The sequence below is a fragment of the Ictidomys tridecemlineatus genome, chromosome 3 (assembly GCF_052094955.1).
Source record: "Ictidomys tridecemlineatus isolate mIctTri1 chromosome 3, mIctTri1.hap1, whole genome shotgun sequence".
Taxonomy (NCBI): Eukaryota; Metazoa; Chordata; class Mammalia; order Rodentia; family Sciuridae; genus Ictidomys; species Ictidomys tridecemlineatus.
This window is the reverse complement of record NC_135479.1, coordinates 43,486,566-43,540,278: the sequence shown is the minus strand read 5'-3', so window position 1 is coordinate 43,540,278 and position 53,713 is coordinate 43,486,566. Positions and strand designations below refer to the sequence as shown.

Below are 53,713 nucleotides of genomic sequence, written 5' to 3'. Positions count from 1 at the left end.
GATGTAGGTCAGTTGTAGAACACCCCTGGGTTCAATGCCTGATACCACAAATAAAGAAGATGTTGAGAAGGAAGGTGGCTTTAGGAGTGAGGTCTTCAGTCAGTGCATGAGGGCTGTAAAAGGACTTCAAACTGGAGACATGTTGACTACTTTAACTTCTGACCATCAAAGATGAGGGTGACCAGTTTACCAAGAAGGAACTGAGAGGAAACTCCCTAGATGCAGAGGCACACGTTATCTCGAAGTCTATGGAGAGAAAGAAGAGCCCAAGAGAGTATTTTATAATCTTCAAGCAGGATACAGAAAAATGGAAATAGAGCCAGGTATCGTGGCACACACCTGTCATCCCAGCGGCTCTGGAGGCTGAGGCAGAAGGATCGCAAGTTCAGAGTCAGGCTCAGCAACTTATCAAGGCCCTGTCTCAAAATAAAATGAAAAGGGCTGGGATGTGGCTCAGTGGTTAAGCACTCTTGGGTTTAATCCCTGGTACAAAAAAAAAAGAAAAGAAAAGTCACTGGATAGAGGAATGACTTCCAGAGCTGGGAGCAAAGAGTTCTCAAAATAATTCTGTCCCTCTGATCTGATTCTGAGCAGAACACTGGACTTCACTTCTCTTGGCTCACAGCACCCTTTCTAAAAATAAATAAATAAATAAATTTCCTCCTTAAGTGAATAAAATAAAACAAAAAACAGTGGTGGGGAGCCATTTGACCCCCGCTGGGGAAGGCAGCATGACTGTGTGGCATAAAGCAGAGCTGCATTCTGGAATCCTCGGGTCCTTCCCCTCTTTGTAAGAAGCGTGGGGCCCTTAGAATGTCTTTTTCCTCTTTCCTTCTTCTATTCTTCCTTCCTTCCTCTCTTTTTTCTTTTCCTTTCTCCCCCTACTTTTTCCCTTCTTTTTTTATGTTTTATAATTTTAAAGAATGCTTCTGGGGGGTCTGGAAGTGCAGCTTGGCAGTAGAGCATGAGCTTAGCACGCATGAGGCCCTGGGTTCCATCCCCAGCACCAAAAATAAATAAAAAGTGGCTTTTCTGAAAAGTTTTATCGACGTATCACCTACACATGGCAGACATACTTTTAGTATAAAAGAGGTGACAAATGGGCTCCCTTTCACCCCCTAGTGTCCTTTTCCACTAAGGTCCCCACTGTTCCCTGTTTCTTCTGCACACAGAGCTCTTGGCACAGCTATCAGCCCCCTCTTGCTGTCAACAAATGGGAGTAACTAACCCCTGTTCTGTTCTTTGATTTCCCCCTACTTATCAGTAAATCTTGAGAACTCCCCAAGTCAGCCCATATAAAGCTGCCTATGTAACTGCTGTCTGCTGTGTGGGACTCCATTGCTGATATGGCACCATTTCCTTCCCAGCCCCTAGGAAAGGTAGCACCCAGTCTGTTAGGTAGAGTAAGAGGCATCGTCCTGGTCATCATCATTCGACATACTGTGGCATCTGCTGGATGCTGACAGTTGAAGCTCTAAGACATGCTGAGAGGCAGAGCCGGGTCCCTGGGAGGCTCAGAGCCTCATGGGGGACAGGGCAGCTAGAGAGACATCAAAGTGCACTAATGGACCTGTGGACACAGGGCCAGGGGCCCTTCCTGGTACCCTGTGCTTCTGGCTTCACTTCTACACCAAGGTAAAAGATAAGCCTTGTAGAGGTGGCCCTAGCTAAGGGTGCTGACGGCCAGGGGAAGGAATCTCCTGGGAAGAAGGTAAAAATCAAAACCTCTGGTTCAAAGATATTACAGACAGAGCATGGAGTCACCACAATCCTCGTCAGCCTGGGAGGGTAGTGTCCCCCCGACTTCTCCTTATGTATCAGTACCTCTCCGTACCTGCTGCTTCCCCCTTTTCCCCTCTTTTAGAAACAATTATCCATGAAGTCTGAGCATGGGCAGCAAGTGACACTCACATCAACACTAATTTGACACACATTTCATGATTTTGGACAGTTATTCTGTATGTCTAGATGGGGGAGTGGATAAGGCCAGGGCCACGGCGAAGCCTGGCTGTTAGTTATGGGAGCACTGAGATGAGTCTGAGATGAGTGCCTGGCATGGCGGCGGGGGCGGGGGAGCTAGAGTCTAGCTGTTAAGAGAATTAGCATTTGCCCATCGAGTGTTCCTGGAGGAGTGCTGGCCAAGAGTGCTGGGGTGAGTCTTTATCTTCTTTTATCATATTGACAAGAACAGAGGCAGAACAGACTGAAGGCATCAGGGGCTTCCAGAAGGAGAGGTTTGTCTTGACCTGGCTCCACAGTGGAGCCATTGCTGGGCTTTGAGACTTCCAGGAAGTGGGTTATCTTGGTGATATGTTGGTGGGGGTGATAAATATTGAAATGTGTTCCCAACCTCTTCCAGGAAAGACTGCTTATTCTGCCCCTGAATAGTAGGCTCTAAGCCCCACTGTCCTGAGCTTGAACTAATGAAGGAAAGAGAAAGTATTGCTACATGGTGATGTCTGCCACGGCTCCACCCAGTCACTGGGGTCCGGCCACCAGCTTTGACATCTCCATCACTTTGCCCATACACCAGATCAGCACTAAGCCTTCTGAGTTCCAGTTTGTGTTTCTGGGCTGCATCTGGTCCCTATGTGCACTGGTCCCCCAACCCTGACTCCCCTCCATACCTGCCACCCATGCTGGTCACAGCCTTAGGTCCTGTCCCAGAAACACGGTTTTCCTTGTGCCTCTTCCATTCAGGGTTCCTATTGCCTGCCATGGTCAGTACAACCCTCTCCCAGACTCCCCAGGTCTTTAAGGACAGGGACATATGTGGCTTCTGATGTGCTCAGCTGCAGCAGCGTAGGTCAGGAAGGAGCTGCAATGGAGGAGGAGTAGATCATCCCACATGCCTAGGAATGTAGTCTGTCCATCTAGGTGAGGAGGGGCAGCCCAGTGAAGCTCTGACGGCCACCAAATAGGGCTCCAGAACCCAGGATGTTGGCAAGGGAGGAAGGCAGGACCCCGGAGGAAAGCAGGGCAGGGTGGAATGGGGATCAGAAGCGTGTTGGGGCAGGTGCTGCAGGGAGGTGAGAGGAAGATCTGTTCAGAGCAAGATGGGGCAGGAGGCTAAGCTGTACCTGTGGGGCAGCTCCCATGGTACAGGAAGAGAATACACTTGTTTGAAAGGGGATGGCCACCTGGATCAATTTTGAGCAGATCTGCCAAGGAAGTGACAAGGGACAGGGGAAAGGTATAGGATGTGGGACTCTGATGTCCTTTTCAGCATGCCCCTCAACCCAGGAGCAAAAGGGGAGGAGACACTCTTGGGAGGTTCCACCCTGGGCCCCAGACCCTGGGCCCCAGGCCCAGGAGCCACTTATCACCACAAGGAAGGCATAAGCAGGAAAGCCTGGTGTGGCAGGGTAGGAAGGGACAGAGCCTAGAAAGGTCAGGAGTGGTGAGGTCAAGTCATGTGAGAACGTGAACAGTGTTAAAAAGTCATGTTGGGAAAGAAAGAAAGAAAGAAAGAAAAAAAAAAAAGGCCATGTCTAGACAGCATAAGGGACAGATGGGGTGGAGACCAGTGTCCTTAGCCAGAAGCAAAGTCATCCCCAATGCCTCCTTCAGCTTTGGTCCACTTGCTCCCCTGTCTGCCCTGCCTCCTCCTTCAAGATGCTGTTATATCCATGCAGCGCCTGGTCTGTGCAGCACTTACACATTCATTGAAAAAGTGGAAGGATGTAGCAGGTCACTGTGTTCAAATGACCGTTGGAGCAGCCCAGTGCGGAGCCTGTCACCTGCGTACTTGATTAGGACATGAAATGCCCAAGCCTGCCCAGGTCCCCAGCCTCACTTTGTTCCCCTGAGCACCAGGCAGTTAGTTCCCCAAGGCATCTTCGTGCTCTGGGAATGCTTTCAAATCTTTGCAGTCCCCTCCCTGGTGTCTAGGTGGCACCAAAACCCTGTGCTGATCCCTCTCCTTGCAGAGCTCCCCACACCTGCGGACAGTTGTCCTTGGTCCTTCCCGGTGCCTGTTCAGCTCAGCTGGGCGCTCTGGGCTTTCTGGGTTTAGTTCCCCCCATGTGCCAAGGGGCTGCAGCTTTCCTGAAACTGCAAACTTGTTATTTTTACTTTGTGTTTGGCTTTGATTTCGCTGCAGTATCCCCTGGCCTCCTCCTATTGGGAGAGGTAGGCTGATTGGTTGGCCCCAACCATGACATCTCTGCACAAATCAAGTACTTCATCTGTACTTTAAAATTTTTACATAATTTTAGCAAAAAACTAATATGATAACAGTAAGTTTTTTTAAATTAGCAAAACAACATATGCATGTGGTTCAAAAACAATGGGCTCAGGCTGGGGGTGTGGCTCAGTGGTAGAGGGCTTGCCTAGCACATGTGAGGCACTGGGTTCAATCCTTAGAGCCACATAAAAATAATAAATAAAATAACAAAGGTGTCCAAAACATTTTAAAGGCGGAGGGGGGGGTCTCCTCTTAAAACCCTTGAGATAATTCAACTATTGAAGTAGCCTGATCCTTGTCGAAAACCACGGGCGTTTCTGCAGATCAGCCCGTGTGCTCTCTGTTTGAAAACTGCTTGGAGCTGTAGCTGGTTAACGAAAGGAAAGCGTCTTCCATTCATTCTGCAAGCATTTATTGCGCAGCTGCAGGGGGCTCCGAGTTTGCAGGGGAGTTAAGATGAGGAGGCCCCCCTGGCTGAGCTCACGTCCCATCAGTGGAGCCAAGTGCCGTTAAGTCTTAGGAAAAGAAATGAGGCAGGACTCGTCGGGATGGGGATGATGGGGAAGAGTTGGTGGCCAAGAAAAATCGTTCTAAGAGAAAACCTAGACACTACTTTGGGCGGATTTAGAAGTGGAGCAGCCCCACGCCCCGCAAGATTCAAGAGTAGACACCTTCGCTCTGCTCTGCCCGCTACCAGCCCCCCCTCGGGTCCCTCGCGGCTGAGGGCACTGCGGGTGAGTGTGATGGGTGGGGGGATGTCCGTCCCCTCCCACGGCTGGGGTCGCATGGGCGCCCCAGACTCTCCCTCTGTCTAAGAGGAGCGCCCAGCTGCGGCTGCGGTGAAACATAAAGTTTATTCGCTTCAAAGTGACGCAAAAAATTCTTAAAGAGCTCTTTGGCAGCGGCTATCTAGAGATCAGACCATGTGAGGGGCCGAGAGTACAAATAGTGCGGCGCGGGCGCCGCTGCTCACAGGCGCAGCTGCTGCCCCGGTGCCTCGAGGGCGCGAGGGTCGCACCGCCTCCCCAGCGCTGTACCAGCCTCCCCACGCCCAGCCGGCAGGTGGGTCCGCTTTTCTTTTTGCCTCTGATCCTCGTTTCTTTCCAGAACCCCTCCCTTTCCTGGAGCGGAGCCGTTGTGGAGCTGAGCTCTCTGGTCCTGCTGGGGCGCCCCGGGCGGTGCGCGCCTGCTTCCCGCTCCCTTCATTCTAACCAAGACAAGTGCCACCCGCAGATACACCCGAGGAGAGGGAGCGTGGAGCGCGTCTGGGGGCTGCAGGAGCTTTGGAGGGCTTCTTTGTCTATTGCTTGCGGAGGCTCAGCGAGCGCTTTGAGCTCAAGCTGGAAGACCAGGTAAAGATGGTCTTTAAAAAGCAAAGTGTTGTCCTGCGCATAGGGAAAAGTTGTAGTTTTAACCGGTGGTTTTATATTTGATCTTTACTTTGCTGCCATCGCGTGCAGGTGGCTTTATGCAAACGCATTTGTGCAGGGAGAGTTCTGGTTGACACAAATGCCCAATATCTAGAGAAACCTTTGAGTGACACTTAAGTGGGCCGAGTCTCCGTGCGCTTGGTTGGTTTCACTGGCAGAGCTGGATGCTGGCTCTGATACTCACAGGCCATTCAGAATTTATGCGAAACTCCAACGGGCTGATCTACATGGCTAAAATGTACAGCCATCATTCGCTTGAAGAATGTGTACGTTCAAATTTGTTCTGGAAAGGCTCTCAGGAACTGACGAATGCTAAGGAGCAGATTTCCTTTTGCACTGAGGCTTTTTCTTATTGAATTGTTCCTTTTCCAGTTGGAGTTTCTAAAGAATTGAAGAGGGAGAGGATTTCTAAGAGTCAGACATTACAAAAGCTCGTGTATATGTATTTTTATGATCAATTTTTTTTGTCCAGAAAAATGAACCAGGTCAATGGATTATTTATGAGCCTGCTAGCTCTCATCATGGTAAGACGAGATCAAATATTTAATGTGTTTTGCCTTCAGTTACATACAAAAAATGTCTAAGATGACAACGTTGGGATTTGTGTTTAGTGAAAGGGAGGAGAGCTAGGGGCAGCAATAGTGTCATGGTGTGTAGGAGTGCAAGGAAACACATGGCTTTGACTCTTTGTCCCATAGCTTGCTATTGTGTGGAGATGCTGCTGCCTGAAGACTCAGGGTTTTTGTCCCACAGGAGGGGGGGGGGGGATGACTGTTCCAGTATGGAAGAGAGGCAGGTTTTTCTATAGCATGTGAAAATATACCTTTTTAAAAAATGTTTTTGCAATGCCAGGGAAGGAATCCAGGACCTCTTGCATGTTAACCACATGCTCTACCACTGAGCTCCACTATAAGAAATGGGTTTGTACATCTGAGCTAGAAGTTACACCTCTAAAATGCATTAGATGAATCACCACAATGTGTGGGGACTTTGGATTATTGTGAGAGAGAGAAAAAAGGGGAAAAAATGGTTTGCTGGATTAGGTGTAGTTTTTTTTTTTTTTTTCTTTTTTCACTGAATTTACGAGCGGATTGAAACTACTCATTAAACCAAAAGTCCCAGAAATACTCGGTGATCCACCCAGGACATCTCAGAGATGTAACTATCAGCCCAGTTATTCAAACCCATTACTTTCCGTTTTTTTTTTATTTACGAAATATACAGAGGACATGTAGGAGTGGGGAGAACAGATAATGTTGAAGTTGTAATGGAATCCCCACGGCCTCCAAAATTCCTCTTGGGGAGATTTTCAGGGACATCTGAGCATTTTGATGAAACCTGGAGAGGCACGTGGAGGGTTTTACAAATGGGTGGGGTGACTGGAATGAGGATTGTGGCTCCAGGGGATTAGGAGCATGGGTTGGGCTCTTTCTGGCAGGTTTGCAAAAACACCTTGAGTGAATCCACCAAAGAGAAACACTGGTAATTCCAGAAATTAAACCAGTTCGTGGCAGTAGCCACTTCATACTTGTCAAATAATTTGAGAGCACAGAAAGCAGGACTGCCTGAGGCAAAGTTGCATTTTATTTTGGCATTTTGAATCAACAGGATGTGGTCATGACTTGACTCCTTTCCTAAAGTTGCCTGGATGGCCAAAGGGAAAATGATGCAGTCATTTTTGGTTGAGAAAGCAACCGGAGCCTTAGTTATTCCCAGTAATAGACCCAGCTCCTCTGGGTCTCATGATCTTCAGCTGAAAATGGCAGGGAGAAACAGGGGGTGCCTATGTAGCGTGATGAAATGCTTCAACGCATTCTGCAACTGTGGTCCTGATTTCTGTGCTCAGGAAAACGTGAGCTGTCTGGCTCAGAGGCACACACCTGTAATCCCAGAAATTTAGCGAGGCTGAGGCAGGAGAATCCCAAGTTTGAGGCCAGCTTCAGCAACTTAGGGAGACCCTGCCTCAAAATAAGAAAGGGGTGGGTTGTAGCTCAAGGGCAAAGTGCCCCTGGAATTCAGTCGCCAATATAAAGAACAAACAAGGGCTGGGGATGTAGCTCAGTTGCTAGAGTGTTTGTCTCCTGTGCACAAAGCCCTGGGTTCGATCCCCAGCACCACACACACACACAAAATAAACAAACAAAACAAAATATGAGCTATAATATGAGGTGTAATAATGGTACAAGAGTGCCCAAGGGCTTGGACTCTACCCAGATGTTGCTATCTAGTTAGGGATGTCTGGAGATCTGCTCAGGTTTGATAGGAAGGCAAAGACTTTGCACACTCTGACATGTGGAAATTAAATACTGCACCTCAATCATGCCCAGTCAATAGGGGTCCAAGTTCCCAGACTCCCCTAAAGCCCTTTGCAAGATGCCTAGGGCGTAGTGCCATAGAAATGGCCTCCATGTGTACAGATTTGGATTGTGCCCATTCTCTGTCCCAATCCCCCAGCTATCACCAACCAGTCACAGTTCTCTGAGGTCTGCATATTTGGTGACACAGGCATTTGATAAATGCCTCTGCCTCTTCATACTTGAGGCAAGTACTACAGATTACCCCTGTTCTTATGGGGAGTCACTGTCTGTGTTCCCAGTGGTAAGAGCACCCTAAGGATATAAAATTGACATCTTTCTAGGAGAGGTCAGGTTGAAAATATATGAAACTAACCTTTTATTTTGGCATTTTGAATCAACAGGATGTGGTCATGACTTGAGTCCTTTCCTAATGTCACCTGTATGGCCAAAAAGAAAACAGTCATTTTTGGTATACTGTGTATCTAGGGTTGGCACAAGACCCGTCATGGACCATGTTATTTTTCTACTCTGTGTGCTGCCCCCACCCCAAGTCCTGGGGATTGTACCCAGGGGTGCTCTACCACTGAGCCACGTCCCTAGCCCTTTGTTTGTTTGGAGATGGGGTCTTGCTAAATTGCCCAAATCTGCTTCAAACTTGTGATCCTCCTGCCTCAGCCCCCCCAAATAGCTGGGATTCCAGGCATATGCCACCACACCCAGCTGGGCTGCATCCCAGAGGTCATTTATGCAGAGATCTGGAGATCTTGTACTGTCTTTAGAAATGCTCTTGCATGAGTAATGTCTCTGCAGGGTATTCCCTTAAGCCTGACACTCCCCCCCCCCTTTTTTTTTTTTTAGCTTCTGGTGACTGGAAAGATGAATGCTCATTTTCTAAATGTCAACAACATGCTTTTAAACTGAGCAAGTGTCTTCCCAGCCCTGCGCCTAACAAGGTGACAAAATGAGTGGAGATAAAGGCTGGTGTGAGGCTGTAGGCCATCTTGTTATTTTCTTCTTTCCTTCAGCTACCCTGGAACCTGGCAGTAGCTCCCTAGCTCCCACCCACCCCTGGACCAAGGGGACTTGTTAATGGGTATTTAAGCCCTTGATTTTTAAACTCGCAATAGGACAGACCTCCATTAATCCCAGAAGCCCCTGGACTGCACAACCAGAGATGCACTCCAGAGACACGGAGACATGGAGATGATGTCCCAGGGTCCCCAGGCACGACAAGTGACAGATGGCAAAAGGGAGGGTCTCCTGGGTTCCTGAGAGCCAGTTCTTCATGTAGACATTTGAGGTAGGGAGGGCAGAGGTAAAAGAAGAGTTGTGACAGGCCAGGGGTGACCTGGAAGAGCACTTCCCAGTGGCTCAGGAAAGAGCCTGCTGGGTGCTCTGGGAGAATCCAGAGCCACAGGTTTGGTGGACACCAGCAGAAGGGCCATTAGTGGGTCTTTGCCACCTAGCATTTTTGTGTGGTCTTTTGGAGCATAGTCAAGGAAAAAAAAAAAAAAGGAGCATTTTATTCCTTTGTTACTGGTCTGCTGAATAAAATAAACTAACTTTTTTTTTCCTCTAAGGGAATTTTCCCTTCCAAAGAGAGGCCTATAATTAGGGAGTGGGAGAGGCAGCAAGATCTTGAAGGTGAAGGGAGGTGACTGGGCCTTGGCTCTCAGGGTACAGGCCTAGAACTTGCCTTTCCTACACTTGGGCTCTTTTCTCCCAACTAGTCCTGGAGCCAGTGCCTTAAAAATGCTAATCAAATTATCTGGCTCTTTCTCTTGTTTTGGAGGAAAAGAGCTGGGGTGGAGGGAAAAGGAGGCAAGAGGCCAGGAGGGGAGGGGAAGGGAGTAGAGTGGAGAGGAGCCATTCTGTGGGACCACTGGGAGTTTCCAGCACTGGTCCAGGCACTAGAATTATATTTCTCCTCTCACTTATTGAAGAAATTTTGAACAAAAAAATCAGATAAATCATCCAGTTTCACCAGTTGTTCAGGCAGTTGCTCTAATTATACATATATCTATTTTCATATATATAATAGAAAATTTGACATGTTATTTATAATATGTAATTATATATAATTTTCATATTTGTATATATGCATTCGTGCTGAACGTTTGAGAGTTTACAGACATCCAGTTACTTTACCCCTAAATACTTTAGCATGCCTTTCCTAAAAATAAGGACCTCTCTTAAATAATCGTACCCCATTATCATACCAGGGAAATATCCATACAAAACTGTTATGGAATATACAGGTCAAATTTCTCCTGTTGTCTCAATGGTGTCCTTTTGAGTTTATGGGGTTACTATTTGAGATTGTAAACTGCTAGGTGTAAGAATTATCTCTTGCCCTCCTTTGAGTGCACAGTGGGAACCAGATCAATGCTGTGTAATAAAGAACTGATTTTTTCCATGAATATTCCCCAACTGTGTGACTCACTGTCAAGTACATTTCAGAATTTATTTTTTTGGGGGGTGCATACCAAAGATTGAACCCAGGGCACTTAACCATGTTTTATTTTGAGATGGGGTCTCCCTAAATTGCAGAGACTGGCTTTGAACCTGAGATCCTCAGCCTCCAGAGCCACTGGGATTAAAGGTGTGCATTCTCGCGCCTACTACATTTCAGAATTTCTTGACCTAAGAATACAGGCACTTTCTAGCAATGATGTACAAATCTTCACTCACCTTATAGCTAAAGAGGTGCTATATGGAGTATCCACGTCACCCCAATTCTGAAATGCCCCCTCCTCTAGCAGCCACTTTCCCTCCTCTGTCTCCCCACTTCCTTCTCCCTGCTGGACTAAGGAATGTGCCCAGTTTCCCTTTCCTCCTCACTACTCACCTTTTATTTTGTTTTTGGTACTGGGGATTCAAACCAAAGACACTCTACTGCTGAACCACTTACTTAGTGCCACCCCACCCACCCACCCCCTTTATTTTTTAACATGAAATGTGGTCTAAGTTTCTCAGGCTGACTCAGATTTGTGATCCTCCTGCCTCAACTTCCCCACCTGCTGGGATTATAGGCATGTGCCACAGTGCCCAGCAAATTAGTTGTGTAATACACTTGTATTGAAGAAACAAAGCTGTGTTTGGAAATGCTCCTATTGATTACACAAATTACATTATCAAAATAATAATGTTTAGAAGGTATAAGTCAGGGCTGGGGGTGTAGCTCATGCATTTGCCTAGCATGAGCAAGGCCCTGGGTTCCATTCCCAGTATGGCAAAAGGGAAGGGAAAAAAAATGACATTCCTAATCTTACCATATCACTTTGCATTAAGTTTCCTGTCTCTTTCCCTGTCTTGTCCACATTTAAATATGTTATCAAGACAGAATAAAAGCAGTTTTGTTTTCTGCAACAATTTTTAAGTTAAATAGAATAAGAAAAATTCATGCCATCAATTTCTAAAGCCCTTAACTGGCCTAAATGACACCTTCAAGGAATCCGATAGTTTCTCTGCATCCTTGCCCTTAAATTTAATTTTCCTCAAGACCCAGAAAGAAGAGTGTAATAAATAGATGCTTCTGTCTTTTTCATCGCCATCCCTCCCCTGCTGTTTGGTGGGACTTCATCCTGTGTCCTTCAGCTTTTGCTTTTGATGCCTCTGTTTCTGACAATGGTTTCTGTGGGTAGTAAGTATATTCCAAGAGCCAAAGAACCAAGTCACAAATGAACATTTGGAATCCAGACTGTTGCTGGGTGTGCCTGGCCAGTCCAAAGTCTGAAAGAACAGCCCTGGCTCATTCTTTCATCCTCCCTGCGCCAGTCTTTTCCAGTCTGTGAAGTCATGGCTGTGGCAGCCCTCCTCCTCCAGAATCATCTCCCATCTCCTGATGGGGGAGGCAAGAGGCGCAAGTCCCCTTGGGATGGGACCTGGCCACATCTGACTTAGCCCCAGGAAGAGGAGGAGTGGTGCCTGGTCCCAAATTCAGGTCTATGGCATCAAAGAGCATCCTGCTCAGAAAACCAGGAACGGGTCCCTGTGCAGAGCCCTGCTGCACAAATGCCAGGCTTTCAGGCACAAAGATGTGTGACCCAGGCCCCTGTTTCCAGGGGAACACAAAACAAATATACATAGAAGGATAACTGGTGACAGTGCTAATCAACGTTGTGTGACAAATGAAAATTATACAGGATCAGGAGAGACATCTTGGGCTGAGGTGGTAAGAGAAAGCTTGGTGGAGGAAGCCAAGCCTCAGAGGAATTTGGGTGGGGGTGTAGAAGGTGTGTTCTAAGGTTCACAGGACCCTGAGTAGTCTGCTGAGGCCCTTGTGAAAAGTGCAAATGCTTGCTGGGTACAGTGGCACATGCCTATAATCCCAGCGGCTCAGGAGGCTGAGACAGGGGATTGCAAATTCAAAGCCAGCCTCAGCAACTTAGTGAAGCCCTGTCTCAAAATATAAAAAGAGCTGGGGATGTGGGAATGGGGCTTAGTGGGGATGTGGCTTAAGCACCCCTGGGCTCAACCCCTTGTACCAAAAAAATAAATAAAGGTAAGTGCAGATGCCTGGCACCCCACAGATCTCTTGAGAACAAGACCAGTCTCTGGGAGAAAAGCCGGTGGGCCAGTGATGTGGTGTTTTCAAGTTTCCCAGGTGACCCTAAGCCCCTGATTGACAGGAGCTGCATGGACCAGTGAGGCCCAATTGACTGGACTGTTAAGTGGAAAGTAGAATGAGTGGCATGTGTGTGGTGGTGGAAGTGAAGTGACCCACTGTTGTTTGTTGATGCTTTCATGTACTAGATGCTAAGTTAAGCATTTATCATACTTTTATAATCCCCACAACAGCCCTGACCAAGTCCAAATATTAACCATCTGCTTTCCAACAGGATGAACTGGAGGCTCAGAGAGATTAAGTGACTACCCAAAGTCTCACAACCAGTAAGTGGTGGATCTGGGATTTCAGTGCAGATCTGTGAAACAGAGAGTTCTGGGTTGTGGACACACACAGAACTATCACTGAATGACTCAGGAAGTCAGTTAATCTAGGCTTGGCTATTCATGCTCATTGGAAAAGAATTATTCATGCCCATTTATGCCAAATTCATTTCTTTTTTATGAAAGTCTGTATAATCCATTGTACTTTTTGGCCAGCCTCTGCAGTGATCTAGACCCATCATGAATGACTAGTCCTCTAGACTGCACACTCTGTGCAGACAAGCTTAGAGCTCCCATTTTCTCCTCAGCCAGGCAGAGAAAGTTCTGAAAAGATTTTTCTCTCCTCATGGTAACTGGCCCAAATAGCCCTGAGGACTTTATCCTATTTAATTCCTCTCCAAAAAAATAAATAAATAAAACTGACTCTCATGAGGAATCCTCTGGAGGAGGTGATGGCTGGGATAGTAGAGCTTGTGTGTTCCCTGTATTTCCAAAACCCAAGCAGATTTTCTCAGCCCCCTTGATTGATAGCACAAGTCTATTTTGCTTGAAAGGCAAGCCAGGGGCCACCATGGCTTGTGACCTGTGATGCCACAGACTTTGGAGACAGCAGCCCTCTGACAGGTACAAATGCAGCCTCTGCTTTACCCAGTGGAGCCTGTGATGACGAATCAAGTAAACTCCAAGGTCTTGGGACAGAAACTTCAAGGTAGCACCTGGGAGATTAGTTGAACCTGAGGGCTGCTTTGGAGCTGAAAATATGGGGTGTCTCAGCATGCTGCAGCAGGCATGGGGATATGTCCACAGGGCACACGCCACAGCTCTTAGAGGAAGCATGGGCCAGGGCATTGCTTTGCTTGTTCTACAATCTGCCTGCCTTTCCGATTTGGCCTTGTACTGTGAATTCCATGAAGGCAGGACTATGCCTGTTCTGTGGGCGAGCAGCAGGGCTTTGTTGGGTTACTCCTTCTCCGCGGCAGGGGGCCAGGTTCAGTGTTCACTGCGCTGGAGGCACCAGAGCTCTGTAATTCCTATCATCTTTGGTGGGTGCCTTGGGAACTTTGGACTCCCTCTGCATAGAAAATGCAAATTGCCACTTGGTTTGATGACCTGTAATTAATCTTATCTCAGTGTTCAACCCATACTTCACGCTGGGGTTTTGTTTTGTTTTGGAAAATGGAAATCCAGTATCCTGAGATGTGAATTCACTTTGCTCTTGACACATGAAGTCAAAGTACAAAATTTCTATAGTGTCCAACAGAAAAACAGAGTCAACGGGCATTTCCAAGGGGCTAGGTGGTTTTATGACTAATCGTCATCATTACTCCTTTGGTTACTGGTTCCCCTGGCTACAGAGACAGTTGTGTGGAAACAGGAATGGAGATTTGATCAGAAATTTAAATAGAATAGAAACAATTCTCCCCGCCCCCCCAAACTCATGGGAGGGAATAGAGTGAATTAGCCGAGAGGAAGCTGGAGTGTGAACAGAAAGTTAATCATGACTGTCTTGGGATCTACTGCACCACTGAGCTGCACCCCTCAGGTGGGGAAACCTGGGAGAAGGTCAGGTTGCTGTCCCACACTGCCTTGGGTATCATGCACCATTCACAGCCTGCCCCCTGCTTCAGCCTGGGGCTATAGTGTCCATTCAAGTTTCAAAAGAAAGCTTCTGGGGCTTTTTCTGGCACTGAAGAAACTCAAAAGCTACCTGGAGGAGGTCACAGTTATAATACTGACCTCCTTTGCCATCTTCCTACCCAGCAGGATAAAAATATCTTTTAAAAAAGAAAGCATTCAAGAGTGCATTCAGAAACCTTCTTATCAACTCTGAATACTTCTGAATACCTGAGCCAGTCTGCTCTCAACCATTGTTATCTGCTGGTCTGCGTAGAAATGGCCCGTGAGGGTTCAGCAGAACCACAAAACTGGGAAAGGAGTCCAGGCAACACAGCTAGGAAGGAGCCTGTCAACAGAAAGGGGCCCAGGCCCATGCCATCTGCTTCTGGCCCACCAGATTCACAACTAGGAGTTCATCTCCTTTAACTGGGAGAAGAAGGGAAATGAAGAAAAGGAGATGTGTGTTTCCTGTTTGGTGGTTTCAAGTGACTGACTTTTTTTGTATCCCAAATTCTGTGATCAAGGATGGGAGCACAGTAGGAAAACCCCAGAAAGCAGAGCTGAACAAGGAGAGCCCAGTGTTTGGGGACAGGCAGCCTAAAGTCATGGGTTGCCTGAAGGATGCTCTTAACAGGCATGATTTTTCTTATTTTTACCAAGTTAAAAAGTGCTGCGGGGTATTTCAGGAAACTGGCTCAGAACAAATAGAGGAGAGAGTATTATTCTTCCAGGAGCTGCTCATCAGAGTTGTGAAGCAATCAAGATCAGACGCCTTAGGGGGCTGAGGACCCTGGAAAACACACATTGCTCCCACCCCCATCCACCAACCCACATGTGTTTTCCACCCTCCCTGCAGGATGCCCTGAGGGAGAAAATAAATGAAATCTAGAACAAATGGTTTGGCTGCTAAGGAGGGAAGGTAATGAGTCACAGCTGTGACTGAGATGGACCATGTTTCCCCTCTCGGGTTTAAATGGGTGGAAAGTGGCAGGGTTGAAGTGGGAAGAAGTTCTTACAGAAAACTTCAGGGGATGGAGGAAGAAAGAGCAAGGCCTGGCAGGCTCTGTCAGCTGAGTGCCACCTGGCCACCTGTGGGGAAGCTCTTGATCCCTGCCATTGGGTCTTCAGGTTCTTCCATGTTTAGTGTGGAAAACATGTCACTGATGTAGGCCAGAGTGAGAACAGAGGCCTTCTCAACACCACCAAAGACTGCCAAGTTCAGGTTTAACTTAGCTATGTATTTAAAAAACCTTGACATCTCATCAACGCTATCATTAAAAAAAAAAAAAAAAAATCCCTTGGCCTGGGAGGATGAGACAATGTGTGGCTAGTGATTTAGCTCAGTGATACAAAGTGTGTCTAGCATGTTCAAGGCCCTGAGTTCAATCCCAAAAGGAAAGAAAGAAAAAAAGGAAAACAAATTTTATCAGGTTTAATTGAGGTCCCAAGGACGTGGAGAAAGGAGAGAGACTGTTCAGCAGCATGAACACAATGAAGTTTTCTTTTTTTTTTTTAATTTGTGGTGGTGCTAGGGATAGAACCCAGAGCCTGCACAGTGCTAGGCAAGCAATCTACCACTGAGCACCTCCCCATCGTTTTTTGTTTTAAGACAGAGTCTCACTAAATTACCCAGGCTGGCCTCCAACTTGTGAACCTTCTGCCTCAGCCTCCTGAGTAGCTGAGATTACAGGTGTCCACCACCACACCTGGCTTAGAATGAGGTTTTATTTAGATTGCTCTGTCAGAAGTTTATATTCTCCTCCATGGTGTTTGTTCCTTTGAGTCTGGGGTGTGGTAGGTAGGCAAGGGCCAAACAGCTAAACAGGGTAGGACATTTACCCACCTCACATACACACACACATACACACACCCTCACTACACAGAGCTGATTTATCTCATTGCTGTAGATATTTTTGGTAACAATAAATCCCTTTAAAATGTTTATTTTCCACTTTACAAATAAAAAGAAACCAAGGAACACAAAACCCTAATTACTTTCATCCCTTGGTGTTCATGTCTAATCTTTGCCAATATATATATCCATAGTCATCACTGTGAAGTTATTACTTTGTGTTCTAATTTTCAACTGTTTTTGTCTTTTTTTTTTTTTTAACCAGGGATTGAACCCAGGAGCTTTACTACTGAGCTACATCTGCAGCTATATCTGCAGCTGTTTTTTTTTGTTTGTTTGTTTTTGTTTTGTTTTTTAATTTTGAGACAGAGTTTTGCTAAGTTGCTTAGGGCCTTGCTGAGTGGCTGAGGCTGACCTTAAACTTGCAATCCTCCTGTCTCAGCCTCCAAGTTACTGTGATTATAGTTGTGCTGGTCTTATCTTCACATTTGTATGTGTAGATAAGTCAGAGTCACAGAAAGCCCCAAATAGGTAGGTAGGAGACATACACTTGCCATTTTTAGCCTCTAGCCCTTCTCTCACTTTTGGATTTGGAAGGTTGATGTGGGATCTCTGCAGCAGAGATGTGAATAGTGCTTACTGTCCATTTCTACAAAGGTATGATATGATCTAAGGAGAAACATGTTTCAACTTCCAATCTGTTTCAAGAGTTTGAAAGCTCAGGCCCAGAAGAAACCAAGTGAGCTGGGAGGTCTTGGCTGCTTGCAACTTTATAATAGGTCATAGGTATAAAGTCCAAAAGGGCTCAGATTTCTTTCTACCCACGTTGGCCATCTCAGACCTCAGTCCAGAGGAGAGCAGAGCTGCCTCCACTGCACCCTGGCCCTGGGAACTAAAAAGGCATAGGCCACCCTGGCCCCATGGGGGCACACCAGCCTCAGTGAACTGCATGCTCTTCTCTCTGGCTCTCCAGGTGAGAGGCAGCCTGCTTGCCCTGTCACTATTGCAGAGTGACTAGGGGCTTGGCCACAAGAGTTGCTGGGTAGGTAGCAAGAAGATGAATGGTAAGCAGCGGAGCTATTACAGCCTAGTGAGACCTGCAGAGGCATAATGGGAAGGCCGAAGAGCCAAGCACTGTGGACTGCACACCAGAGGCTGTAAGGATCTGCTTTCCAGACCTTGGTAAAGGAAGAGTGAAAAAGCCCCCAGCCAAGGATCTCAGGGTATTTCACTAAGTGTGGCCTTTCGCCTCTATCCTTTGCTCTTTGGCTTTTTAGATCATATCTAAACAAACTATGGGGTGAAATTCTGGCCCCTCAAAGTGAAGCAAGTGCTTTTTCATAAGTAGAGCCTGAGTGAACATTGGTGATATGCTTCTTTTTTTTTTTTTTGTACCACGGATTGAACCAAGGCGCACTTAACCACTGACCCACATCCCCAGCCCTTTTTTATTTTTTATGTGAAACGGTCTAGCTAAATTGCTGAGGCTGGCTTTACATTTGAAATCTGCCTGCCTCAACCTCCAAGCTGTTGGTCTTCCAGGTGTGTGCCACCCTGCTTGGACGGTGATATGCTGTATTTGATCTGTTGTTTCCTTTCAGGTTTCTTGATTGTGATTTGCTGCCTGTACAGGTTGGAAAATGGAGTTGATTTGATTGACTCTTGTACAGCAAATAGGCAGGCTCACATTTAACTGGTGCATTTATAATCCCATTTTCTAATGTGTAAGAAATACAGTGAGTTAATACCAAAGACAAGCACAAGGCCTAATTTAACTCTCCTTTTTCTCTGTGCCTTTCCAGAAGAACTCTCAAACCTGCCACCATAAAGCTCTGAGGAGATCCACAAACCCAAACAGCAAGACTCCTTCCGGTCCTTGGCAGATGGGCAGCAGCATTATTTACTAACCTGAAGAATGGAGACCACGCCCTTGAATTCTCAGAAGGTGCTGTCAGCCTGTAAGGATGGAGAGGATTGTCAGAAAAATGGAGTGTTGCAGAAGGGTGTCCCCACCACAGAGGAAAGACCCGAGTCTGGCCAAAGGTCCAATGGGTACTCTGCAGTTCCGAGCCCTAGCGCAGGAGATGACACTCCTAACTCTATGCCAGCTGCCACCACCACCCTAATGGCAGAGGTTCATCAGGGGGAACGGGAGACCTGGGGCAAGAAGATGGATTTCCTCCTCTCAGTCATTGGTTATGCTGTGGACCTGGGCAACGTCTGGCGCTTTCCCTACATATGCTACCAGAATGGAGGAGGTCAGTATCACAGCCACAAATGGGGTGGGTTGTAGATCCTCACAGGAGGCCAGAGGATAAATCATGTCTTAGCTGTTTCATGTAACTGAGAGGAGCCTGGGAACATGGCTGCTTAGACATTCATGCTAGTCTAAAAGACATATCTCTAGTAAGCCAAAAGCTTAGATCAGCATGTCTGAGGCTTTCTGGGTTGAGGAGTTGGGAAGGAGCTCTCCAAAACCTGACCTCACAGGTTTCTAGCATCATCAGTGTTCCATGTGTTGTTCCATGTGCCTCCTCATTCATCATTGTCCAAGCATCGTCCCCCACCAAGCCAGAAGTGAGGAATGGCCAGCAGCACTATATCCTGTTTTTTTTACTTCTGTGGCAGGTTCTTGGAAGAATCTGGAGGGGTCACATCTGCATCAGGAAAAATTGAGAGGTAGCTGCAGGGCTTTAGATCCTCCTGGGTCTTTGGGACCTGTTTGAAGTCAGAGAATGTCATCAATTTAGGTCCAGAGTCTTAAGTTGCCAGTCTGGGTATAAGGCTGAACCCAGCCACAGTATTGCCAACTCCAAATCATGCATGGATATGCTTATGTCTCCGATAAGATTGTTATTTTTGAGGACGGAGACCAAATCTGCTTCCTCTTTGTAATTCTAAAGCATCCACAGATATTACCTTGTAGATGATCAAAAATTGTAGCTGAGTTAGATGTGGACATGGGAACCTGGCGGGGAGAGAGCAGGAATGGGGCCTCTATGTAGGCATTGGGTTTGTTATCACAATAGGAAAACAACATGTAAAAATGGATGTCAAATCAATCAATATTTAATTTGACAGGAGCTCTGGCAATAGATTTGGGAGGGCAGCTAAAACAAGACTTGGGGATAATTTATTTGTGTCATCCTCACTCCTTCCATGGCCTGACATGAAGCAGTCTAGATTTACTAGATTTTTTAGGGACTTTTGTCCATGCAGTTGCAAAAGCAGCTGCTTAGGGGCTCTGCCTGGGAGGGGCGGAAGTCATAATCACTTTATCTCTACCTTGGGAAAGACTCACCTTTAGCCTGAGCATTAGATAAGGGGCTGGGTCACTGGTGACATTTCCTTTTAAAGATGATCAAGCAAACCCTTTGGACAAAGGCCACCATGAAAACATGTTTTTTTTATTCTCAAGGCAGGTTTACCCAGTGTAATTGCAAGTTATGTGGGACTCTTCTGAGTTGCACTGACCTCAAGGTTTCTAGGAGCAAAGGAAAGTTATCAGGGAAAATCATAGCTGACTCACCCTTTGTACTACAACTCAAGCTGCAAGGGAACAATCCCCGACATTTCCAACAGCCTTAAGATGAAGGAAACATCAGTACCAGTAGTTATGCAATAGCTCTGTGCTTTCTTTTTTTTTTTTTAATAAATTTATTGCAGAGGGGCTGGGGATGTGGCTCAAGCAGTAGCGCGCTCTTCTGGCATGGGTGTGGCCCGGGTTCGATCCTCAGCACCATATACAAAGATGTTGTATCTGCTGAAAACTAAAATGTAAATAAAATATTAAAATAAATAAATAATAAATTCATTGCAGATATCTTAAACATTGGCAAACTTTGACAAGGAGAGTTTCTATTTTAATTAACATAATATAGCCACATATTCTTAATTTTGAAATGAGGTGAGGACCAAAAGCGTTATTAAGGACATTTTTTGTTTCTAGATGTCTTAATTATGCAAAAACATTATTTTTATATTGTGTTTTCTTATTCTGTGAAAAACTTACCCTTGCAGCCAGGCCCCCAAGAGATGGCTCATGAGAAATCATTCTGGAATTAATGGACATATAGCCAAATGTCAATAAGTATCTGGAAACAGAAGAACAAAATTCTAGTTTTATGACTCATTGATGGTGGCATCTGTATAGCTCATCACAGGTGGTCTGTACCCAGGGACCCTGTAATGGTTGCATCAGAATCATTCAAGGAGCTTAATTAATCATACATTGCACCCACACCCAAACATTCTGCTTCAGGAGATCTGGATGGGCCCTGAAATCTGGAAGTGAGTTTTAAGCTCACCGGTGATTGTGATGTATGGCTGGGTTTAGGAACCTCAGCTCTCCTCAACCCTGTCATCTTATTGAGGAAAACACTGGGGCTCAAAGAGGGGAAGTGGCCCAGGTTTCTTCTCTAGGCAGCAGAAGTGGAGGTGCTCCCAGTGCCTTCCCTGTCAACTCCCAACCCAGTGTTCTTTCCATTTACTCCTTCAGCCTCCTCTTGAAACTTCTTTTTAGCTGTGCAGCTCTGTCTATTATTACTTCTGGCAAAGCACCAAGACCAGGGCAGCACAGTGTAGGTCACTCAGCACAGGGTAGCTCTGTGGTCCTCGACATGAGCCTTCTTCTCCAGTTCAATTGGATTGTTCTAGGACAGCTGTAGTCAGGGACTGAAATTGTCTTTCATCTGCTTCAGGGGCGTTCCTTCTCCCCTACACCATCATGGCCATTTTCGGGGGAATTCCACTATTTTACATGGAGCTTGCACTGGGCCAGTACCACCGAAATGGATGCATTTCTATATGGAGGAAAATCTGCCCAATTTTCAAAGGTAACTGAAGGGTTTGCTGAATGGGTCATGGGGGCATTTTCATCAATGGGTGGGAGCTGGGAACTTGCTTCTAAAAACACTTAGGTCTCAGCTATCTCTGGGAAACAACTTGAGTCATCAAGTTTGTGACTGCTCAAGTGTTATGAAATTGTTAAGAAGAAACAGAACAAATGGCAATTAAAAAGGAAACTGAATTTTAAAAATTTAGGACATCAACAGGGCTCACATGCGTCTTTAAAAACATGAAAGCTTGCACATATACTAGTAATTGGCTACAATGCCACTCTTTCCCTGTCGTTCCCAGCGTTCTTGGGGAATGAAATGGATGACAGTATCTATGTTAACTCCTCACTCAGGCTGTGGGACTCTATGCTCTAGCTCAGTCTTTTACTGTTGGGCTGCCCTTTGAACTTGGCTTCTCTCACCCACTTCCCAGGGATCGGCTATGCCATCTGCATCATTGCCTTTTACATTGCCTCCTACTACAACACGATCATGGCCTGGGCACTCTACTACCTCATCTCCTCCTTCACGGATCAGCTGCCCTGGACCAGCTGCAAGAATTCCTGGAACACTGGCAACTGCACCAACTATTTCTCAGAGGACAATATCACCTGGACACTCCATTCCACATCTCCTGCTGAAGAATTTTACACGTAAGCGTGCATGAGAAGATGGTCTGTTCAGGCAGGCCACACATCTGGGACTTGGCTTCTTAGAAAGCAGGCAGGAGCCAAGGGCTCTTTACCAATCTCCTGGCCAACTGTCAGGGGAGGAAGAGAGAATGAGAAAGGGGATGGCAGAGCCCAAGTCTCTGGCAGGATTTGAAGCTGGGAAACTTTGTTTTGTTGGGAGGGATTTGGGGGAGTAACAGGGATTGAATTCAGGAGCACTAAGCCACTGAGCCACATCCTCACCCCTATTTTGTATTTTATTTAGAGACAGTGTCTCACTGAGTTGCTTAGTGCCTTGCTTTTGCTGAGGCTGGCTTTGAACTCATGATCCTCCTGTCTCAGCCTTCGGAGCCGCTTGCACAATCCCACCTTCTGCGCCACCTCCCACCTTTCCCCTCGTCAGGACAGGCTGTTTAACATGTCCAAGCTGATCCCTACCTTCACTTTCTAAAATCACTCCTCTACACCAAAACTACCCTTCTTCCTGGCTCCTCCTTTTAGTCAATTGCCATGAAAGCAAAACAACCTGGATCTTCAGTAGTTTGAAACCATTCAAATAGTTTCTGGTTTAATGCATCGACTTCATAATCAGGATTTAACCTTTGGAAGGTGATGCTTGAAAAAGGTAGCATTATTTTAATACAGGAATTTCGGGCAGCCCAAAGACAGAACTACTGCACAGGGTAAGGGAGGGGGGCCTGCTACCTACACACAAATCCTCAGGTACCCAAAAGTCAAGCATATTGGTCAAAGAGGTTTAGGTCCCAGCCACAGAGGAGAAATCAGGAAGTCTATCTTGGGGCTGAGAACTCTTCCCAGGGACTGTTGGCTGACTGTGTTGCTTGCTCCTTCAGGATCAACAGGGCCCATCCCAGTCCTTTCTGAGGCTTGGTGAACACTTGGTCTTTCAGTGTAGTGTCCATTTTTCTTGGGCACCTTCTTAGAGGTATCACAACTGGGTGCTCCTGTCGCTGTCTAGATCCTCACACAGACTTTTTCTTTTATTCTAGGCGCCATGTCCTGCAGATCCACCGGTCTAAGGGACTCCAGGACCTGGGGGGCATCAGCTGGCAGCTTGCCCTCTGCATCATGCTCATCTTCACCATTATCTACTTCAGCATCTGGAAAGGTGTCAAAACTTCTGGCAAGGTGAGAAGGACTCTGGCTGCTTATACATGCCTGCAAAGAGAACCTACAGGGTCTTAAACTCAAAACCCAGTAGCCAGGACAGCTACTGGTCAGGGGATGATTATTGTCTCTTTCAACACCTACTACATTCCACGGTGTTCTTTTTCTATCACATCTGTTAGAAGATTTTAGAAATGGCCCAGTCCTAAGAACAATTATATATACACCCATGGCCCAATAGTGGCAATAATTTACTGCAAATCCACATGGGCCATGCTTTTATCTCCACAGGCTATTTCCTGCTAGATATTGTCGCATTTTACAGCTGTGGCTTAGAGATAGGTAGTACTGGCCAAGCTGAGTCAGATCCCCATCTGCCTGGTTCTGAAGGCAGTGATCTTTCTGCTTCCCACTTTGCCTCCTGAAAATGACAGATTAAAACAGAGATAGATCTCCTTTCTTGTAGATCTTTAGGAATAAAAGTCTGATACTGGTGTGGGGCTATAGCTCAGCAGTAGAGTACCTGCCTCTCAGTGTGAGGCACTGGATTCAGTCCTCAGTATCAAAATAAATAAAGATATTGTGTCCATCTACAACTAAAAAAAAAGACATTGATACCAACCCTTCCTCTTTCCTTGCTTTCTGTGAAATAGGCAATAACAGTATTCCCATTCTCCTTCTTTCCTTCCAGGTGGTATGGGTGACAGCTACCTTTCCTTACATCATCCTTTCTATCCTGCTGGTGAGGGGGGCCACCCTCCCTGGAGCCTGGAGGGGTGTCCTCTTCTACTTGAAACCCAACTGGCAGAAACTCCTGGAAACAGGGGTAAGATATTGAGGGAAACAGTGTGTACCTGTCTGTTGTCCACTACACGAACGAAACCAGTTCTCCTTCAGTTAAGACAGTAGAGACAACTGAAATTTACTTTCACTATACAAGTCTGCAATAATGCTGCAGAAATGCAAGCATAAAAAGTGCAGTTGAGGGCCAGAGTTGTGGCTCAGTGGTAGAGTGCTTGTCTACCATGCATGAGGCACTGGGTTCGATCCCCAGCACCATAATCAAATAAACAAGTAAAAGTTTAAAAAAAAGTTTTTAAAAAAGTACAGTTGATCTTAGTGGTTGTGCATGCCTGTAATTCCAGTGACTCAGGAAGCTAAGGCAGGAAGCTTGCAAATTCAAGGCTAGCCTCCACAACTTAGTGAGACTCTGTCTCAAAAAATAAGAAGGGTTGAGGATATATATATAGCTCAGTGGTAAATCTCCCATGGATTCAGTCACCAGTACCCCCCCCCCCAAAAAAAAAGTAGTATACACCACTGGGTGGTTTTAAACCTAAATGACAATAGGGAAGAGAAGTCACGTGTGTTTGCACTAGGTTGTGTGACCATCCTTGAAATGAGCCTTGAAAGCTGGTCTTTTTACCTTGCACAGTCAAGTGGAGTCATGAGAGGTGCTGTCCTACTGGTGCCCAGTGTCAGTCTGGGTCTCGATCTTACCCCGTGCCCTTTCCTCTGCTGTGTTCCAGGTGTGGATCGATGCTGCTGCTCAGATCTTTTTCTCTCTTGGTCCAGGCTTCGGAGTCCTCCTGGCTTTTGCTAGCTACAACAAGTTCAACAACAACTGTTACCAGTGAGTATTTGGGGTGTCCAAGCAAGGCTTGGAAATACAGTGAGTGAAAGCTAGTCTGGAGGAAAGCTACGAAACCTATGGCTTCAAATTTGGCCAGGCTTTGGCTATGATGACAGTGCCCCTCACAGGTACCACGAGCCTCTGTCCATTCACCTCTGGCCAGAGCATCTGTCCAGGCTACAACTTTATCAGAGGTTGAGAGAGTCCCCAGGCCACTTCTGTTTTGTGAAAATCCCTACATATAAAAATAAGAAATTCCACAGCAGGTTTACAAAAATTACAAAATGCAATTGAATATTTTGGCTTGGTTAATACATTTACCAACAAAATTATAATGTGATAAATTTGTTATGTATGTACACAAAAAGTTTGATTGAATTTTGTTGTTGTTATTGTTGTTGTGATACTGGGGGTTGAATCCAGGAGTGTTCTCCCACTGAGCTACATCAGCAGCCCATTTTATTTTTTATTTTGAGACAGGGTCTCACTAAGTTACCCAGGATGACCTTAAATTTGTAATCTTCCCACCTGAGCTTCCCCAATAGCTGGGATTACAGGTGTGCACCATCACAACTGGCTGATTGGATTTTTTGACCAGCCTAAAATGCTATTAATTTTCATAGAAAAATATTACTTTAGATATTTTAACAAAGCAGGGAATGAATGTTGCACTGATTATCATTATGTGTCACTCATCGCCTCTAGACTAGATTTTATTTTAATTCCCATCACCAAGGACAATGTGTAGCAATCCATTTGCACAAGTCATGATTATAGAGTTTGTTTTTTTTAAAAGATAGGGGCAAGGGTTCACATTTACCCGAAGCAATATCGCCTTACACTGGGATACCAATCTGAAATTGTACATTGAGGTCTTTTAAAAGTCAGGGATCTGGGCACAGTGGGCATACACCTATACTACACCTAGCTACTCGGGAGGCTGAGGCAAGAAGAATGCAAATTCAAGGTCAGTCTAGGCAATTTAGCAAAACCCTTCTTAAAATTTAAAAAGGGCTAGAGATATAGCTCAGTGTAGAGGGCCTGAACATGTGTAAGACCCTGGGGGAAAAAGGTATCTCTGTGGCAGCCTGTGACTTCATTTGAAGATAATGTCAAACATCTAAATCTGAGGAATTTTAAAATGTGAGGCCAAAGCCCCTCTCCTGCCCCCTTCTCCAGTCTAGCCCCTGTTCCAGAACAGGTATTTCCTGTTTGAAATGGAGAGGTCTGTGCTGTTTCATAGCAGAACCACCTCTTAAAAAACACCTCTGACCTGTTAACTGACCCACCCCACATGTGATGGTCAGGGTATTTGAACTTCAAGCCTGAGAGGCCGGGCTCTGGGGGAATGACAGGGACCCAGAAAAGTTAGGGGTCCTTTGAGCCAGAGTGGTGTGTCTTGGTGGGACTGGTATGCAGACAGATAATGCTGCACTCCCCACCCCAGAACTGTCTCATGTTCCTTGGATTTTCTACTGTAGAGATGCCCTGGTGACCAGTTTGGTCAACTGCATGACCAGCTTTGTTTCGGGATTTGTCATCTTCACTGTGCTCGGGTACATGGCTGAGATGAGGAATGAAGATGTATCAGAGGTGGCCAAAGATGCAGGTAGGACCTTGGGTTCTGTCTAGGTTCCTGGTTTCTTTTGAATTGCTTCACTTTGAATCTTTACAAATATCTAACTTTCGAATGGCTCTTTAAAATTTCTAGGACTTGAGAGAAACTTAATGCCTTGGTGATCTTGATCCTTTCTGTGTGTTCAAGGCCACAGGCAATAGAGCAAGTCCCTTGGTACCCAGCACTGGGCTGTTAACACACAATAGGCTTGAAAATATGGCTTGGATGGTGGCTTTGAAACCAGTGGATTTGGGTCCTGTGATGGTCTTATGATGAATGCAGTCTTGTAGGCAAATCAAGTTACTAATCCTTAGAACTTCCCCTTGTAGAAAAATGTAGCTGCTGTGGTCATTCTGCTGTAACAGATGTTGGAAACAAGTTGATAGGATCTAGTGGATGGAGTCCCAGGGTTTTCTTGAGAGCATATTTGTGTATTTGGCCGGATGCAGTACTCTGGCCAACCCTGTTCCCCAAAAGAGGGCACCCCTAGCTAGCCCCTGAGAGATTGAAAACTCATCCCTCTCACTAACAAAAGTGGCTTTAAAAATGGAAGGAAGTCTTTATTCCACTTTCTACTGTTCTGGAGCTGAAGATTTCAGAGGGGCTATGGGGCTTTAAAAAATCAGTTCTGGCCCTGAAAATAAAACACCAAGTTATTATATAGTGGAAAACTCTCTTATGTGAAGCTTTGCTAGTCTTGGGGTCTTGGTTCTGTTTCCCCACCCCCCATGTTACTTAAGGGCACCCAGTTTTCAAGGTGTGTGCTCCTTCCTCCCTACCTCCCAGGTGACCAGATAAGATGGTGTGGAGTATGAAGAAGCACTTGGTACATGGCAAAGCTCAACTCACGTGTCTTATGATGAGAATTGTAGTGAGTGTCACCCTGTGACATCTTTGTAGGACACATCTCAGCAACCACCTTTCTTTTCTCCTCATCGCCCTCAGGACCCAGCCTCCTCTTCATCACATATGCAGAAGCCATAGCCAACATGCCTGCATCCACATTTTTTGCCATCATCTTCTTCCTCATGCTGATCACACTGGGCCTGGACAGCACAGTGAGTAAATGGGGAAGGAAAACAGGCTTTGGGGAGGATGAAGAGGAGAAGAGGCTGCTGAACCCACCTTGGCCATCCCAGGCAGTATTAGCTACTCTCTCCTTGTGCCCCCCAAGCTCAGTAACGGCACTTACAGCCCCCACTACATTACTGAGTCATTAGTGGGATCATGTGAAGAAAGTGCCTGGCAAAGGAGAAGACTCCACATATGTGAATTTCTTATTGTGTGCTGACCCTGAAAGCCAGGACAAGGTCTCTTCTGTGTCTACCCTGCCCAGAATTTAGCTTAGTGCCTTGGCCTTATTACCATGGAGTGAGACTCAGTTTTGAGTTGGCCTTTCTGATGCAGATAGTCTCCCCAGGAGACCTCACATATTACGGTTTCAGTCCTCATACTGTATTTTCTTTCCTGGATGTCCTCAGAAATGGGTTCTAAATACAGTGTAAATAAGGGAAATAGGCTTCCAGGTGTGTTCATGGAGCAGTGAGTTGGGAAAACTGGTCATGATCAGCTTGACTGATCACTTAGCAATCTTACTCCTCTTCCTGTTCACTGCCCTGAAGGCACAGACTTGTCCCAAAACCTCCATGGTGACCATTTGCATGTACCTCTCAGTTTGCAGGCTTGGAGGGTGTGATCACGGCTGTGCTAGATGAGTTTCCACACATCTGGGCCAAGCGCCGGGAGTGGTTTGTGCTTGCTGTGGTGGTTACTTGCTTCATTGGATCCCTGGTCACCCTGACTTTTGTGAGTATCATGGCCCTCAGCTCTGAGCTGGCAGCAGAAAGCTACAAGAAGCTCCAAACCAGAGCACTATGTGGGGGAAGTAGAAGGGGGTATTTTGTTACCACAGCTGGGGAGTGGTTCAGGGGTAGGACATTTGCCTAGATGAGGTCCTGGGTTTGATCTCCAGCACTGAGGGAAAAAAAATATTCACCAAGGAAAAGAAGGAAAGTTATCTGGCAGCATCCATTTGTAGAATCATACATGATATGTTATCCTGAAGCTCTTCGCATATTATAATCGATCTAATTACATTTCTAGCTTGGCAAAATATCTGGAGAAAAATTAGGTTGGGTTTGCATTTCCAGTCTATTTCTAATACTTAGGGCTGCTTTCACAGGAATATTGCACTGTTGTCTTTATTTTATTTTATTGGTTGTAGAGAAAAACAATGTTTTTATTTATTTATTTTTATGTGGTGCTGAGGATCAAACCCAGTGCCTCACATGTGTGAGGCAAGCTGGAAGCTGGTGTTTTTTGGGGTCGGGTGTGGTGGGATGTTAAAGATTAACTCAGGGGCACTTTACCACAAACCTATGTCCTCACTCCTTTTTATTGAGATAGCCTCACTAATTTGCTGAGGCTGACCTCAAACTTGTGATTTTCCTGCCTCAGCATCCCAAGTTGATGGGATTACAGGTATGTATGACTGTGCCAGCTGGAGGCTGGTGCTTTATCATGTGTAATGCCACCGTGTCTCTTCTAGAACTTGCAATGGTATAGAATTGGTAGCTGAGGCTATGGGATAGATTAAGTCCAAGGCCGAAGTTTCCCAGCATTACCCTATGTTCAGAAGTGTATGCAGGCCTGTGCAGTAGGGAGGGGCAGCCTTTAACCAGGTTTGTGGTCTTGCCCCCAGGGAGGGGCCTATGTGGTGAAGCTGCTGGAAGAATATGCCACAGGTCCCGCGGTGCTCACCGTCGTGCTTATAGAAGCAGTGGCTGTGTCTTGGTTCTATGGTAAGATCTTCCTTCAGCCCCCACTACGCTACTCACAGCACAGAGAAGGGCTGATTTCATCAAATAAGGACAGAAAGGGACAGTTGACAAGGTGTGACCTCCTGATGGGTCTGTTAAATAATCTGTTGAGTGCCTTCTCCAGAAGTCTGTAATTCCCTCTGCCCTCTGTACAGCATGTTGCCTGCACCCTTGGGGAAGGACATGTTTCCCATTCTGAGTTTGAATGTTTACCCAGTGGAAGAAGGCTGAGAAGTTCATGATCCTGAATCACAACACAGAATTCATGTACAGTGAATTCATTTGCTGAGTGCACAATAAATTGCTAAACAGAGTTGTCCCAAATTTAAATTTCTTAAGTGACATCTTCTCCAGAGCCCTGAGAGTGAGTTTAGGCTGATCTTCTAAGAAAAAGGCAAAAATGCTCTTATTTGCAAAAATGCTCTTATTTGTATTATCTACCCTGCTAAGACTCCCAGATCACCCTCCTCTGGTCCTGGGATGGAATTTGATAAAGGGTGGAAGCACCAAGGGTTCAGGGAGTGAGCTGAGATGGGTCTATTGGCAGAGGTCCCAGGAGCCCCTGGGCGAGGATTTTAGGGCACAGTCAAAGTGAAATGAAGAACACTAGTTCAGAGATGCCTCTCTAAAATCAAGAAGCTATTATCTCATTCTAAAAATTTATTAGAATTTCTACTTTCCATGATAATAAAACTGCTTTAGCATTGTAGTGATTACACGTGTTGTGAAGAAGAGAGAAGAGCGTGTTTTGAGTTGCACATGGGTCTGGTCTTTTTAAAAGAAATTCTCTTCCATACTGTACAACCAGAGAAATGAGAAGCTGTTCTCCATTTGTGTACAATGAATTGAAATGCATTCTGCTGTCATGTATAACTAATTAGAACAAAAAAAGAAAGAAAGAAATGCTTTCTGTAATTCAGAGGACAAAGTTCAAAGTGTATGATTTGCTGCAGACCTACCTGCCCTAGGATATGCAGGGAGTGCTCAGGGAAGCAGCTGCAAAACACCTTCCCCTTCTCAGTTTCTCCTCTGTCAATGGGAGTTCTCTGTTCTCACTGTGCCAATAACTTTTTTATAGAAGAAACTTGATCTTGATCTGGCATATGAATGGGCAATATTGTGGTTTAAAAATTCTCTTGAAAGTTTGCAGTGTATGGTGGAAAGCCTGTCTCTGTCAGGCTGGTTCACCATCCCTAAACAAAATTCAGCATTCTTTTCTACAATACCAGTAAAATCATATTTATACTGAGATCTTAGTATGGGCACCAATGCCAGCTTTCCGACTTTCCTCAAATGCCTATCAACCTGCTCTATGTAGAAAGAGCTTTGCTATAAAAATGCAGTTTTGTGACCCTTCATACCAGATTGGTGTTCCTTAGCACCTCTTGGAGAAATTCCAGAACTGCTACACTGTTCAGGATAGGAATTCTTGTCATTCTCAGTGCTGACCCCAGTGACCTTGACTCTCCTTGAGAATAGGGACAGTCCTTCTATCTCCTATCATCCCAGTCAGTCTCTTTCTCTTTGGGATGATTTCAGGTATCACTCAGTTTTGCAGTGATGTGAAGGAAATGCTTGGATTCAGCCCTGGATGGTTTTGGAGGATCTGCTGGGTAGCCATCAGCCCTATGTTTCTCCTGGTGAGTTGTCATTTCTTTTCTTCTTGCCCTGGGGAAATTACCCCCAGACATTTTATTGAAGTATAACACATATACAGAAAAGTATCCAATCGTAAGTGTACATTTATAACATATAAAGTTATTTTTTGATGTTCTGAGTTGAACCTAGGACCTCACACATGGTAGACAAATGTTCTACCACTAAGTTTAGCTACAGTCATTTTTATTTTATTTTGAGGTAAGGTCTTGTTTAATTGCCCATGCTAGCCTCAAACTTGGAATTCTCCTGTCTCAGCCTCTAAGTAGCTGTAATTATAGGTGAGTACTACCATGCCTGGCGAACAAATTTATGATGCAGAAGTTTCAGTTGTTTTCAATTAGAGGTTGCACTGAGTCACCTGGCCCTCTGTTACCACAAGAAGTCCTGACATAAATGGGTTATTAATTCATATTCTTACCAGTACTTCTTGATAATCTACTTAGACCCTTTCATTTGTTTTTCAAAAGAGGAAGAAGGGGCACACTCACTGAGTTCTTTTCCCCTGCAAAACCCAAGTACCAAATTGGGTGCAGGCTCATTAGTCACAATCCCCGTGATGTTTGCTTTACTCCCCTCTTCCACAGGCAAGTGCTCTAGTGCCCAATTAAGAAGAGGCAAATCTGTCTTCCACTTCTACGTTTACTTAACAGATCCCCTGCTCTGGGTTTTTAAAGGCTGCTTTAGGTAAACAACGAGTAACTTACTAAAAATATTCCCTTTCACTAAAGCCAAGTTACAACAAAAGAAAATATAGTGTATGAGCAAAGAGAGGCTGGGCCACGTGAAGGTTTCTGGAGCTAGAGTTGAGCCCTCCTGGCTGAGTTGGAGTTCACATACCTGACATCAAGAAGAGCCGAGTTCTGGCAGGGTTGGCTCCTAACCAGACCCTCTCTTTCCTTGTTCCCAGATTACCTTCCTGAGCAGCTAGGTCTGGGAACAAAGAGTGTAGAGAATAGTTTGTGATTAACTGGACTCCTGGTTCTGAAGGTCTCCTCCTGGACTTAGGATAACACTGCTCAGAAGATGGATGTGTGTTTAACATATTCCCATTTTATTACCTGCAGACAAAGAAAAAAAAAGATAAAAATAGATGTTTAGCCACACAAATAATTTACATTACTGTCTTCTTTATGACTATGAAATAATAAAATAAAATTAAATCAATTGCAATAACGATTTCTGCACAGTGGTTACTAGGCAAAAACTGATATTTACACTCTCTCTGGAAACCAAACTGAAATAACAAAACTCATAAACTGGAAATTAGAAGAGCTCTGTGGAATTTTTCTTGGTCAAACTTTTCATAGAATTTTCAAGTGAAAAATGTAATAAGCTGCATTTTTCTTTCTGTAATTTCTTTCATTATGAGGACCTGTGGCAGGCAGGTATCCATTGTTAAGATGCCTCACCGCAGAGCCATCCTTGTTGAAACCGCAGGCTGTGGGAGTTGAATGCAGAAAACAAAGAGCAGAAGGAACAAGCAGGAGGCTGAGTCTTCCTTGGGTTTTGAGAAAATTATTATCTCTCCTGGACACAAGGCACCTGCCATCTGACCGAAAACAATCATTGTGGGAAAATGGAACAAGGCAGAGAGCAATATGAAGCCCTATGACTGGCAGGTGCTGTGGAGAGGTCACCCAGTTCACTCCTGCTGGATGCAGTCTCTCCTCCCTGGCATAGAGCTACACTAAAGTGGGGACTGTAACTTCTCTCCCTTTAGGGATAATTGTAAGGATGTTGTAACATCCCACTGCAGGCCCTGAGGTGAGGAGGAATGGTGAGGAAAACTAAGAGAAGCACCTGTCTGTTTTATTCGTGCAACTTAGTTAAAATTGATAATTCTGTGTGTCAGAGTTCAATCTAGAATATATCTCAGCAGTATCTTTAGCATTTATGGTACCAGAATTTGTGTCTATCTGCATGGATATTAAGAGTTTTAATATTTCTTGGACTTTGTTTTTAGTTCATCATTTGCAGTTTTTTGATGAGCCCACCCCAGCTACGACTTTTTCAATATAATTATCCTCACTGGAGTGTCATCCTGGGTTACTGCATAGGAACTTCATCTTTCATCTGCATCCCGACGTATATAACTTATCGGCTGATCATCACTCCAGGGACTTTTAAGGAGGTATGTGTTAGTGTGTATGTGTGTGGTGTGTGTTCAGTCTAGTAATTGGGGAGAAAAGAATTCTCTTGTTATGCTCTATCAAGAGACAAGTCTATATATTAAAATATATACACAACATAAAAAAATAAGTCTAGCCAGGTGCAGTGGCACACACCTGTAATCTCAGTGGCTCAGGAGGCAGAGGCAGGAGGATCACATGTTCAAAGCCAGACTTAGCAACTTAGTGAGGCAGTAAACAACTCAGTGAGACCCTGAAGGCTGAGGATGTGGCTCAGGGGTTAAGCGTCCCTAGGTTCAATCCCTGATACCAAAACAAAACAAAAAAAGATAAGTCTATATGAAATTCACCAGAAGACTCTCAACCTTACCTACTTAAATATCTATACCATGGTATTTAAGGCTACCACTCACTATCATCAAAGGCTGCCACTATCATCATAAGGCATCTCCGAAACCCTCAAATACAACAGCAAAAAAGTGACACCTTTGGGTAAAGCTTAGCATGTACTTTGGGTTGGGTATAGCTTTCTCAACTTATCAATTACTCAGCCTTCTACTTGCCATTGGGCATGAACAACAGATCTGTGATGTCTGAAGTTACACATAAATTTTTACAATAGTTAATTATCAAGTAATGGTTGTATTTAATTACCCATTTTCTAAAATAATTACATTTTCTGTTTATAACTGCATAGCACTTAGCAAAAGATTCTTTCAATCTTTGAAAAGAAATTAGTGTTTGTATTTGACATTCAAAACTTAAGAATCTGTAGTGTGAAAGTCACATCAACTATAATAGAATGTCCTCTGAGCTTTCTCCCACAAAACTGAATGATCATGACAAGTTGTGATCAATAATAGCACACATCCCTAAGGTGGTTTCTTATTCATTGTTATATTTCTTTCGTTTTTTTTAGTTGCAGTTGGACACAAGACCTTTATTTCACTTGTTTATTTTTGTATGTGGTGCTGAGGATCGAACCCAGGGTCTCGCATGTGCGAGGCGAGCGCTCTACCGCTGAGCCACAACTCCAGCCCCCATTGTTATATTTCTGAAAATTGATTCATAGTACAGAATTCACTGACTTAAAAAGCATATTTGAGGATCTTGATCGTAAGAGATGAACTTGTTAATTTCTCCAGAGCATTACTATCTACATAGTGTAGTCATCAAAATGTATTTGATTAGCAGACACTGGATATATAATATGGATACTCTATGATTACTATTCATTGAATTAGTGGGGTTGTAGCTCAGTAGTAGAGAGCTTGCCTTGACATATGAAGCATTGATTTCAATCCTCAGCACCACATAAAAATAAATAAGTTGAATAAAGATATTGTGTACATCTACAACTAAAAATATACTTTTTAAAGACTCTAAAACACACTGGCTCTGTTAACTACATATCTCTGCTTTCATTTTAAAAAAATGGCATAAGTTTAAAATATTGTCTTTGGATGGAGGACATATCAGATGTTGAACTGATAAGAACAGATATGATACTTAGCTAAAAGACTGCAAAGTGATCACACAGATTTTTAAGTGGAAGTTAGAAAAACATACTAGGGCATTTTTTAGTATAACAGCAATGTGACAAGTACTATTTTAAAAATCATCATACAATAAGAATGTTCCAACTCAAAAATTGTTAACTAACTTAGGGCTGGGGTTGTGGCTCTGTGGTAGAGCGCTTGCCTAGAATGTGTGAGGCACTATGTTTGATTCTCAGCACCACATATAATAAATAAAACAAAGGTTCATCAACAACTAATAGTTAAAAAAAATTAACTATCCAACAGTATCATAGTTTCAGCTATGGCTCACTGTTGATGCCCCCAAGTATTGTACTATATATCACTAGCCTGAGAAAGATGAGAATTCAAAATATGGTTCCTATTGAATGCCTATTGTTTTTGTACCGTAATAAAGTAAAAAATAGTTAAATTGAACCATTGTAAGTGGGGGGCCATCTGTATAAGGTTGGAGCTATGGAGTGAGCTACCACTTACAGGTATTATTGGAGGATATCATACACATTTGAAGCCTCGAAGTCTCAAGGTCATACAGCAACTTAGTTTGTTGCATAAACCCCCAGTAACTTACACAAAGATATTAGAAAACGTTTCCCATGAATGACATGTTTATAAAAAATGCCAGGAGTGGTCCATTCCTTAGATTGCTAGCGACTGTCTTGTAGAAGGCCCGGGGCTGCCAAATTTTAAGAGCAACAATAGACTGACAACTAGAATGCTGCCAAAGTCCAGGAAACAAAACTGAGTCTGTGTTATGGGAGACCAGCAGCCAGAGGAAAGCAGAATGTGTGGGTAGGGGTTGGGCAACAAAAGCCAAACATTTTTTTTCTTTATAATGATTTTTTCTGGGCTGGGGATGTGGCTCAAGCGGTAGCGCGCTCGCCTGGCACGCGTGCGGCCCGGGTTTGATCCTCAGCACCACATACCAACAAAGATGTTGTGTCCGCTGAAAACTAAAAAATAAATATTAAAAAATTCTCTCTCTCTCTTAAAAAAAAAGATAAGAAAGGAAATAAACTTAATGTTTAAAAAAAAATGATTTTTTCTTTGCTGCCCTTGCCTATACATGACTTAGTGATCTCTTCTCCCTCAGTACCCCATACCTCGGCATAAGACTGGTTGCCATGATCTATGTCTAGTTGCCAATTAGCAAGGTATAATTGTTTAAGCAGTTATAGTTTATATATGCATCTACGGGAATGGATCATTTCTGGAATTTTGCTTTCAGTGACTTGTCATTCCCTGATAAAGGATATCAGTACATCCCTAGACCTTTTTATTTTATTTGTATTATTTATTTATTTATTTTGGATACTAGGGATTGATCTCAGGGGCACTTAATCACACTGAGCCATATCCTCAGCCCTTTTTGTATTTTTATTAGAGATAGGGTCTGACTAAGATGCTGAGGCTGGCCTCAAATTTATGATTTTCTTGCCTCATTCTCCCAAGTGGCTGTGGTTGTAGGCATTCACCACCTCACCCCACAACTCCTTTTTAAGTACATAGTGTGAGAGTTTAGTACTCAGGTTTTAAGGTCATGAGAAACACAAAATATACAATTCTTTTTTTTTGGTACCATGGATTAAACCCAGGGGCACTTAATCACTGAGCCACATCCCCAACCCTTTTGCTGAGTTGCTTAGGGCCTCGAAAAATTGCTGAGGTTGATTTTGAATTTGCGATCCTCCTGCCTCAGTCTCCTGAGTCACTGGGATTACAGATGTAATCCCAATTACAGTGTACCACCACACCCAGTTTATTTTTTATTTTAAGATAGGATCTCATTATATTACTTAGGACATCCCTAAATTTCTGAGGCTGATCTCAGACTTGTGATCCTCCTGCCTCAGCCACTGGGAATACAAGCATGCATCACTTTGGCTGGCTGGGATTGGAACTCTTTGAATTCCATAGGCCTTGTACCTTAAAGAATAAATTCTCAGAAACAGAAAATTGGGGGGAAAAAAAGAGTATTCCTTCCCTTTTCAACCTAAAATAAAAAGGACAGCAAAGCTTCACCTTAAGATCAATAAATCAAAAGATGCTTTCAGATCCAATTTTGTCTGTTTACCAACATACAGACATTTGACCATTAAAGATTTTATGAAATGACTTAATAAAATTTTTTCTAAGCCTCTGTGTGGTGCTGTTCTCTTTCCACTTCCTTGAGCTGTTTCATATCACTCTGATCCTAAGTTTTACAAGGCAGGTTGTATGTTTTATACCAAGCCCAAGTATATTTCAGCTCTCTCTCAAAGCTTCTGTGTACTCCTGCTGTTTCTATAGTAGAAATTCTCAGGGGCTGGGGATATGGCTCAAGCGGTAGCACGCTCGCCTGGCATGCGTGCAACCCGGGTTCAACCTCAGCACCACATACCAACAAAGATGTTGTGTCTGCTGAGAACTAAAAAATAAATATTAAAAATTCTCTCTCTCTCCTCTCTCACTCTTTAAAAAAAAAAAAAAAAAAAAAAGATTCTCAACTTCTCTCTGATGAGGACCACTCCATGTAAGACTGCTTTAGAAGTGACGATTTTAAGGCTCACCTTTTTAAATGGCTGTAATTTGTATTCATATGAACTAACCAGCACTGCTGTACATTGGATTCATTGAGTCAGTAATATCCTGGCTGTTGCAGTGGCTCCTGAAGGGCTGGCCACTGTGGCTGCAATGTGCATCCAGGGCATGAGGAAGCCAGTAGACCAAAACCCAGCCCTCACTCTGCTCCTCAAGCCCTGTGTGGCCACAGGGAACCTCCTTTGTCTAGGAAACAGGGATGCTTTGTCCCAAGTCATTCAAAGGCATATTATAGTTCAGCAGGGGGTCTACTGAAGATTGGTTTTCTCCCATTATGTCATGATGATGTTCTTAACTAGTTTACAGATTATTATAGATCCAGACAATAGATACCATTTTTATTCATATTGAGAAGAAAAGGGGATTTTTTTTTTTAAACTTGTGGGTTGAACTAGGTTGTTTGCTCTACTGAACTACATATGGCCAGCCCTTTTTATTTTGAAAGAGTCTCACTAAGTTGTCAAGGCTGGCCTAAAATTTGCCACCCTCCTGCCTCAGCCTTCTGAGTAGCTGGAATTACAGGCATGCACCTACAAGGCTGGGAATTTCCTTCTTAAAAGTCAGTGCAGGGAGGAAGAGCAGGAAGGAAAGATCTACATTAAACAGATACAATAGGTGGGAGGGAAAGGGAGAGAGAAGGGAAATTGCATGGTAATGGAGGGAGACGTTCATTGTTATACTAAATCACACATAAGAGGTTGCGAGGAGAATGGGTAAATAAACAAGGAGAGAAGTGAAATACAGTAGGTGGGGTAGAGAGACAAGATGGGAGGGGAGGGGAGGGGGGATAGTAGAGGATAGGAAAGGGAGCAGAATACAACGGTTACTAATAGGGCATTATGTAAAATTGTGGATATGTAACAGATGTGATTCTGCAATCTGTATTTGGGGTAAAAATGGGAGTTTATAACCAACTTGAATCTAATGTATGAAACATGATATGTCAAAAGCTTTGTAATGTTTTGAACAACCAATAAAAAAAAAAAAAGTCAGTGCCAGGCACAGTGGCACACACCTGTAATCCCAGCAGCTTGGGAGGCTGAGACAGGATGATCTTGAGCTCAAACTCAGCCTCAGCAACTAAGTGAGGCCCTGTAGAGCAACTCGGTGAGACCCTCTCTCTAAATAAAACATAAAAAAGGGCTAGGGATGTGAATCAGTGGTTAAGCATCCTTCCAATAAAAAAGAAAAGTCATTGAGACTGTTCCAACTTACTATTAAGTGTTAGTAAATGCTATTTAAGCTTTAATATTAATGTAGAAATATTTTTATAATTTTGCTAAATTACAAGACTGTAACATTGTTTTTTCTTCCTAACAGCGAATTATTAAAAGTATTACTCCAGAAACACCAACAGAAATTCCCTGCGGGGACATCCGCTTGAATGCTGTGTAATCACTCCACAGAGGAAAACACTTCCCAGTTGCTGCCACCTCTAGCTCTGATGAGTCCCACCTTGCCTCTCCCCTCCTGGTGAATTGGTTTCCAGCTGAGCCTGACAACAGAAGGGCCTTCTTCAAGGAGACACAGTCCCAAGAGACTAAGGTGCCCAGACTCTTATGGCCTCCAGCCATTTCTTTCCATGAATCTCTGGGACATATTACCACGTTAGACTGTGACACAGCTGAAGTAGCCTGTTTTGGACATGTGAGGGTGTGTATGGAGGTGATGAGACCACCCTATCATCAGTTAGGATTAGGTTTAGCATCAAGTCTGTGAAAGTCTACTGTATTTTTTGGGTATTATCATTGTTAGCTGATATCTGCTTCTAAGGACTCCACTGTTCATGAAGTCCTAACCATCTAGGAGAAAACAAAGATTGTCTTGCTAGCCGCATATTTTCTGAGTAGTATAGAACTCTATACCTGGAACCTTCTAGAACCCTCTAACCTATGTGCTGCTGTGGAGTCAGGAAAAGCAGCAGCAGCTAAACTGAAAAATAATGTGTACATTTAAGTATTTGTGTGTGTGTATATTTTTGTGTCTGTGTATTATCTCTATTCCAATACTTTGGGTCCACTACAAGCTATGAATTACCTCTAATTTTCTTACATTAACAAATTCTACCTACTCAACTGTGTGTGTGTGTGTTATTGTTTGAAGGGTACAAGTACTACAACATGTTCTGCTACTTTTTCCTTTTCCACTGCCACTACGTTAGCCCATGCACCTTTCTTTGGTATTTGCCGTACTTCATTACTGCTCCTCTCTGCACACAATCTTCAGGATAATATATTTCATAGGCAAATATGGCCTATGTTATTAGTTATGGGAACCACTGTGAAGATAGATGTGCACCTTCGATGTTCAACTGATCTTCAGGTTTAAGCTCTGTCTACTTCAAATGACTAAGTTTAACTATCTAGGTTATTTTGTTTTGTGCTGAGAGTGTAAATCCAATTCCCATTTAGCTCTCAGTGTAGAGATCTGACACCCTGAGCTAAATCAAGGGTATCATTAGTCCAGGAGAAATGGAGAGTCTGGCTAGCTTTAATTGCCTTCCTTCTTTGTCTTTCCCCTTCATGGTGGCCATTATTGTGAACTCTCCAGATGGTTTCCAACTTTGAGTTTATATAAGGCTGCTTGGGAACCCAACAAGTGAATGATCTTTTGTCCCTTGTAAAGCCCTTAACACAGATAGGTACATTTGGCTTTTGTTGACTTGTGACTCTCAGATACATAAGTAGAGAAGCAAATATTAGCTTGTGGTAAAATCTTGAATAAAACCTCATCGATGAAAAAAGAACTTAATCATCTGGCCCACATAACTTCGGTCCCCCATATAAACCAAATTTGATTTTAACAACTTTATAAAAAGCAAGTTTATGTAATAGAAGCTTGGGTTTGTTCCATTACAGATCTTTCTCCCTTGGTTTCCTTCCCTCCACAATCTCTTCTATCTTCCTGTACTCCCCTGACATAATGTTCTTATTTTTTTCAGGGGTGTTTTTGGCAATATATTTTCCTTGTAGATGTCAGTTACTGAGAAGTTTCCTAAAATGTTAAGGGAAAAGAGGGATTTAAGAATATCTGTTTACCTACCTTCATTCTTCCATTCCTTCTTTGTGCCTTATTCTTTGTTTTGTAGTATGCTGAAAAGAGAAAAGTCCTGTAAGTGGCAGTGTATTAAGTGGTAAACAGCTTTGCAAACTTTAAGACCCTGCTTTGTAAAAATTTTTGGATAAAGATTCTCCACACCCCATATACACTTAAGCATTCTCTCAAGATTACACTTTTTTTAATAAGCACTTTTTCAATTGGAATGAGTTTCACCAAGTCAGGTATTAGGGGAATCTTATATAGGAGCTTCAAACTTCATGAATCTGAAAAAAATCCCAAAATATCTGTTTCTTCTACATATTTTACATTTATTGGACTAGTCTTTATTAATAACACTATAAATTTTTAAAGGAAAATTTAAGAGGTAGGTAGATTTTAAAATTCTCTTTCAAAGATATTAACACCTAGTATAGCATCTAAACAAAAAACTGAGGGCTGGGGTTGTGGCTCAGTGGTAGAGTGCTTGCTAGCATGTATGAGGCACTATGTTCGATTCTCAGCACTACATATAAATAAGTAAATATTCATCAACAATTAGTAAATATATTAAGAAGTAAAAAAATTGAATTGTGAGAGTATTTAACAACTGAAGCTAATTTCTTGTGATTTTACTAGAAAAAATACCCAAGAAAGTGGAAATGGGAAGTGTAGTTTGGTGGTAGAGCATGTGCTTAGCATACTTGATGCTCTGGATCCAATCGCTAGAGCTACATACACACAAACCCCCAAACCCAAAAGCCAACAACCAAGAAATAGACAAGATACAAGACAAAGTCAAGGAGACAATTCAGTTATTAGAGGTTATTTCCTCTATTGATATACAATGAAATCTAAATAATTCATCTCTCAACTATAAACTTGGCTAGAATGTATATGAGTTATAACCTAAATTCATCATTCTGGCTTCTCCCACCTGGAGACAGATGCAAAGACCCTCACAAATCCAAATTCAAATCCAAGGCTCCAGAATCATTAAATAATGGAATCACAAAATAAGGCAAAAATTATTCTGTGAGATTAGTCACTTTCTGAACATTTTATTTTCACAAATCTTGGTAATTTGGTGGTACCAATATACAAATTTAAGTGTACGCATAAATTTCCATTTAACTCTTCCCTCTCCCTTAGAAGGGAGACTATGGGGCTGGGGATGTGGCTCAAGTGGTAGCGCGCCCACCTAGCATGCGTTCGGCCGGATTCGATCCTTAGCACCACATACAAACAAAAATGTTATGTCTGCCGAAAACTAAGAAATAAATATTAAAAATTCTCTCTCTCTCTCTCTTTAAAAAAAAAAAAAGAAGGGAGACTATTCTGGTGGAATTAGAATAGCATTTATTCTGATAAGCAGGAAAGACGGACCAGTTCTGTGGACTGTATCCAGGGCTTTGCACATGTGCTCTACCTCCAGTCCCTTGTAAAATTTTACCGTTGAGACAGAGGCGCGTAGGTTGGAAATGTGGCTCAGTGGTACAGTACTTGTCTGCAATATGTACAAGGCCTTGGGTTTAATCTTTATTACTATTAAAAAAAGAAGGAAGAGGAAGAAGAGAGAAAAAGAAGGAAAGAAGAGGGTAGGGAGGAAGAGGAAGGAGGAGGAGAAGAGGAGGAGGAGAAGGAAGGGGAGGAGGAGGAGGAGGAAGACTTGCTAAGTTGCCCAGTCTTGAACTTGAGATCCTCTTGCCTCAGCTTCTCTAGGAGCTGGGAATATAGGTATGTGCCATCACACCCAGCCCAAAGAGGTTTTTTTTTGTTGGAAATGATTTACAATATATTTCAATTCGAATACTAGATGTAGAGCAATCTTAGCAACACATCATAAAACACACACCAAGCTATTCTACCACCAATGCCAGTTTTTTGTTTTCGAGGCTGAGAATGGAACCCATGGCATGCTAAAGGAGTGCTCTACCACTGAAATACACCTCTTCCCTTGAGGATTTTTTGATTATGTGTTAGACATATTAGAAGTTAAGTTTTTTAGTTTTTTTGGGGGGGTATCGGGGATTGAATTTGGGGACATTTAACCACTGAGCCCCAGCCTCAGCCCTATTTTGTATTTTATTTAGAAACAGGGTTTCATTGAGTTGCTCAGCACCTCGCTTTTGCTAAGGCTGGCTTTGAACTCAAGATCTCCTACCTCAAGCTTCCCAAGCCACTGGGATTACAGGTGTGCACTACCATGCCTGGCTAGAAGTTAAGTTTTAAAATGCACAAAATACTACTATATTAATTTATGTAGCAGTTTAGTTACATATGAATATTCCAAGTTGGGTTTTGAGATGTCAGTAACTAATTTCTGCTATGAACTGTTACTGTAATAACTCAATATCATTATAGATTTGTTCTCATTAAAAAATCCAACTTTTAAGGTTAAAATTAAAATCTTCCTTTTTTTGGAGGGGGGTTCCAGGGATTGAACTCAAGGCACATCCACAAGCCACATCCCCAGCCCTATTTTGTATTTTATCTGGAGACAGGGTTTCATTGAGTTGCTTAGCATCTCACTTTTGCTGAGGCTGGCTTTTTTTGCTGAGGCTGGCTTTGAACTTGTGATTCTCCTGCCTCAGGCTCCTGAGCCACTGGGATTACCAACTTGTGCCACCAGGCCTGGCTAATCTTTTTTTTTTTTTTTTTTAAAGAGAGAGTGAGAGAGGAGAGAGAGAGAATTTTTAATATTTATTTTTTAGTTCTCGGCTGACACAACATCTTTGTTGGTATGTGGTGCTGAGGATCGAACCCGGGCCGCACGTATGACAGGCGAGCGTGCTACCGCTTGAGCCACATTCCCAGCCCAAGGCCTGGCTAATCTTATTCTTTTCTTTTCCTTTTTCTTTTTCCCTTCTTTCCTTTTTTTTTTTTTTTTTGTACCAGAAACTGAACCCAGGGGTGCTTAACCACTGAGCCACATCCCCAGCCCTTTTTATTTTTTATTTTGAGATAGGGTCTCGCTAAATTGCTTAGGGTCTCAGTAAATTGCTAGCTTTGAATTTGCAATCCTCCTGCCCTAGCCTCCTGAGTCTCGGGGATTATAGGAGTGCACCACTATGCTCAGCTAAAAACTTATTCTTAATTGTATTTTGTCCAGATATTTAGACCTTCCTCAAAACAGCACTACAATCATTTGCAAATACTTAGCATCAAAATCACCTCAAATTAGATATATTAAATTTCAGTAAAACAATAAGCAAGTAAAGAAATTATTACAGGTCTTTGCAATTATAACAATCTATAGTTTATAATGTATTTTAGAATGTGTCATCTCTTTGCTAACCAGAAATCTAGGTCATGGATGTTATACTCTCAGGTTTGCAGATGAAGAGACTGAGACTCAGAGAGGTTGGTTGATTATCCACGTTCACATAGCTGAAAAGTTCATGTTATGGCTTGAATGTGAAGTATCCCCCAAAAGCTCATGTGTGAGACAATGCAAAAAGGTTTAGAGGAGAAATGATTGGGTTACGAGAGCCTTAACCCAATCAGTGATTTAATCACCTACCTAATGGTAACTGAAGGTAGGTGGAGTGTGGCTGGAAAAGATGGGGCATTGGGTGTATACTTTGGAGTATATATTTGTATCTGGTGAGTGAAGTCTCTCTCTCTCTGCTTCCTGACCACCACGTGAGCTGCTTCTGTCTACCATACTCTTTCCCCATGATGTTCTGCCTTACCTGGAGCCTGAGCCTAGAGGAATGGAACAGGCTTTCTATGAATTAAGACCTCTGAAACCATGAGCCCCTACATAAACCTTTTCTCTTCTACAATTGTGTTGATTGGGTCCTTTAATAATAGCAGTGAAAAAGCTGACTAAAACAGTTCCAGAACAGGATTTATGCCGATTTTTTTTTTTTTTTAATTCCAGGCCAAAGTTGTCTGTACATCTATCTTAAAAGTCAGCACCCAAGGGCTGGGGATATAGCTCAGTTGGTAGAGTGCCTTGCACACACAGGCCCTGGATTCAATCCCCAGCACCACACACACACACACACACACACACACACACACACACACACACACACACACACACACAGAGGCATCTAGATGGGTATGGTGGCACAAACTTGTAATTTCAGCAAGTCAGGAGCCTGAAGCACAAAGATGACAAGTTCGAGGCCAGCCTTAGCAGTTTAGTGAGTCTCTGTTTCAAAATAAAAATTAAAGCTGGATGAAATGGTGGAACCTGGGCTGGGAATGTGGCTCAAGCGGTAGCACGCTCGCCTGGCATGCGTGCGGCCCGGGTTTGATCCTCAGCACCACGTACAAACAAAGATGTTGTGTCTGCTGAAAACTAAAAAATAAATATTAAAAAAAAAAATTCTCTCTCTCCCTCTCCCTCTCTCTCATTAAAAAAAAAAAAAGAAGAAGAAATGGTGGAACCTGAGGCAAGAAGATTGCAAGTTCAAAGTCAGCCTCAGCAACTTAGCAAGGCCCTCAGCAACTCAGGGAGACCCTGTCTTAAAATAAAAAGAGCTGGGGTTGCGGCTCATTGGTTAAATTCATGCCCCCATAATAAAATTAATAAAATTAAAATTAAAAATGCTGAGGATATAGCTCAGTGGTAAAGCACTCATGATTCAATCTCCAGTACTCAAAAAAAAAAAAAAAAAAAAAAAGCATTCACTGGGGCCATTAATATAGCTAAATGGTAAAGAATTTGCCTAACAAGTGTGAGGCCCTGGATCTGATTCTAGCACAGGGTGAGGTGGGGTTGGGGAGAAACCAATATCCATAGAAACCTGGAAATTCTAAAATACAAGAATGTTTTAAATTTTATTTATTTATTTATTTATTGGTATGAAGGATTGAACTCAGGGTGCTTAACCACTGAGCCACATCCTCAGCTCTTTTTTATATTTTATTTTGAGACAGGGTCTTGCTAAGTTGCTTAGGGTCTTGCTAAATTTCTGAGGCTGGCTTTGAGCTCACAATCCTCCTGCCTTGGGTTCCTGAGCTGCTGAGATTATAGGTGTATGCTACTGTTTTAGAGCATGATGGAGAGGAGGAATAGGAACAGAGGAAGAAACTGATGCTGACATATCATTCTGTGTGTATGTACACACTATAGTTAGTTTAAAAAGATTCCCCAGGTAACATCACCACTAGTAAATCTAATCCTTGTACTAGAGTCAGATTAACTGGTTTACAGTGACTTGTATAAAGATGCTTAAAGAGCATGGTAGGAATTCCCAAAATAAAAGCAAAAGGTGGATTATATGAATGGGATAATAAAAAGGGGCCCAGAATGAGGCTAACTATCAGACAAAAATGACATGCTCACATATAATTGATAAGCCACAAATCTGATACCAATGTTAAATGCAATGTATAATTATAGAATTCTCTTTGAGGTCTCAGCTCCAGTTTTGGAATACATCATTAAGAAATAATCCTAGCTGGGCATGGTGGCGCATGCCTGTAATCCCAGAAGCTTGGGAGGCTGAGGCAGCAGAATCCCAAGTTCAAAGCCAGTCTCAGCAAAAGTGAGGCACTAAGCAACTCAGTGAGACCCTGTCTCTAAATACAGTACAAAACAGGGCTGGGGATGTGGCTCAGTGGTTAAGTGCCCCTAAATTCTATCCCCCGTACCAAAAAAAAAAAAAAAAAAAAGAAGAAGAAAGAAACAACTCTAAGGATCTCAAAATTGTTACCAACATTCATTTTCTCTCTGTTACATGTTTTTGTTGCTGTTGTTTATAATGAGGATCTAACCTAAGGGTGCTGTATGACTGACTACATCCTTAGTCCTTTTATTATTTATTTATTTTTTGAGACAAGTTGTTCTAAATTGCTTAGGGTCTCTCTAAATTGCTGAGGCTGACTTTGAACTTGTGATCCTCCTGCCTCAGCCTTCTGAGCATGCCTAGTTTTTCTCTTACATGTTTTTTGTTTCTATGGTGCTAGGAATTGAATCCAGGCCCTTGCACATGCTGGGTAAGCCCGCTATCACAGAGCTACATAACCAGCCTCTATTACATGATTTATTTCATTAAAAAAAATTTTTTTAGTTGTAAATGAACACAAATCTTTTTATGTATTTATTTTTAGGTGGTGCTGAGGATTGAACCCAGCTCCTCACACATGTGAGGCAAGTGCTCTACCACTGAGCTACAGCCCCAGCCCTATTATATGATTTGTTATAAATTTAAAAATTTATTAAGTGAAAAGATAGAATAATGTTGAGTCCTAAATTAATAGACTTGAATAAATGAAATATATCTTACAACATAAATCCTAAAATTTAAAAATCATATGTTCTTACAAATAAGGACATTTTCCTGCATAACCACAATACAACTATCAAATCAGGAAAAGTAACATTCTTACCTGATTGCCATCTCATGTTCCGACCTCATTAAATCATGTCCTGTAGGAAAAAGACCCAATCCAGAATCATGTCTGAGTTTTCATATCTTTTGTTTCCTCCAGTCTAGAACAATTTCCCAGTCTTTCCTTGACTTTCATCATCTTGATGCTTTTAAAGATTACAGGCCAGTTACATTGCAAAATGTCTCTCAATTTGCTTGATGATTGATTCATCAAGATTAGATTCAGGCTGTGTACCTTTGGCAGGGATATCATGGAAATTGTCCTGTGTTATTTCATTACATCCTATTAGCTGGAGCAGGATTTTGATTTGTCCTCATACTGGTGATGTTAACTTTATTTGTTTGTTTGTTTGTTTGTTTGTTGTTATAGTGGTCAAAGTCCTGATATCTTTATTAAGTAAAAATGCTTGTACAAATTGATAAGAGAAACATTTTAATTCCAAGGCCATAAAAAGATAAGTCATAAAAAAAGAAATCAAAACTAGCAGATAAACATGGCAAATATTTGACTGAGCTGAAAAAATCAAAGACATTTAAAAATAAAAATTTAAATTTTTCTAAATTAAAATTAGCAAAGAATGTGTAAAAATTTATTTTTATTAAGCCTAATTGTTAGTGAGGATGTTCTAAAATGGTATTCTCATTTTTTGTTGTTGTTGATGAATTTTATTAATTAGTACTTTCTTTTTGGAAAACATTTGGCATTACAATATCATGAGACATAAAAATATTTGTAGCCTTTGACCCAGTAATTAGATTTCTAGGAATTTATCCTGAGGAGTATTAAAATAAATCATGCTAAAATAACGAAGAAAGCTTTTCTAAACTTTCCCTCATGCCAGCGTTATAGTAAGTGCTGGGCACACAAAATTGGATCTTTGCCCTTGAACAACTGACACACTATAATGTGGGGATAGCATTAAGCACAGAATGCAAAGGAAACATGGACATGTTGCTGAAACCAAGATGAGTATTAAAAGAGGCCTCAGAGTGGGGCGGGTGAGCTCTGCTCACCAGGGACAAGATAAAAACCCCACAGGAATACCCTCAGTGACCTTCTTCCAGTCACACTCTACCTGCCTATAGCAGTCACCAAGTTAATGTGTATTTCTGGATTAATCCTACGATTAGTTAAGGCTCTCATAATTGGATCATTTCACCTCTGAAAATTCTTGCATTGTGTCACACATGAGTTTTTGGGAAACACCTCATATCCAAACCCATAACAAAGTAAGAAAGCACAGTTAGCAGGAGTTAGTACTCTGTATTTGGTGTGCCTGGAGTAAGGGTAAACAAGGGCATGGGGAGAAAGATTAAGGTATTTTAAGTTCTTCATATCTTATTTTTAAAACTGACTCAGAGGAACAGCTGTTTACCAATTCATTAAATTTCTTAAGTACATTATTTTGGGCCTCCTATGTTCAAAATAACATATATCTAGCAACAAATTTAATAAATCTCTTATTCAAACTGGTCCAAATAAGACATTATCAAATGTATTATAGTAAGTGCATAAGCCATTAGAAATGACTAAGATTAACCAGTTCCTCCAACCCATATATTTAAAAATTTAAGATTACCAAAATGTTTACTGGGAGACATTATACATGCAAAATATATAAACATACTTACAGTCGAGAGAGCAAGCAACTGAGTCTCCACCGTTCACAGCAGGAAACAAAATACTGACAATATCCAGAAGCTCAGTGGGTATCCCTTCCATAAATGAATGCTATCTTGACTTTTGTAATAATCATTTCCTTGTTTTTCTTTAGTTTCTATAGAATATAATTGAATCTTTTCCCCCCATACAAACTATGTGAATTGCTTTTTGTCACAAGGCTATGGGACACATCCAAGTCGTCTGTCATATGTGGCTCTAATGAGATCATTGCAGTGCTGGAGCCTGTGCATGTGGTGTGGTGAACGTATATATATTTAATTTACTACTGAGTGGATGTTGAGGTTGTGTCCAGTTTGATGAAAAACACTGCTATTAACATTCCTGGTGCATCTGTGGAATACTTGCATTATAAGAAACATGCAGTGCCAGTTGGGCATGGTGGCACATGCCTATAGTCCCAGCAGCTCAGGAGGCTGAGGCAGAAGATCATGAGTTCAAAGCCAGCCACAGCAACATAGCAAGACTCTGTAAATAAATATAAAAAGGGCTGGGGATATGGTCCAGTGATTCAGCGCCCTTGGGTTCAATCCCTAGTACCACCCTTGGGTTCAATCCCTAGTACCACAAAAAAAAAAAAAAAAAGAAAGAAAAAAAAGTTCAGTGCCAATGTTAATAGGTAAAGTCAAACCATCTTCCAAAAAGCTTGTAACAGTTTACCTACCACAACAAATTGCTGCTTCATATCCTCAACATTTGGTATTGTACATTTCTGAGATTCTTGTGGATATCTAATCATGTTCCTTGTGATGGGTTTTGTGTTGGTGCTGGGGATTGAAATGAGCATGCCAAGTGCACACTCTACTCATTGTAGTTTTAATTTGAACAAATTTTCATTCGCTGCTGGATCCTTTCAATATCCATATGGAAAAAAAAAAGTAGGTTCTCTTTTACCACACAGGAAAATTATCTCCAGGTGCCATATGAAAAATACACAATAGGCCTTTGAAAGAGTGATGTCCAGTATAACTTTCTAAAATAATACAAATGTCCTGTAAATCCACTGTCCTATACAGTAGCCACTAGTTCCATGTGGCTATTTGGCACTAGAAATGTATCTACCACAACCAAGAAACTGAATTATAAAAGTTATTTAAATTAACTTCATAAAAGAGATTTCTGTTCATTAAAAGATACCACTAGGCTGGGGATGTGGCTCAAGTGGTAGTGCTCGCCTGGCATGCGTGCAGCCAGGGTTTGATCCTCAGCACCACATACAAACAAAGATGTTGTGTCCACCGATAACTAAAAATAAATATTAAAATTCTCTCTCTCTCTCTCTCTCTCTTAAAAAAAAAAAAAGGTACCATTAAGGGCTGGGGTTATGGATCAGTGGTAGAGTACTTGCCTAGCAAGTGTGAGGCATTGGTTTTAAGTCTTAGAACCACATATAAATGAATAAAATAAAAATAAAGCTCCATCAACATCTAAAAAATATTTTTTTTTTTTAAAGAGAGAGTGAGAGGAGAGAGGAGAGAGGAGAGAGAGAGAGAGAGAGAGAGAGAGAGAGAGAGAGAGAGAGAGAGAGAGAGAGAGAGAGAGAGAGAGAGAGAGAATTTCCAACATTTATTTTTTAGTTCTCAGCGGACACAACATCTTTGTTGGTATGTGGTGCTGAGGATCGAACCCGGGCCGCACGCATGCCAGGCGAGCGCGCTACCGCTTGAGCCACATCCCCAGCCCCTAAAAAATATTTTTTAAAAAAGATACCATTAAGAGAGTGAAGCTGGATGTAGTGGCACACACCTGTAATGCCCGTGACTCAGGAAAGTGAGGCAGGAGGATTGCAAGTTCACGGCCAGCCTTAGCAATTTAGCCAGGCCCTAAGAAATTTAGTGAGACCCTTTTTCAAAATAAAAAATATAAAGGGCTGGGGATGCAGCTCAGTGGTAAAGTGATCCTGGGTTTAATCCAAAAAATAAAATATAAAAGACAATGAAAGGCAAGTCAGAGGAAGAAGTTACTTGCAAAGACAAATGACTCATATTCAGAATATTTAAATGACCCATACAGAAAAAAAAAAGTCAGGGCTGTGGCTGTGGCTCAATGGTAGAGGGCACGCATGAGGCCCTGGGTTGGCCTTCTACCACTGTAAAATAAAAACAAACAAAAAACAAACGGCAGATCATCCACCTTTTACCCCTCCCCCGCCAAAAAAAAAGGTGTGTGTAGGGCCACAGAACAGACTATTAAAAAAAAAAAATCCAAATGCTAATAAATACATAAGATAGCTATAAGGGAACCACAAAATGAAAACCGGTGAGACCATTGCACCCACTAGGATGGCTAAAGTAAGACATAAAGAGGAACTTTCTTACACTGATGGAGAGTACACTTTAGTACTATTTTGGAAAACTTTTTTTGATAGTATCTAATCTAATAAAGCTGAACATTTGCATATCTTATGCCTCAGCAATTCCATTTCTAGGAATCACTCAAACACATATATGTATCTACTGGAAGACAAATACAGAATATTCCTAGAAGCATTACTTATAATAACCTCAAGCAAGAAATAACCCAATGTTCACCAACAACAGAATGGATAAATGCTAAAAAACCTAGGAACAAGCAAACTTTTTGTTAAAAGTCAAAGAGAAGCCAGGTGTGGTGGCACAGGCCTATAAGCCCAGCCACTCAGGAGGCTGAGGCAGGAAGAGAGCAAGTTTGAGGCCAACCTGGGCAGCTTATTGAGACCCTGTCTCAAAATAAATTGAAAGGGGCTAGGGATGCAGCTGGTGCTTATCTAGCATGGGTGAGGCCCTGGGTTCAATTCCAAGCATTGCAAAAACAAAACCCAAAGTCAAAGAGAGGCAGATTAGGCCTGGAAAAGCATTTAGTAGATCTTCTGTGGTACAAGTAATATTTCTTTCTGAAATGGGTCTGTTCTGTTAAATCCATTAAGCTATATAGTCATGCACTTTTTCTATGCACTAAAGTTTAGGAGAAATAAATAAAGTTTAGGAGAAAATCTTTGCAGAATAGAAGAAATTGTTGCCAGCTATTTTTCCCCATCAGGGAATTAACACACACACACACACACACACACACACACACACACACACACACACACACACACAAAACCAAAACCAAATAAAACCACACACACACACAAAAAAAAAAAATTACGTGGGGGAATGAACAGACATTTCTCAAAACAAATAAACAAAAAAAGACACACAAATGGCCAAAAAATATTCAACAGCTTTAGCAATCAGGGAAATGCAAGATAGAAACTACACTGAGATTTAAACTCACTCCAATTAGAATGACAATCAAGAAGTGGTGACAGAAGGCATCCCTGTCTTGTTCCAGTTTTAGAGGGAATGTTTTCCATTTTTCTCCATTTAGAATGATGTTGGCCCAGGGCTTAGCATAGATAGCCTTTACAATGTTGAGGTATGTTCCTGTTATCCCTAGTTTTTCTAGCATTTTGAACATGAAGGGATGCTGTATTTTATCAAATACTTTATCAGCATCTATTGAGATAAACATATGATTTTTATCTTTGAATCTATTGATGTGATGAATTACATTTATTGATGAATTACATTTATCATTCATTTATGTTGACCCAACCTTGCATTCCTGGGATGAACCCTACTTGATTATGATGCACTATCTTTTTGATATGTTTCTGTATTTGATTTGCCAGAATTTTATTGAGAATTTTTGTATCTATATTCATTAGAGATATTGGTCTAAAGTTTTCTTTCTTTGATGTGTCTTTGTCTGGTTTTGGAATCAGGGTGATACTGGCCTCAGAGAATGTGTTTGGAAGTGTTCCCTCTTTTTCTATTTCATGAAATAGTTTGAAAAGTATTGGTGTTAGTCTTCTTTAATGGTCTTGAAGAACTCAGTTGTATATCCATCCAGTCCTGGGCTTTTCTTGGTTGATAGGCTTCTGATGGCGTCCTCTCTTTCCTTGCTTGAAATTGATCTGTTTAAATTGTGTATTGCCTCCTGATTTAGTTTGGGCATATCATATACCTCTAGAAATTTGTCAATGCTTTCAATCTTTTCTCTTTTATTGGAGTACAAATTTTCAAAATAATTTCTAAATATCTTCTGTATTTCTATAGTGTCCATCATAATATTTCCTTTGTCATCACAGATGTTTGAAATTTGAGTTTCTCTCTCCTTCTCTTTGTCAGCATGGCTAATGGTTTATCAATTTTATTTATTTTTTCAGAGAACCACATTTTTGTTTTGTCAATTTTTTCAGTTGTTTATTTTGTTTCAATTTCATTTATTTCAACTCTGATTTTAATTATTTCCTGTTTCTTACTGCTTTGGGGGTTGATTTGTTCTTTTGTTTCTAGGGCTTTGAGATGTAATGTTAGGTCATTTATTCGTTGACTTTTTCTTCTTTGAAATGAAGGAATAAACTCCATGCAATAAATATTCCTCTTAGAACTACCTTCCTAGTGTCCCTGAGATTTTGATATATTGTATCAGGGTTCTCATTTACCTCTAATAATTTTTAAATTTCATCCTTGATTTTGCAACCGATTGTTCATTCAATAGCATATTATTCAGTCACCAGGTGTTGGAGTAGCATTTTTTTTTTAATTTTATCATTGATTTCTAATTTCATTCCATCGTGATAAGATAGAATGCAGGGTATATAGTATCTTTACTTTTTTGTATTGACTAAAATTTGCTTTGTGGCATAACATATGGTCTGTTTTAGAGAAGGATCCATGTGCTGCTGAGAAGAAAGTGTATTTGCTCATTGATGGATAATATACTCTATATATGTCAGTTAAGTCTAAGTAATTGATTGTATTATTGAGTTCTATAGTTTCTTTGTTTAGAAAATCTATCTAGTGGTGAAAGAGGTGTGTTAAAGATCCAAAACATTCCACCAGAAATCTCTTAGAACTAATAAATGAATTCAGCAAAGTAGCTGGATATAAAATCAACACTCATAAATCAAAGGCATTTCTGTATATCAGTAACAAATCAGAAAGAGAAACTAGGAAAACCACCCCAATAGACAATACAATAGACTAAAAAAAAAAAAAATACTTGGGAATAAAGTTAATGAAAGAGGTAAAGACTTCTACAATGAAAACTACAACATGCTAAAGAAAGAAATTAAAGGACATCTAAGAAGAGGAAAAGATCTCCCTTGTTCTTGGATAGGCAGAATTAATATCAAAATGACCATAAAACCAAAAACACTATACAGATTCAATGCAATCCCAATCAAAATCTCAATGACATTCCTTATAGAAATAGAAGAAGCAATCATGAAATTCATCTGGAAAAATAAGAGACCCAGAATAGCCAAAGCAATCCTTAGCAAGAAGAGTGAAGCTGGTGGCATTACTATTCCAGACCTTAAACTATACTACAGAGCAATATTAACAAAAGCAGCATGGTATTGGTACCAAAACAGACTGGAAGACCGATGGTACAGAACAGAGAACACAGACTCTAACCCATATAACTATAGTTGTCTTATATTAGAAAAGGCACCAAAAAACGTTCATTGGAAAAAAGATAGCCTCTTCAACAAATGGTGATGGGAAAACTGGAAATCCTCATGTAACAAAATGAAATTAAACCTCTATCTCTTACCATGAACAAAACTCAACTTAAAGTGTCTCAAGGACTTAGGAATTAAACCAGAGAGAGACCTTGTGCCTAATAGAAGAAAAAAATAGGCTCAAATCTCCATCATATTGGATTAGGCCCCAACTTTCTTAACAAGACTCCTATAGCGCAAAAATTAAAGCCAAGAATTAATAAATGG

At 42.4% G+C, this 53,713-nt stretch overlaps 1 protein-coding gene and 1 long non-coding RNA gene across 2 annotated transcripts; one reads left to right on the top strand and one right to left on the bottom strand.

Annotated features, from left to right (window-relative positions):
- The first annotated feature begins 4,835 nt into the window (after positions 1–4,835).
- Slc6a4 (solute carrier family 6 member 4) lies at positions 4,836–38,960 on the top strand. Its single transcript, XM_021728140.3, has 14 exons — positions 4,836–5,248; positions 18,075–18,530; positions 20,973–21,107; positions 21,544–21,763; positions 22,792–22,930; positions 23,601–23,735; positions 24,439–24,542; positions 26,024–26,151; positions 27,106–27,218; positions 27,835–27,966; positions 28,862–28,961; positions 30,519–30,619; positions 32,602–32,769; positions 38,206–38,960. The coding sequence occupies exons 2-14, from the start codon at positions 18,188–18,190 to the stop codon at positions 38,278–38,280; spliced, it is 1,893 nt and encodes a 630-aa protein (XP_021583815.1). The 5' UTR covers positions 4,836–5,248; positions 18,075–18,187; the 3' UTR covers positions 38,281–38,960.
- LOC144376130 (uncharacterized) lies at positions 5,022–19,388 on the bottom strand. Its single transcript, XR_013436231.1, has 4 exons — positions 18,756–19,388; positions 18,181–18,228; positions 8,287–8,350; positions 5,022–5,997 (listed from the first exon to the last, which is right to left on the bottom strand). It is a non-coding gene; the product is annotated as an uncharacterized LOC144376130 (long non-coding RNA).
- Positions 38,961–53,713: the final 14,753 nt, after the last annotated feature.

Bases quoted from the DNA above. Each gene is read 5' to 3' on its own strand.
- Slc6a4 (XM_021728140.3), top strand. From the start codon at position 18,188: ATGGAGACCACGCCCTTGAATTCTCAGAAGGTGCTGTCAGCCTGTAAG. The intron at 22,931-23,600 runs GTGAGAAGGACT...CTTTCCTTCCAG, and splicing joins GTGTCAAAACTTCTGGCAAG to GTGGTATGGGTGACAGCTAC. The intron at 24,543-26,023 runs GTGAGTATTTGG...TTTCTACTGTAG, and splicing joins TTCAACAACAACTGTTACCA to AGATGCCCTGGTGACCAGTT.